The sequence below is a fragment of the Cornus florida genome, unplaced genomic scaffold (genome assembly GCF_030987335.1).
Source record: "Cornus florida cultivar Cherokee Brave unplaced genomic scaffold, ASM3098733v1 CherokeeBrave_3.0.0_Hap2_Chr05, whole genome shotgun sequence".
NCBI lineage: Eukaryota > Viridiplantae > Streptophyta > Magnoliopsida > Cornales > Cornaceae > Cornus > Cornus florida.
Genome location: NW_026775575.1, coordinates 18,869,368 through 18,930,579, shown reverse-complemented (window position 1 = coordinate 18,930,579; position 61,212 = coordinate 18,869,368). Strand labels below are relative to the sequence as shown.

At 36.3% G+C, this 61,212-nt stretch overlaps 1 protein-coding gene across 1 annotated transcript; it reads right to left on the bottom strand.

Annotated features, from left to right (window-relative positions):
- Positions 1 to 17,312: 17,312 nt before the first annotated feature.
- Positions 17,313 to 34,119, bottom strand: LOC132306159 (proline-rich receptor-like protein kinase PERK15). Its single transcript, XM_059803415.1, has 8 exons — positions 33,695 to 34,119; positions 24,296 to 24,733; positions 23,621 to 23,992; positions 21,099 to 21,311; positions 19,206 to 19,610; positions 18,752 to 18,995; positions 18,522 to 18,669; positions 17,313 to 18,146 (listed from the first exon to the last, which is right to left on the bottom strand). Exons 1-8 carry the CDS (start codon positions 33,735 to 33,737, stop codon positions 17,769 to 17,771), a joined length of 2,241 nt encoding a protein of 746 aa, XP_059659398.1. The 5' UTR covers positions 33,738 to 34,119; the 3' UTR covers positions 17,313 to 17,768.
- Between the last annotated feature and the right edge of the window lie 27,093 nt (positions 34,120 to 61,212).

The following is a 61,212-nucleotide window of genomic DNA, read 5'->3' as shown; positions in this document are numbered from 1 at the left end:
ACTTTCGGTTCATTACTGACGCACCAGGTTGAAAAACTTGGGCCGTCACAAATACCATTCCGCAATCTAGAGTCCACACATTCGCCAGCAATAAGAACTGAATCAAGACTTTGCCATCTGCCAACAAAAGCATTATAGGAGTCTGAAATAATCCCATCCATTACTACCCTCATCCTTAAAGTAAGCACCTTAGCAATAAGTTTGTAAATACAGCCCACCAAACTGATTGGATGGAAGTCCTTTATATCTGAAACGCCTCCCTTCTTAGGGATAAGGGCAATGAATGAAGCATTAAGCAACTTCTCAAAGACGCCATAAGAATGAAACTCCTAAAAAGAACCCATTACCTCATTTCTTCCTACCGCCTAACTTTTCATCAAAAATTGCATGGTAAAGCCATCAGGCCCCGGAGCTTTTTCCCCATTACAACTTGATAAAGCCTTTCGAAGTTCTTCTTCAGTAAAAGGATTCTCAATCCTATCTCTATCCAGCTCAAAAATAGCCTCAAAAAGGAGACCATCAAGTTTGGGTGTCGTGACCCGTGTTTTTCAACCCAGTGCGTTAGTGATAACCCGAAAGTTAACCCAATAACAGATTCGAAATGCGGAAGCAAAAGATAAAACCATAGCCTTTGAGATATAAATCATCTCTAAGGCACCAATGTGACATTCCAAGATGTCACGGAACTTAAGGAGAGCGAAAGAGGAAACTAGAGTTAAAACGGGCAAAATTCGTTAATGAAGGGCAAAATGGTCAATTCATAATTGAAAGGAGAAAATTGACTCTAAATAAGTTAAACAAGGTGAATACAACCTAATCTAATCATTTCACAACATTCCAAGAGGTTCTAAGAACTTTGGACAAGAATCCCACAAAATGCCCCTTCCCGGTTTAAACAAAAACTGACACTATCTCAATAAAACATGAATAACTCTTACTATGATTAGAATCTGAGAATGGCATGGGTACCATTGAAAAGATGACTCAAAATCCTTGAGTAGGCTCAAGGATCACCCCATTTGGATTAGGAATGAAGGAGTTATGACCTTTTGAAGTTGGAACTTCAGTGCTGAAACACAACAGAGGAGCTGCATGCAAACAAGCTATTTTAGTCGATCGAAATGGAGTTGCATGGAAACAAGCTATTTCGGTCAACCGAAATAGAGTTTTGATCGATCGAACTGGACTGAAACTCTGCTGAAATCCCATTTTTAAAGTGAGGTTGGTTCGGTAGACCGAAATGAACTATCGGTCGACCGAAATAGGCCATCGGTCGACCAAAATGGTCCTGAATAGTAGAAATGGCTACTGGAATTGAAGGTTTACTGTACATTGATGTTACCAAATGGGAAAGTCCGTATGAGATCATCTCTGTTACGCCGCATGGGGCGGTTGAAATTCAAAGTTTAAAGAATGGCAACACATTCAAGGTGAATGGGCAAAGGTTAAAACCCTACATTGAGGGACAAGTTTTTCAAAGGCATATGGAAGTTGCCCTTTTGGTAGATCCAATCTATGAAGAGATATAGTGATGTATCCAATGTTTCAATGAGAAGTTCAAATTCTTGCTTATTTTTGTGCATGTTCGATTGATCTCACCTACGTTCGATCGATCGAACCTTCATCCCTACATCCAATCATCTCTCTGTTCCATCGAGCGAAAATTCCTTACATATTTCAGCTCTCTGTGTATCGAGCGAACTTTACTTACGATCGATATGAGTTTTCCAAGTTCGATCAAACTTTCCCTTCAATCGATCTAATATCTATACTTAGAAAATTTTTGGATCCCTGCATATTTCACCTCTCTGTGTATCGATTGAACTTGTCTGTAGGATTTCACCTGTTCGATCGATCGAGATTTGATTAATCTAAGTTCGATCGATCTGATGCTTCATGATTGTTTATAAAAATATATATATATATATATATATATATATAATAAAAAATAAAAATTTGATCTTTCAAAGCAGTATTCCGTCTAGCTAGAGACGTTAAACTTAGCAATCGTTGTCCATATTTTTCTTGCATATTTATTTCATTGTATATCCTTCTAAAAAAAAAAAAAATTGATTGCCTTAGAGTATACTATATTTGTTACTCTCTTATCTCTACTATCTTATACTATATTGCCTTAGAATGCATAATTTGATTAATCTTATCCCATTTGATATTTGATGTGAGTTTACTAGTGTGGTTATTCAAATAGGTTGTTGATTTCAAGTTTGGGAGAGACGTCTTTCGAATTGGATCATTGCCGAGCTTAATGTCTTTTCCACCACGATATATTCTTTCCATCTTTTCCACTGTTCTCATTGCACATTGAGGACAATGTGCGGTTTAAATTTGGAGGTAAGGTGTCTTGTTGCATTCTATTTAAAGTTGAACTTTAAATGCATGATTGAGATTTAAGATCCATGACTAGCTGTGATTTTGATCTTTTGAGGACTAAATTGCTTAAAATTTAAAAATTGTTTGACTTGAGAGTCCAATACTCCTTGTATGCCTTGTGGATGCCATTTAGGGGTAAATTTTTTGAAAGATTGATATCTTGCTTGCATTTATGGTTCACATCATCCTGACTTCGTGATTGTTTTAAGATTCACTCTAGGATTCTACACTAGCACAGGCGCACACTAGCATTCATTTGTGGGTTACATGTTTTGTTAATTATTGAATTGGTTATATCCCAATTGGGCTAGTAGTGCATTGAAAGCTTTCATTTTGACAAAAGTGGATAACAATCCATTTTCATTAAGTAGTCGGGATTCTAGCCTCATCAAGCATTGAATTTCTCACGCCGAAAGGTGGAGGGCCCAAACTCTAGGTTAATAATTGAATGCTACTTAAAAAAATAATAATAATAATAAATAATAAATAATAAAAAAAAAGGTTGCAAAAGTAATAAAAAAGTGAGGACTTCTCCCAAAAGGTAAGAAGTGAAAAATAATTAAATGGAGGTTGTTTTGATTTGTAGCCTAGTTGATTTGAGATTGTAAGTCCTTAGGGGTGTTTGAACACCTAGTGCCCTAAAGCCGTCTGGTTTGGGAGTCATTGACCTAATGCTCGACCTCATGGATTACTAGAAAGCTTAATAGATCAACACATTGCACTATGCTTCCATCTTTGATCTCTAGGTTTCTAAAAAAAAAAAATCGAGTGAAAAGAATAAGCGCACCTAGATCAGTAAAGCTTTAATAAAAAGCCCACTCTTTGTTTTGATGATCGATACTAGATTTGTGTGCTAGTTTGAGGGTAAGGATGTGATCATTTCTTTAGTTGGCTTAGATAGCAATATACTTGATGCCGGTCCACTCAAAAAGGATTTTAGAGTTGTTTTGATTTGCATGATCATTTTCTTGATGTGTGGAGGACCATACTTGCTTGTTTGATGCTGAAATTTTGAGAGATTGCTTGGAAATTGTTGAAAAATTGCATACTTGAGGTAGTTTTCTCCCAATGTTTGTTTGCAATATTGGTGCCTCTTTTGTGAGAATGAGCTCAATGTTTGTGGGTATCATTTTTGAAAACCCTCACGAGACTTCACTCGTCTATTAGGGGTAACCTAGGGGTTTAAAAGGCTTGTTGCATGTGCTAAATGCAATCGTATTCCCTACAAAAGTGGCGTTATCCATTTATTGCTTTCTAGTTTATAGTTGTTTAGTTGTTCATTTCATTCCTTTACTTTGTAATTCATTACTATGGACTAGCAATATTTAAGTTTGGGGGTGTGATGAGCGTCAAAAAGTGCGCATTTAAACCTCTTAAGCTTGAGTGTTCTAGGACCTTTATCTATCTTACTTTTTCGTTTTAGACTAATTTCATGTTATTGCCCTTTTCAGGCACTTATCCACAAAATAAGCTAATTCAGCCAAATTAGAACATAAAAGAAGTAATCTCAAGCTGAATGGAAGAATGAAGTAAAGTGAAAGCAAAGTGTGGAAAAACAGCAAGTTCGATCGATCTCAACAATTCTTCGATCGATCTGGAGGTGATTGATCTAGACATTTCAAGATGGATCCAAGCCTTTGTCCTTATCCAAAAGATTCCACCATCTTCGATCGATCCAACTTTTCTTAGATCGATTGAAATTGTTTGATCTTATCCTCACCTACCACCCTACCTACCACTTTTGTCTTTTTCCCAAAATATCTCAGAGATTTGTCTTTATTCAAAAAGGCACCGCCAAGAATGATCGATCTCTGCAGCATTCGATAGATCTCACCTAAGTTCGATCGATTTCACTACAGTTCGATCGATCGAACCTCCTCAAGTCTGACTTAAAACAGAGTCCAGCTCATTAAAAGATGACTCATGGTGCAATCATTGCAAGGGCCCTAATGCACAAGTCCAGACCATTGGGTGTGACACTTGAGCTACCTATATAAGGATTTGAAGCCATTTTAAGCAAGGAAGAGGATCATAACTTACACATCTCATATCACATATCTTGGAGAGAAGGTAGATACTAGAAAGTTTTACACATTTTGGGAGTTCTTCCATTCTTCTAGGGTTTCCATCAAGAAGGAGGTCATTCCTACCATGGAGATAGCCCTTGAGGGTTGGATGACTACTTCAATGAGTGGCTAAACATCTACTCGAGGCTAGAGTAGTCCCTAAGTTTGCTTCCTAAACTTAGTGTTTTGTATATTTTAGGGATTTACTTGTAATAAATGTTTTGATCTTAGATTTATATATATATCTTGTGGTTTCTACTTGATGTGTATGGATTGATGCTTTCAATTGATTATCTATTTCTAATCATATGTCTATGTATGCTAGAATGGATAATTCATGTGTTTTTCTCTAGATTTAATGGAATTTATGCATGTCTATGTGTATGGATGAAGTTAATCTAGTGATGATCAAAACATAGTGCTTAATTGAACACTCTTGTAATTTATTCGATGATTCACACTTGTTTCTTGATGGATTGTGCCACACATTTAGCTTGCTTAGTTTAATTTCCATGACTTTAGTGTAGATGTAGTGTAGTTGCTTTAGATTCATAGATAGGTGGACAATCTATTCTTGTTCCTTGGTGTTCCATACTTACAAATGCAAAGGGTGTATACCTCTAGATAGTTGTGTGTGCATAAATTGTGGTTTCATTGAATGGATTTTGGTCTCAATTGATAGGTTGTGCTTTCCATTTGAATTGGCTAGACAATTTATACTTATTTGCCATCCATGCCTAGTTTCAATTAATGTCACACACACACAAAAGTTACAATTCAATTTCCCCATTGATATACAATTGCTAGTGTCTAGTGAAGTCAAGCTTAGTGGTGAGCTCTAGTACCTCAAGTCCTCTCCTCTATATCTTTTTCCCTATCTTCTAAAGTTATTGTATTCTGCTTACTTTAATTTCAATTGCATTATAGTTTAATCAACCAAACAAACCTCATTTTGATCACTCGACCTACTAACCTTATATATTGTTTCCATTACAAACACGCCCACAATCCCTTGGGACAATCCCTACTCACCCTAGCTATATTTAGTAGTTAAAGGTACTAGTGACTTTTATAAATTTAAAACTTGGCCACATTGCACATTTACATTCTTAGCACATTTTTAAGCTTTGGTCCGGCGACACGACCAATAAACATCTACTATCCCACATAACTAAGATCCCACCCGAAGAACCTATAGCATTCAAGGCCTTCCATTCCACAAACCTTCCTCTAAACAAACTCTTAACCACCCTGTCAGAAATGGATGCCAACTTGGTTTCTTGTAAACAAATAAGCTGGGCACCCCACTTTCTTAAAGCTACCTTCACCACCATTCTCTTGTTCTGATCATTGAGACCATGAATATTCCATGTAATGATTCGTAGCTTCATTATAAACCAGATATAATTATCTTCACCACTCCTCTTTTCCCTTCGTAACAGACTTCAGAAATGAGATTCTTTACCTCCTGTACTCCTTTCTAAGACAATAAAGGCCTCGTGTTCATAACTGTATTGGTCATTGCAACCTCTCTCCCTTCTACAATTGATTGAAGGATAGATAATGTCTGATCATCATTACCTTCTGAAGAGACTCCTAAACGCTCACTAGTGACTCCAATATTGTCAACTACCCAATCTTTCCCCATGTCAGCAACCTGTTTGTCAGGTCATACCATAGCCAGTGGTTCCTCCTATAGGATTTCAGAACCACTCTCCAACCAAAGTGTAAGCTCATTGGAGCAAACCTGTTGAATAGAACCCAAATCATCAAACACCTCCTCTTCCAACTCCCTGTCATTCTCATAAATAGAATCTGATTCTATAATAAAATCGCCCAACCCAGCAAAGCTACCAGAATCATTCTTGTCAGCCCCTGCATAAGGTAAGCAGTTAAGACCTTTCAATGCTACACTTAATCGAAGTTCTTTGAGTAAAGCTACAGCCTCTTTATTGGACAACTGAAAATGCAAGTCTATACCCACACAGACTGTAACCCCTTTAAATAATTTCTTGATTGCACAATCTGTAATTTTCATTTGTCTAGAGATGCTAGACTCACTATCTTCCTGTCCTTCTATATTCAGCCCATGCAAAGAGTCAATTCCATTGTTCGTAACAGTCAACCCGTACCTCTTCTCCAATTCCGGCACAACACCGGCACTCCTCAACACACAAGAAGGGGTAGAAGAAGAGGATAGAACATTAAAACTCTGAGGATGTGAAACTGATGGCGTACCTGGAACATTAGTAGAAATCCACTTCTGCTTCTCTTTTCGAGACCATCTAACTCCATGATGGTTTCTATTAAAGTCCTGAGACGAAGACCTAACAATTCTTCCCTTCAGCTGTAAAGTATCAAAGAAGGATGAAGATGAGATGCCTGCACAATATTGAGAATGACGAGAACCCTTCTTAACAAGACCTCCACCAGTCGCGGCAGCAGATAAGTTCATCTACCTCTTCTTCTCCGGTGAATTCCAGAAGACTGCAGAGGTATCATCAAAACGACACCTTTGTAAATGGCTAACTCCTATAGAAATAGGTGGGCCGGGCCTGGAGTTGATAAAAGAAACTAAAATTTTATTATTGGGCCCCCTCAAAACCTTTCTCTTCAGGTTGCTCACATGTGATCCATATCGTGAATTGGCAATGGGCTGTGGACTAGGCTTGTTCTTAAAAGAAATAGGCCCCCGATGAGCAGCCCTCTTCATCTCCTATGGGCCTTGATGAACAAGCAGCCCATTTGTCAAATTAGGCCTGTGACCCGTTTCAAATCCGCGCTTAGGCCCATCAGAATCCGCTGTATAAATATCTCCCTTAAAACCATGATCTCTGCCATGTGGTTGGTATCCGTTAGTGCGAATATTATGAGGGAATGTAAGGCAGTGACTAAGTGCTTGATTGACTCTGGCCCCTCTACGCACTTCTGGTGCGTGAATAGGCAGTCGCTTCTTTCCTTCGATGTCTTAGTGGATTCGTGCATTCCGGCGACTACCTTCAGTTGCAGCAGCCAGGATATGTGAACTCTCCCCAATGCTATAGTAGGATTTCAGAAGGATACAAGGCGTGATTTCCTCTATTAAGTTGACCCTGAAAGCTACTCATTAATCCTCAACAAAAACGTACTCCGGCATCACTTTTTCGACGGAAACATAAAGGAGAATTCTCTATCCACATGCCGAGATGTCTGCCTCAACACCTCGAAATCCACCACATAAGTTCCCAATTGCTTCAAATAACTTGTTCACCACAGATGGAGGGGCAAATCAAATAATATCACCCTTCGTATTACTCGTTCTTTTACAGCAAAACAGCCAACGGTGAAGTACCAAATGTCGATAAATAATAAAGCGTCGCCCCATCTCTTTCTCCCATCATCCAAGACCCTTAAGGCCTCAGTTTCTTATGGAAACCTAAACAAGAACAGATCATCGGGTAAAGGAGAAACTTTCACCTTACATGAAACCTTCCAATTTTTTTATGCCTACGCCTCAATCCCTTCGATACACCCTACATCTCTATCGAAGTGACCTACTAGACATGATCGCAACAGAGATTCACACTCCTTGATGCTTTGATGATCGACCCTAAAAACCAGATCATTGCCTATAGAGCAACTTTTGATTTCCCTATTAAAATTGAGACGTGGTAGGGTTGCAACACTGAGATAGGATCGATGCATATCACGATTCCTTGCCAAAAAATGAGAAACAGTGACAGACATAAACGGCTGACGCCAGAATGGAAGACTCCAATGTCAAAAAGAGAATAGAGAAAAGTCAAACATAGTCAACCATACAGACGTCTATATGAACGCAGGTAGTTTCAAGAGGATCATGACTTAGAATAAATGGGAGAGATTCTTCGACTACTTCGTCTATGATGTCAAGAAAGAAACATCCATCTTCATCCGGAGGATGTTGAGAAGCATTGAAAATATTGAGTTGTACCTTCATATTTCCAATAGAAATATCCATCACCCCGGTTCGGCAATTGATTAAAGCATTAGCCGTGGCTAAGAGAAGCCGACCAAGGATCACAAGAATATATCTTTTGGGATCGTGAACTGGTTCAGTATCTAGAACCAAGAAGTCTACTAGAAAGTAGAACTTGTCCACCTTGATGAGTACATCATCAATGGTACCACGAGGTTGTTTAACGGATCTATCTATAAGTTACAAAACAACCGTGGTGGGTTTGAGTTCTCCTAAACCAAGTTGCAAGTATACTGAGTAAGGAATCAGATTTACACTTGATCCTAAGTTAAAGAGGGCATTTTCTATCTCATTGTCTCCAATGACACATGAGATTGTCGGTGCACCCGGATTCTTAAACTTCAGAGGTGTATTATGCTGAATGATAGCACTTGCTTGCTCAGTTAACCTCACCTTCTTAGGAGTATTACTCTTAGAAATGCGTTTTTGAGTACACAAATCTTTGAGAAATTTAGCATGAGGTGGAATTCGCTTAATGGCATTAAGGAGATGAATGTTGATCTTTACTTGCTTAAAGACTTCAAACATTTCCTGAATTTTATTGCCCTTTTTCCCGAAGTGTATGGACTTTTTAAAGCATTGAGGAAAAGGAACCTTGGGCTTATAAGATGTCTCAACATTTGAGATTGGCAGATTTGGAATTTCTGGACTAACTTTCAGTTTTTTTGGTGAAAAACTTGAATTCTTGGGAGCAAGAGTTTCAGTTTTTTCGTCAACCTTATTGTCAACAATTCTTCCACTCCGAAGTGTGGTGATTACTTGGACTTGCTCAAGATTTGATCCACTCGGAGGAGTGATTTCATTAATCATATATTTCCCTTTTGGGTTCACCACAAGTTTAACTGGAAGTTTTCCCATGTCCCTCTTGTGAAGCCGATTCACAAAAGTAGCCAATTGTCCCAGTTAGGTTTTAATGTTGGCTATTGATTGGGAATGAGTATTAACCAATTGTACAGTTTATTGCATACCACTAATGCCAGCCATTAACTGCTTATTGGAGTTTAATATCTCATTTAATTGGGACGAGTGAGGTAAAGCAGGATTTTGATTAGAAGAGCTCGCATTATAGGAAGGAGGATAGTAGCTTGAAAAAACTTGAAATGGCCGGTTCATGGGCTGAGAATTAGACTGAGTTGATTGCCCATGACCTTAAAATAATGAATTTTGTGGGGCTTGTTACCTCCATGAGAAATTTGGATGATCTCTCCAACCCGGATTGTATGTATTAGAATAAGGATTATTTCCAGGGCGAGAGAACATAGCATTGGCCTGCTCTGGCATACCTCCAGAAAATTACTCCGGTGTGGGGCAATTTTCTGCATTATGAAAAGTGTTTGTGCAATGTGCACATATAGCACTGGATGAAGAATTCTGAGAAGATGAGAGATGTGGTGCCACAAGCTGAAAAACTTTGTGGGCCATATCATCCACTTGAGAGGATTCTTCCCTAAGAGTCCATGGTTAGCACGGATTTGAGGGTTTCCCAACATTAGAAGAAGAAGCTCTACGAGAACTATATTGCATAGAATTTTTGCTTATATTCTCAAGTAGAGGCCATGCATCATCTGAATTTTTGGATATGAACATGCCCCCACACGAAAAATCAATTAATTGTCTATGTGGTTCTGTTAAACCATTATAGAAGGCTTGCACTAATTGCCACTTTAGAATTTGGTGGTGCGGACACTTCCTTAGAAAATCTTGAAGTCGTTCCCACGTCTCATAAATTTGGGAAAAAACTAAGAATGGATCGACGCATTTGGTTGGTTTTACTCACAGGATAGTATTTTTTAAGGAATTCTTGTTGCAATTGGACCCACGAAGTGATGGAATTTGCAACAAGAGAGTTCAACCAATACTTTGGGCTATCTTTCAAAGAGAATGGGAAGAGAAACATATGAAGTGCATCTTGGGGGAAGTCCCTCATTTTGATGGTGAAGCAGATTTCTAAGAACTCATCAAGATGTTTATAAGGGTCTTCATTATCAAACCCATGATAAATTGGAAGCATTTGGATTGTGGTAGATTTGATCTCATAATGATGAGCCTCAACATTGGGTATGACAATGCATAATGGAGATGTATATATGGAGGGTACAAAGTGATCCCTAAGAGTCATTGGGCCTATATTTTCATTTTCAGCTCTAGATTTTCAACTCTAGGATTTTCAAGATCAGCTTGTTCATTAGTCATACTGTCTACTTTGATTTCAAGTTCTCTTCTAGTTTTGGGACCCCTAATTATCCTTCTTTGTTACCTAAGAGTCCTTTCGAGTAAAGTAATATCAATTGGTTCCTCAAGATGTGGTAGAGACGATGACCTACAACTTACCATCAACTATAAACACAACAATCCTTCACCAATACATCCACATACATTGAGCCCTTTCTCCTCAATTCAACAATAATGAAAAACAGATTGAAATGGCCACGACAAGGACCTATGTTCTGAACAAAACAGATAATTACAATAACCTTAACCAGGGCCAAACAACAAATAAACTAGAAACTTCAAAAACTTACCTAAAGTCCTTAAGACTTCAAATTTTTCAATCAGATCACCTGGAAAATCTTTAGTTCCTAGTAACACAAAAACACACAAAAATAAAAATAAAAATAAAACACACCAAAATAAAATAAAATATATATACAATCAAACATAAAGCAATTTTTAAACTTTGATTACAAAACCATATGCAATCCCCGGCAACGGTGCCAAAAGTTGATGGCAATAATTTGTTACCACTTAAAATTACCACTTGCAGTAGCACATATATCAATGTAGAAAAGGGCTATTATAAGGGCTTGTCGAACCACAAGGATTGCTAGTTTATAGCAACCAAAGTTGTAAAATCACTTTTTAGTTTGATAAAAGAGATGATAGTTTGATTGAGTTGTCACTTTAAGCTATAAATTAAAATTTAACAAAAACAGAAAATAAATGAATTTAAATGGAATTAAACTTAGAAAGAGAAAGCTAGGGACTTGAATCCACCACAAACCTCATAAACATGCTCAATTACAATATACTTGGGGAACTAGCTATGTATACAACCATAATATATAGCAATGTATGATTACCACATTCTCTTCAAGAATTTCATATAATTAGGAATTAAGTATAACCCATCAAAAGTTGGCATGCCTCCTCTACCTAAACTAATGTTTAGATTAAAACATGTTTCCTAAGCTATGGATTATCAAATTTCTCAATATATATGGTATATGCACATGAAGGCAAAAACTAAGCCATAATCCATCAAAGGCGTTCCTAAGCTTAAAGAACTGGAGAAGATGCATATGAAGAGCATTTTGAGGGAAATCCCTCATCTTGATGGTAGAGCAAATTTCTAAGAATTCATCAAAATGCCTATAGGGGTCCTCATTATCAAATCCATGATAGGATGGAAGCATTTGAATTGTGCTAGATTTGATTTCATAGTGATGGACATCAACATTGGGCATGACGATGCAAGATGGAGATGTATATGTTGATGGTATAAAATGATCTCTAAAAGTCATGGGTGCTATATTTTCATTAGCAATTTCATCATTATTGACTCTAGAATTTCAACCCTAATATTTTCTCTAACATTTTTCGCATTTTCAGCCATGTTATCAATTTCAACTTCAAATTCTCTTAAATTTCCTGAATCCCTAAGGTTCCTTTTCTGTTGTCTAAGAGTCCTTTCTAATGAAACTATGTCAACTTGTTCTTCAATAATAGGCAATGTCAATGATCTACGACCTAACAGCAACTAACATGCATCCATATGAAGCCAAAAATACCAAATAATTAAGTGCAACAAATATCAACTTTGAATCACTTACAAAGGGATGCAAATCCACGAATTTTCCAGAATCTTTTTGAAAGTTTTCAGCACTTAAAAAATGACTCCATAGCAACCCTTTCACATCAATCTACACTCAAAACACTTGGCAAACAAATGAAAAACATAAAAATATCTACAAATAAATATTTACGAACAAACTGAATTTAATTTTTGAATTTTTTTTATCACAAAGCCGATTTCAATCCCCAGCAATGGCACCAAAAATTGATGTGTCACTCATAGGCATATCAATTATAAAACCGCACTAGTTATAGCACAAATTCACAAGAAAGTGGCCAAGTAGGGGTATCGATCCACGAAGATTGCGAAGCTTATGACAATCAAGTTTCAAAGATTAATTTCGTGCTTGTTAATGTCACAAAAGATGGTTGATTTGGTTGTTTTTCATTTGCATAAAAATTAAAATAAACTAAAATGAATTTAAAAAACAATTAAAGGGAGGCTAGGGAATTGAGTTCACTAAGACCTCATAATAATGCATACTTGTAAATAACTTGGGGATACAATTACGTGTGATGTTAAAAGTGTAAAAGTATAAAAACAACCATAACAATTTTCTAGAAAATCATGTAATTTAAGACAAAGCATAACCCATCTGCGGTTTGCATGCCTCATCCACCTAAACTAGGGTGTGGTATGAGCTATCTTCCTTAGGTATGTCCTACCAAGGTCTTAACATTACAAGTTTAGCCGGTGAAATTAATTCTCTAGCATAGACTATCTTTGATTGGCATGGACCATCTACCTAACTACTTTAATCTAGGGGTGTAGCATGGTCCATCTTCCCTTGGCATAATCTATCTAAATTCATATATAACATGCCTATAATCTCATTTCATGAATATCAATCTTCATTGTCACATATGAAAATATTAAGAGTATAAGTGTATAATCATGCTTCTAAAACAAGAGTTACATGGTGCATATACCTATATGTATAATTATTTTGCCCAGATTGTAAATCAATTCCATGTAAAAACACAAATTGAATAATACATCAACATCTTTATTCATGAAACTCATCACATACAAAAGTTTTTCCCAAATTAAATTACAAAACTATATGATTACATAATCGAGGCTACCTCAATCCCCTAGAAGGGGATTTAGCTCATCCTGGTGGTGGTAAAAGCTCCAATAGTCGAAGAGCAAGACTCCACCTTCAGCTCCATGGCAGCCCAAGCCAAGAACACTCAAGAACCTTAGTTATTTCTCACTTTCTCTCTCTAAAACTTCAAAATTCGAATTCTATATTGATATATCATATGTGATACAACTCTATACAAGTGTATATAACCCCCTCTGACAAAATTCAATTCAAAAACCAATAAAATCGTTCATTCATGTGGGGAAGAGAGAAAAAAGTAACTAAAATTTCAAATTATTTCAAAGCTCCGCAGGTTTACATCCGAACACCAAGAAGTGCATCCGGATGCCGAGTGTCCAGGTGCTCTCTTGGCGTACGCGTAGGGCGCTGGCTCACGGAGCTGTGGCATTGGGCGTTCGGATGCATTTTTAGCTAGCTACTAGAATTTCATTTTTCTCAACTTCTTCAATTGTTGATCATAGATTGTGAAGGGCGTCTAGACGCAAGAAATACACTAGGAGAGTGCGTCCGGACGCAAGGCTTGATACTTTGAAGTTGAATCCCCCTTTTGCTTAGTTTCCCAGGCTTAATTTCATTCTCAGGCTGAGTACGATCTTTAGGCTTTAAGTCCATTTTGCCGGGTTTCGTAGCTCGCCAAGTACCTTGTCCTCTAAAAGCCCTTAACATCCTACTTTTACACCGTTTTGGAGATAAACCCTAAAAATAATAAATAAACACAAAAGTGCATAAAACACACTTTATTAACATACTAAATAGACTAAATAATGCAATTAAAGGTGCTTGAATATGCAATATTCAGCGCTTATCAAGTTCATGGTGTCCACCAAAGCACATAATATATAAATTCCAATGTAAGAGATATCCTCATGTAAATAAGTTGTCATGTAATAAACATGGTAGACATGGTTTAAATCACAACACTTCGCATTTAGTTAAATTAAACCACATAACAATACACAATCATACATACAGTGAATACAACTTCCAAATTAGTACACTTAATAACATAATCATCATGCTTTATAGCACACAATATAGCATAGATTTCAATTTAAACAACAAACTACAATTAAAACTCAAGCTTGAAAACCCGAGAACACAATTTCCTCAAATTACACCTTAATAATCATGCTTTCAAGGGGAAAACAAAAAATTGATTACCACAACCTAGGATTATACAAGTTAGACAACCCCTACCTCAAAGCAAGCCAATCCCTAGCTTAGCTCCAACTTGAAATTCCACCAATTTACAATCTAAGCCCACCAAAGTGTAGAAGAAGAAGATGAGAACCACTTTCCATCTTGAAGCCACCCCAAAAACCCCCAACTTGCCTTGGCCGAAATCACTATGGTCTCCAATGGCCGCAATATATACACTATCATATAGCCCTCATCTTGATCTCTCATTTATCTAACTATAGCACCACCAAAATCCTAAGCTAAGGAGATGAAAACTAAGCTCCAAGGTAAGCTTCCATGGAGGAAAAAGAAAAGGAAGAAGAATGAGATAATAGAGGGAAATGAGGGGCCAAAATTTGATATTGGCCCCTTAGCCACAATTTTGGTTAAGGTGGATCCCACTTTGACCTCCAAAAACACCAAAATCTCTCCTTGAATGCATAATCACAACCTTTCCATCGAAAATATCTACCCACTAATATATACACAAAAATATATTTATAATTGCATCAACTAATCAATTAAGTGATTCAAAGAATTTCGGTAAGTCCCCAAGCATGGAAATCCGGGTGTAGAGCCCAAACGGGACCTCTTGGTCCAAAATTCCAAAAAATGGTAAAATAGCTAAAAATGCATTCTAAGAGTTCTAAACTCAGATAAATGTTCTAATCAACTCTCAGGACTCACATGACATGCTAAACAGGGTCCGGTATGTAAATTGAGGTACCTAAAAATGATGAAAATCAAAAATCAGAAAAATATCAAAAATTTTGAAAAAATCTGGGACGTCACAATTCTGTTTTTGCCTCGTTTGCCTGGCATATAGTATTGAATTGTTCATGCATCTCTTCACGCAATTTTTGTATGATCTCTAGCTACTGCATTTGAACGGCATATGATTCTGTTGCGATTCCGGAGTGGTGTCACATATATCAAAAAATTCAACGATATTGAGAGGCTTTTAGCAAGCTTCCCACAGACAGCACCAAAGTGTAGATGCAGAAATTTTCAGACCAAACGTGATAGTCCAGTCGGAGAGATTTCGCACTTGAACACTTATTCTGAAAACATATTATAAATAAAAAAGAGAAGAGAAAAATAACATCAAGGAAGGATAAGGGCTTATCGAGCCAAATCGTCCCTCTCTTTGTGTCTTGCCCTTGTATTTATACTTGTATAATGAGATTATTTTGTAGCCGTTATTGAGCGTTACATATATGGATTTAATTTTCTGCTAATTCCATGCGATCTACTTGTTGACCGTTACATCCTAGTCGTGTTGACTAAGGCTTCGAATTGGGCTTGTTGGGCTGAACCTAATTTCTTGGACTGAATCAACGCTTAGTCTGCTTCTTAGGGGCTTTTAACTGATTGACATGATTTGGGCTTCTTTCTTTGGCCCAAAGCGCTTACTCGACACTATTACTTGGTTTGCTGCCATGTGGTGGTTTGTGAGTGGTAAGAAAATTTCCCTCCACGTGTAAGTGACTTGGAATATAAATGTCAAATTTATAAATTCAGTGGGCATGCAAACATCGCATATCAATAATAATAATAATAAATATCAAGATCTAGTGGTATTACGTCTTTACTTTCCAAAAAGAGATTAGGAATTCAAGCCTCAGTGAAGCATGTAAAAAAAAAAAAAAAAAAAAAAAAAAAAAAAAAAAAAGAACATATCAATAATAAATTATAAAAGAACAAACTTAAAAGAGAATTAATTCCTTAATAATTAGAAAATGCATGAAGTCAATCAGGTCGTACTCAGATTGCTTAATTATATATATTTATATATATGTTTGGATGGGTCAGAATATATATATAATAAATTTTGTCCTAAACTGGCTCTTATAAGCTGGTTACGGCTCTTCTCAGTTGCGATCTCCATGAGTATGAGATTGTGAATGATGACTGAATCTCTGGCTGTCACCTTTAAAGCAAGAGCCACAACTGTCAAACTAGAAGACGATTCCATATAAATTTTTCCTGAGGAAGGAGTAGGACTTCTTAAACTCCTGCGGGGCTCTGCGGTAATCAGCAGCCGTGTCTTGGAAGATCTTCCTGCAGGTGGAAAGGCATTTGCCTTCTTCAGCCGGCACAGATGTACCTTCGCTCAGACACTTGTCGACGATCTGTAAATTAACCTCCCTCCGCACTAACTTGTCCCTTGGGCGATAAGTACTGGAAGAGAGTTTCGTTACGGGGATGATCGGAGAGGGTGGGTGGACTCAGGTCAGGTTGCCCCTCCACTGAGAAGGATGACGACGACAACATCAGGAGGAGGGAGGAGCAGTCACGAGGAGAAAAGATTAACGTTGTCGATGAGCTCCGTTGTCACTTTTCAGTCTAGTAGGTTGAGGATGGAAGTGGAAGGTAGAGGAGGGGATGTTTTTATGGAGAAATGGGTGGAAATAAAACGGGGAGGGATGGGTTTTAACCTAAAGTGCCTTTAAAATGGTTAAAACCATCTGGCTTTGCCTTGGCCATAGTTTTTCATTGTGAAGGTAGTTTATGAAAAAATTCAGAACTCAACCAAATGACCTATACATATATAACAAACAACGTCATTCTTTCATTCACCTCATCCCCTGTCAAAACTAACACCTACTTTGTATAGACAGACGGACACCCCAATTGAAATCATAAATACAGTTTTGCTACTCTCATATATATATATATATATATATATATATTGAATGTGCATAAAAAAATAAAAAATAAATAAAAAAATTTAAATGCATATGCATGAAGCAATAAAGTTTTCTGATCAGCTGAACAGACAATATAGTTTTCCACAGTTCACCTAACACAACTTCTCGCATTTTCAAGATTGATTTTGAAAGAAAAGAAAAGATTTAAAAAAAAAAAAAAACACTAAAAAATATTACATGAACCAAGGAAATAAAATACCAAAAGAAAAAAGGAATTGATTGGATACATTTAAAGCCAATCCAATAAAACAGAGCTACCAGGCATATGTACACACTTCATCCACCGTGTAGAGAAACAATCACTGTCTAAGGGTAAACCAAAAAATGTGCTACACATTGGATTCTGGTAAAAGGACCTATTCTCAACCCCCACACTCAAACATTCATATAAGCCCTTGCCATTTCCACAAATCTTAGTCAGATATCTCCACCTTCAAATGGGAAGTCAAAAGAGCTTTAAAGCTCACCGGCCTTCATGAAGATCCTCAGAGAATAGGGCTGTCCGAGAGATGTTGTCATTATCAAAGCCACTTAGACCAGAGTAACGACCAGAAGAAAATATTGAAGATGTACCATCTGACTCAAAGGTAGTAGATGACTGCCTAAGGTTGGGCCTGGTGTTGGAGTTGTTTAACATGGAATCCTGATACTCCATAACTCGCTGAACCATTTTAAGTGATTGTACCACTTCCCCCATAGACGGCCTTTGGCCAGCCTCAGGTGCAACACAAGCAGCCGCTATCGTGCACACCCGCACAAAATCTTCCTTTGGGTAATTTCCTGCTAGCCTCGGATCAGCAAGTTCTTGTAATCTATCCTTATCTCTGAGTATTGGCCTGGCCTGAAACCATCAACGCCAAAGTTTTCTCACATTTCGTTCAGAATAATAATAGTCCACGAACAATAGAATGTATTTTTTTCTCATTTGAAGATATAATAATAACAATACTAATAATAATAATAATAATAATAATAAGTGAATTGCTTCTTTTTTTCCGGAAATAGTGAATTGCTATTTCCAGAGACAATATGGTTGTGGCCACAGCGCTGCACTGCACTTCTCATAAATGAGGGATGAATTTGCACTTGGCAGCTATATTGGCTGCAGGAAGAATGAGATGATGTCCAGAACCAGAACCAGAACCAGAACCTGTGATGATTCTATAAGATTGATATAAAGGAATGATAGTTTGATCTAATCATCAATATTACTAACCCAAGTAACAAGGTTCTCCTTTCCAGATGGCTGTGACATATCCACGGGCTTCCTTCCAGTCAGTAACTCAAGTAGGACAACTCCATAGCTGTAGACATCACTTTTTACCAGTAGATGTCCAGTCATAGCATACTCAGGGGCTACATACCTGTAAATCAGCTTCATTTCATCTTAATGCCAATTCATCTTTGGAAACAAGGAGTTTAAGAAGAGGATAGAGTACGACTAACCCGAATGTCCCCATCACACGGGTAGACAGGTAATTTGCCCTGCCTTCAGGTGCCTGTTTAGCAAGGCCAAAATCAGCAACTTTAGCATGAAAGTTGTTCTCAAGTAATATATTGGATGACTTGAAATCTCTATGAATAACACAAGGTTGGGAGTCCTCGTGCAGGTATGCAAGTCCTCTTGCAGCATCAAGAGCAATCCTCATTCTGGTGTCCCAATCCAGAGGACAATTTACTCCCAATGGACCTGAAGTAAGATAAGGCCATTGTCAAGAATGTGTACCAAACTATTAAAAGAAATAGAATTAGTTATTCCCAATCCCAATCCACTATAACTTTTTTCTTTCTCAAACTTCTTCAGCAAAAATTCATTCTTCAGTTCTTCACTTAAAAGCAACTCCAATAAAATGCATTTAGAAACCTTAAGATGACAAAAGAATCTGTGATATTGTATTACCATGGAGCCAGGCCTCCAAACTTCCATTTGGGACAAGCTCGTAACAAAGGAGGTTCTGTGAAGAATCACGATTACTGTAATAACCCACAAGTTTCACAAGGTTACGGTGATGCAACCTACTAAGCATCTCAACCTCGACTAAAAACTCCTTATCCCCTTGTTGCCCTCCACTAGTAAGCCTCTTTATTGCTACAGCTGTACCATCATTTAAGACGCCCTTGAAAACTCTACCAAACCCACCCTCTCCAAGTATGCTAGCAGGTTCAAAGTTATTTGTTGCTTCTTTGAGTTCTTCATATGCAAGAAACCGTGTACTCGTTGGGTGGGGAAGAGATCCTGCTGCTGGAATGGTTGGGTGGGGAAGTGATCCCGCTGCTGGAACTGCATCCACAATCCTTGACTTTGCTATATAAAGAAAGAAGAATAAGCATAGAAATGGTAAGATGCAAGCATCATCAAATTCATTTGGGATTTCTTCCAAGGAAAAGATGATACACTCAGTATGATGCAGCAAACTCAGGCAAAACAGCCTGATGGAACCAATGTCCAGAAAACTTAGTCAAAAAGCATCCTATTCAACAGCATTTAAACATTCCCCATGGAAATAAGATCATTTTAGTTTGCCTGTATGGTATATTCAAGATGTTCACCCATTATTACGAATCCATCAAGAATCAGATACATGGATGGATTTTTTTTTTTTTGGAGGGGGGGGGGGGGAGGGGGGGCTGTTGGAATTCTAAAAATTCCAAGATACCATTTCTTGTAAACTAAAGAATGGTCCAATACATAATATTGAATAAGAGAACTAAACATGCAGATTTATTCAAAAGCATGATGCAGCAAACAAAGGCAAAACAGCCAAACGAAACCAATGTCCACAAAACTTAGTCAAAAGCATTCTATTCAACAGTGTTTAAACATTCCCATGGAAATAAATCATTTTAGTTTGGCTTCTATGGTATTTAAGGTGCTTACCCATGATTACAAATCCATCACAAATCAGATAGATAGATGAGGAGCGCATGCGCGAGAGAGAGAGAGGAATTCAAATATAGAGCGCTGCTAACCACAGTCACGGGGCAACTGTGGCACCTAAGTCGCGGGCTACACATCTGACGCGTGTTACAACGTTTTCCAAGAGAGATTTATATATGCAGGCATTTTTTTTGGGTTTCCCAATCTTTTTAAGCACCATTTTGTCCTCCTAAAAGACCCATTAGCGGTGTGTTTTTTCTCTCTCTAAAAATCTCACGCTCTCTCTCTCTCTCGAAAAATCTCATGTTCTCTCTGATTTATCTTCAAAGTTCAAATCTGAACCTTTTTTTTTTTTTTTTCTTCTTCTTGAGATTTGATAGTCCTTGCTTTCTCTTTCTAAAAATCTTGCTGTCATGAATTGTCCACTGAAAGATGTTGGAGAATAATGCTTAAATCACTCCTTGACAGGATGTTAACGTTGTTATACTTGGGCAACAAGTTGTTGCCATATTTGTATTTGACTTTTTGTGTAGTTCCTTTATTATAGCTACAAGTCTTCCCAATTCACCGATAAATAGAGTTGGTTATTCTAAACAAAATTACGAGAGAATGTAATGAAAGAAATGTAGCCCTTTGGGCTTTGTGTGTCGTGGATGTAAGCCCTAGTGGCTGAACGACGTTATATTCTTGTATTCTTCATATTATAATCTCTCTCTTCAACTTTTGTTTTTCTTTCAACATGGTATTCAAAGCAGGTTTATCATACCCTACTCTATACTCTACTCATCTTGGATCTTCGGATCAACTTGTCTCCAGATCAACTTATTAACACGTGTCAAAATATTTTATTTCATATTAATGAAATAAAATAAATAATCAAAAGGAAAGAGCTGAAGTTGCATTCTTGTCACATACCAGGTTCTTTTGAAGATGCTTGTTTCTTTCCTTGATAAGATGTACATGAACAAATTATAAGCACAGATATAATAGCAATGATTAAGATGCCAGCACCAATTCCAACAATAAGAATTAAACTTTGATGTTTCTCTTTGCTTGAAACAACAAGTGACGTAGGAGTCGAGGGCAGATGTGGAGGTGCTTTTGCAGGTGACATAGCAACAAAGGGAGCTGCACAAAAGAAATGAGATGAAAAGCTATTAGAATTTTAGCAAAAAAATTAAACCAAAAATTAAGATGCTACTAAAAAACCTCAGTTTCAAATTCATAAGATGGCATTAATTATATTCATGTACAAACAACCTCTCCATGGTTGTAAAGATTAATTTGAAACCAAAAAAAAGAAAAAGAAAAGGATGGCAGGTATATGAAATTTCAATTTTCTAAAAAAGTCTGGATTTCAGCTATTTATAGAGGAGCATTTGCATGTCACTAATCTGCAACTTGAAAACTGCGTTACTTTGCGCTTGGGACAAATTTAAAATTTCATTAGTTGGTAATGGCACTAGTTATATTCATTAGTTGTGAATGGCATTCTAAATATCATGTGATCTATTTATAAATATGGGAGCATTTGCATGCCACTAATTTGAAACTTGACAACTGTGTTACTCTGTGCGTGTCCCATTTTTGGATTTTTATTTTTTAATTATTATTATTATTATTAGGTTGATAAAAAATAATATTACTCTTAATATCTTAAAGTACAACATCACATATATAAATATATATATTTATTATTCGCCGTCGCCGTATCCTAATTTTTTAGGATTTGCCGTGTCCGTGTCGTGTCGTGCATCCGTGTCCGTGCTTCTTAGAAGGAAATAAATAAAAGCAAGCAGTGGAGCCGTCACAGAGGAAAGTTCACCCATGGGTGTGCAATTCTGTCTAAAGCCATTAATGGTTTCAGTTGCCACCACCCTTTTAATAGCTTGACCAAAAGAATTATGGTGGTGATGAAGCCACTTTCATTGCCAACAACCACAACAAATAACCTAAACATTCTATAAGCTCTTTATTACATAAAAGATCATGTGTGCATAGCCTTAATAAAATTGTGAATTTAGAAAAACAGCCCTCGTATAAAGGTAGAAGAAGGAATAAATAAAAGAAAATATTGGGGCTGCCTTAGAGGAAGTTCACCCACGGGTGTGCAAATCTGTCTAATGCATTTCAGGCTTTTCATGGTTTCAATTCCCATCCTTTTAATAGCTCAACAAAAAGGATTATAATTGTGATGAAGCACTTCCAATGGCAACAATCTCAACAAATAAAATGTTGTATATACTCTGTGAATGACCAAACTTCTGCTCTCCATAAACAAAATTCAAGTGAAATGAGAAAAGCAAATTTTTTATTTTTTTCATATTTTTTTAAAATATTCCCTGTGCTGGAAGGTTTTTTCTTATTTTGCCAACTTCCAGTTTCTACACATCCAAAGGTGGTGCAAAGCAACCTCATTTGGCACGCAGAACAAGATTCAACAAAGTTTTACTTTGCCTGCCTGAAGGTCCTAAACAAGGGGCAGTTCCTGATTTTTAGGTTTCTAATAGCCAACATGATTCAGTTTTCAAAACACCCATAAAAGTACTGGGTCACATATTCCGAATGCAACCTATGACAAGGAAAGAAGAGCTCAAGTTTTGGAGAAAAAAATTAAAATTTTACTCATCAAAAATAATAATAATAATAATAATGTTTTGGGTGAAAAACAATGTTGCAACAACAGGGCCTTTTTCCATTCTACTGGGGGTTGGCTAAAATGAATCCTTTTGTCCATTCTATTGATCTATTCTATCCAAGGCCATAACCTCAGCCAGACCACATGTTAATATATTTTTCCTTACTAACTCTACCCCACGTTAACTTTGATCTTCTCCTTATTACCCTCAATATGGACCATGACACTTAACTAATTGGCAAACTTACTGATTTTTTTTTTTTGGAACATGTCCAAACCATCTTTAGTCCATTTTCTCTCAATTTATCTCCAATAGCTAGCTCATTTCTAATTCCATCCTTTCTTATCTTGCCACACATTCATTGCAACATTCAGATTTCTGCCACATTTTATGCATATGACCATATGTTATTTCTTAACTTGCCCAACATTCTTTCTCATCAAGCAAAGCTGGTCTAGTTGTTCTACAGAACTTCCTTTTCAATCTAATCAAAGGGAAGTTAATTTATCGGCCCTCTCCTCACAATTTTAACAATATTGTTCAAAAGAGAGGTCAAATGCATCTAAAGTCGTACTCTATATTTGTAGCTACAGCTAATGATGAAACATAGGTAATTATATTACACTACAGTTGTTTGTTTCATGAGTTGCAACTGGCAAGCAGCCAAAAGCAATATGTAATCAATAACCATAAGACTAAGATATTTCCAGTCATTCTAACATAATGAAGGCATAGCATCTCAAACATGCATGACTGCAAGAAAAATCCTGAAAGCCTGACACAAAAGGTGAAACTTACCCTCAGCAGGAGCTGACGGCTTAAACCAGGTCATATTGAGAAGTTTGTAATCACCGAACAATGTAGGGTCTAGACGAACCCTATGAAGGGAAAGCGAAGAGTTTATTGCAGATGCTTCACCGGCAGAGAAACTGATCCCCGTGTGCGGAGTAATGTCCATAGAAATATTAAGTCTTGACAAACTGAGTACATAAAAGTTGATCAATTCGATCTGAGAAACCCGCAAACCAAGTTGGGAAGAAAACTCTTCTAGAAAAGCTTTCCCATTTGGATTCGATGAGACATTCAAAAGAAGAAGATCAAGCTTTATTGGATAAACGCAGTGGCAACCTTGGCTCCCTCGTTTTAGCACCGTGTATGGTTCACAGCAGTCTGGCAGAATGAAAAACCAACTCCCATGTTAATATCAAAGTAAGATGCAAACATAATCTAATATCTAGTAAAGTCGAATAAATTAGTCCGAAAAATTGATGTGTGTTAAGTAAAGGAGCGGATAAGTGATCCACTCATGCTTCCCATTTGATTAAAATATTATACTATTATAGGAGGTATAATTGTTTAAAAGCATGCAAGGTAAGTAACTTTATGAACAAATCATGCAAATGTTATTTGGAAAATAGAAAATGGCCAATAAAATAAAACTAAAGGAAAGGGAACTAGAATTATATATCTTACTGGATGTGTAAGGAGATAGTGGTGGCTGTGCTAAACCAGTAGGAACTGTACCAGCAGTGGACTGCGTTGGGGCAACATCTGCCAAGTGTGGAGGTGCAAGACCGACAACAGGTGGCACTAATCCACTCTTCTTCATTGATGGTTTTGACAAACGTGAGCTTGAAGGCGGGTGAGTAGTGGTTACCAGTGGTCCATAATTTGGAGGCTGAGTAGGTGCACCATGAGGCGAAAATTGCTTCCAATGTGGTTTATGAAACAAAGGCAAATTGGCTGGCAGGGGGAGATCAGAAATAGCAGGCGCAGCTAAAGGCCCACTAGTTGGAGATAACAACTTTGCTTTGAATACATTATCGGGTAAATCGGCATCAGTGATGTAGAACACATAACATAAAATGAGCAACTGTTTCAGGATTAACCACTGGACCTTTTTCAATACCCCTGAAATTCATATTAAATGAATGTACCACAAATAAGAAAACAACATCAGTAATAGGGAAAGTACAAGCCTACATATCGCATAACCGGAGCCCAACAACAGAGCAGATGGATGCTTGTTTGGCATGTGATTTATTCATCCACCAAGGATCACAGAGATGCAATGCACTATGCATCTCAGATATACATCTTTTTTATGATGAGTGTACGAAAAGAAGTTAAAAAATTAAACATATTTTTCATTCTTATTTTTCAATAGAGATGGGGCGTTTCAAATCTGGCATCTGCTAAATTTATCAGATATTTCATACTTTAATCACCAAGAATTTAATTCCCTCTCACTTTAGCCTAATTCAACTTCTAAGCTTAGTTCACACAAGTTTCTAGTTTTCTGACCACAGGAACTCTAGCCCAATGGTATGATGTCTCCCCATTTGGGGGGAGGTTGAGAGTTCAAGTCCCACTAGGGACATGTTACGGATAACGGGTGTGTGTGTGTTTGCTTTAACTTCCCAAAAGAAAATTATATATATATTTATATAGTTTTCTGGAAAATGAAAGGACACGATGGTTTATGAAACAAAAGAAGTTTTGTCATACCACATTAGGTCTTCTCCTGGTCCTAAAAGAAGTTTTCAAGATTAGGTTTCTAGATCACTGATTAAAAATATACCGACTGATGGTAAGAAGGATCCCTGTGGTATTATTATTTGCTCTCTATAGGCCCTATAATGCCCACCATGAATGAAAGGAATAACTATGTCTCAAGGTTTCTTAAAGATGTGACTGTTAGCAGTATGATTTCAAATAACCAAAGGGCAGTGAATTTGGCCCATGGCCAAACCACTTATCTTCTTGAGTTGAAAAGAAGTTCTTCAACTACTTTGGTTCTTAATATTAATCATCCAAACAAAATCAGATGGTTGTGTTCTTTCTCTGGTTCATTTTTCACTTCCTCTTCATGGCTTGCCATAGAGCTGCTAAAGCGAAAAGTTTTCGAGCACATCCTCATTATAGTTCTATCCCATTATGACCTAAGAAGCACGGACATTTCTATGAGGTGTCATATCCATGTCCGATACCGTGTTGGACACCGACACTCCAAGATACATGTCCGACACTTCATGGCCATGTCCATTATTTAAAACAAATTTTATTATTTTTGACACCTGGCCGACATCCCAGACACTTGGTTGACACATCTTGGACACTCGACCAACACATCCTACACTCTTCGTCTTTATATAAAACAAACACAAAACAACATTATGAACATATACCAAAGTTCAGCCTATAAGGAACAAAAACATAATTATAATGATAAGATAAGATAGTAATATCATATATAATACGTCTTCTTTTCGAAATCCGAATAGCATCATCTTCTAACTTACGTAATTTTATTATAGAATTTATGAATTTATTAAAGTTATATAATTGCCTCATTCAATAGATATGGGGAAAATTTAAAATACGACAAGTTAATCTCATGCATTTCAAATACGACCATATCCAAATAGTATATGTGTATAAAGCCACCTTAACAAAATGTATTACAAATATGACAATTTTACTCTTACCAATTTTGTGTTTGTGACAATTTTACACTAATAATTTCATCTTTGACAAACACCTATATATTTACCCATCACCAATAATTTAAATGACCTCTTCCTCAAAATCATAAACCACCACCACCACCCACCAGTCCCCCCCACCTCGACCACCATACCACCGCCCAAGTAATCAAAAAGACCACCACCACCACCACCATCCTCTCAGGAGAACCACCACCCACCACCGTCACGCTTCTGACCACCATACCACTGCCCAAGTAATCAAAAAGACCACCAAAAAAAAAAAAAAAAATTTGAACTAAAAGGCTAGACCACAACCCATGAACCAACACCATCCAACACCACTCAGCCACAAAAACTCAGAAAAATGAACTGAAAGGCTAGAGGCAAATTGGAATTGAGAATCTGACATATATACTCGCATACACACATACACATATATATATCACCATCACCATCCACCCCCACCATTTCTCTCCGGCGAACCACCACCACCACCACTACCACCACCGACCAAGAAGACCCAAGAGCCCACTGTTGCAACCCCATCAAAACCCCAAACAGCCACTGTTGTTCAGATTTTTTTTTTCCCAAAAATCACATAACAAAGCCAAACCAAAAAAAAAAAGCCTCAAAAATTGACAGAGGAGAGGCGTCCATGGCAGTCACCGTTTTCCAGTGATGCACTAATTGGTAATATCTCTTTTTTTACTTCAAGTTCCTCAGCAACCAAACAAGATCTGCTCCAAAAAGTTGTTATAGGTCCACAGGGGTCCGTGGTCTCCAGCAATGACGGATTTTTCATATTTCATTGACTCTCACCATCTCATTGATCTTCCAATGGAAGGAAATCAGTTCATGTGATCTAGTGGATGGGATTCACCAACGTTGTCAAAGTTGGACAGATTTTTGATCTCGGGATATTTGGAGGAAATGTTCCCAGATGTTTCTCAGGTGGCTTTAGCCCGTGCTATTTCGAACCGCATCCCTATTCTTCTTAATTGTAGAGGGGCGAGGAGAGGGAGATCGCCTTTCCGGTTTGAAAATATGTGGCTCCTGGTTGAAGACTTCGAAGATAGGGTTCGGCTTTGGTGGACGGGGTATGAGGTTGGGGGCAGTCCGAACTTTCAGTTGACCTCCAAGCTAAGGTTGTTGAAGAACGATATCAAGAAATGGAACAAAGAAGTGTTTGGTAAGTATGAGTGGCGAAAGAATAGGATCCTACTGGAAATCTCAGATTTGGACAGAAAGGAGGGTGAGGAGGGCCTATGCAGCAGGGATATAAGTAGAAGGGAGGAGTATAAGGTTGAGTTTGGGGAGATTGTGGAAATGGAGGAGATCTCATGGAAACAAAAGTCTAGAGCACTCAGGGGCTTAAGGAAGGTGATCGGAAAACAAAGTTTTTTCACCGAATGGCCAATGCACACAGAAGATGTAACCACATTGGGAGAACGCAATTTAATGGGGTTACGGTGTCCGGTGAAGATGAGATCCAAGAAGGGTTCGTGTCTTTTTACAAGTAGCTGTGTTTGAGGAGACTTCCAGTTCGAGGCCTTTACTTGATGGGCTTGATTTGAAGCAATCTCGGAAGGTGATAGAGACGGGATTGAAATGCCATTTGGGGAGGAAGAGGTGTTGGCGGCTCTGAGGAGCTGCGATGGGGATAAAGCCCCTGGGCCGGACGGGTTTACTTTAGCTTTCCTTCAACAGAATTGGGTGGGGGCATTGGATTCTTTTTTTCTGCATGGTTCTTTTGAGAAGAGCATCAATGCTTCCTTCATCCCTCTGATTCCCAAAAAGGGCGGAGCATGTGAGACGAAGGACTTTAGACCCATTAGCCTAGTTGGGGTGGTGTATAAAATTATTTCGAAAGTCTTAGCCATTCGGTTAAGGAGAGTTCTCGATAGGGTGATCTCGGACTCCCATAATGCGTTTGTTGGAGGGCGTCAAATTCTGGATTCAGTTTTGATTGCTAGTGAATGCATCGAGGCTACGGAGAGAAGTGGTATTCCGGGGGTTGTTTGCAAGCTGGATATCGAAAAGGCTTATGATCATGTTTGCTGAAATTTTTTGATGTACCTAATGGAGAGAATGTGTTTTGGGCAAAAGTGGAGGGCGTGGAATTTTTTCTGTATTTCGACTGCTCAGTGCTCTGTTTTAGTGAATGGATCCCCAGCTGGTTTGTTTGCTAGTTCTCATGGCTTGAGGCAAGGGGGCCCTCTTTCCCCATTCTTGTTTATTATCATCATGGAGGCTTTTAGCCGTCTGATGGGGAGGGTGGGAGAACTTTGGTTCATTCATGGATACTCGGTGGGTAGAGCTACAAATCAGTTGGTCATCTCCCACTTGCTTTTTGCAAATGACACCATTGTTTTTTTGTGATGCTAGCCTCCTTCAGTTGAGGTATTTACAATGCGTGTTGGTCTTCTTCCAAGTTGTTTCCGGGTTGAAGATTAACATTGCGATAAGCGAGATTGGGGAGGTGGATGATATTCATGTCTTGGCTGATACTCTAGGGTAGTGGTGTTGGATCTCTTCCGATCTCCATACTTAGGACTCCCTTTGGGAGCCTCATCGAGGAGAGCTTCTGTGTAGCGATTGTTGAGCGGTTTGAGATGAGGCTTGCAGGTAAGGAAGAAGCAATACTTGTCCAAAGGGGGGAGGGTTACTCTTATGAAACGCACTCTCAAATCTACCGACCTACTATATGTCGCTCTATCCGATACCTAAGACAGTAGTTCGAAGACTCGATGATATTCAGAGGAAGTTTCTGTGGGGCAATTTAGGAGATGAGTTCAAGTACCACTTGGTTAACTGGGAGAAGGTGTGTTCCCCTATTAATAAGGGGGGTTTAGGGATTCAAAGGATAGATGTGTTTAATAAGGCATTGTTGGGCAAATGGTTGTGGAGGTTCGGGGGAGAGAGGTCTAAGCTTTGGAGGCGTGTTATAGCTTGTCATTACGGGGAGGGTGATGGAGGGTGGATTTCTAGGGAGGCTAGAAACCCAACAAGTATCGGCTATTGTAAACTAATCCGTAGAGGTTGGGATGAATTCTCCAAACATATTCAGTTCAAAGTTAGAAGCGGGAGAAATGTCAAGTTTTGGGAAGACAGATGGTGTGGGGATTCAACTTTTGCTAGTAGATTCCCTCGTATTTATGGGATTGTTGTGTTTAGAGATGTTGTGGTTGTTGATTATTATCGTCTTAATAATGGGAGGGTGACTTAGGATGTGCAGTTCCGTAAACAGTTTCGTGATTGGGAACTTTTGGAGGTTACAGACTTCCTAGCCTTCATTTATAGCCAGGTGGTGGTCGGGGTGGGCATGGACGAGATGCTGTGGGTGGGTACGTCGAGAGGGGTGTTCGAGGTTAAGTCCTTCTACAAATTTATGTTGGAGCGTCCTGGCCCATGTTTCCTTGGAAAGCAATTTGGAGGATGAAAGCTCCACTGAAGGTGGCATTCTTCTTGTGGACTGTTGCTTTAGGAAGCATCCTTACCATTGATATCCTCAAAAAAATAAGTCATATTGTGATTAACCGGTGTTATATGTGCAAGAAGATGGGGGAATCTGTCAACCATCTCCATATTCATTGCTTAGTGGCAAGGGATGTTTGGGCTATATTTTTTGTTACGTTTGGTCTTCCATGGGTGTTCTCAGAATCCACAGTCGACTTATTAAAGACTTAGAAAGGGTGTATAGTGGAGAGCCGAGTCAGAGATGCTTGGAGGGTCACACCCCTTTGTATTTGGTGGGTCTGTGGCGCGAAAGAAATAGGAAATACGTTGAAGGTGAGGAGTCTCCCATTTGGGCTATTAAATACAATATTCTTACTTCTTTATCTTTTTGGGTAAATGGGCGGGATTATAATTCAATGGATTATCTTTTGAATTTTGCGGATAGCTTAAAGATATAGTGTTGATTTTGGTCGGTTGTTGTCGTCTTTGGGAACACTCCCCTTTTTAGCGTCTTTTATAAAATCTTACTTAATAAAAAAATAAATAAATAAAATAATGATCTTGGCAACCTGTTGACTGCGATTTATTCATTGGGAGCTTTGATTGCACAATCTTGACAACCTCAGATGCGATCAAAGGCGATTTTTGGGTTTGATTTAGAAGAGTCTTCAACTATGATTTAGGAGGTTCATCGCCTCTTGACCGGTGCCGATCGGAGTACCGATGCCCCAATCAACTACCACCATTTGGTCCATTTCTACCACCGACTACGGCGCAACCTCCACTGCCACAGGACGTCATGGGTCTGCGATGTTGGGTTTTGGGGTTTGTTCGGCAATGTGGGGTTTTGGGTTTGTTCTGCCATGGCGAGAACCTATGGTAAGGTGGGTGGGCGTTAACGGTGATGATGAATACTTATGGGCTAATTGGGGTGGGGTGGGGTGGGGTGGGGTAGTCGACGATGGTAGGGGCGGTGATGGTTCGCCAAAAAGAAATGGTGGGAGTGGATGGTGGTGGTGATATTATATATATATAGAGAGAGAGAGAGAGGGGGGGGATGAAGTGGTATAGAGAGAGAGGATGTGGATGAAAGTTTTAAAAGATAAGAGGGTAATTTGGACCAAAAGAATATTTTTACCTTTTTTGTAATTATTTTTGTTTATTAGCTCTTTCACCCATATATACTATTTGAATACTATTGAAATATATAAATATTTCTATATAATTGTGGAGCAAAATCATTTATCAAAAAATAATAATAATTGTGGAGCAAAATCCTCCACCAATCACGGTGATCCAATCAATTTTCTTCCAACTATAAATAGTTCTATATAACGGTGGAGCGAAATCCTCCACCAATCACGATGCTTCCTTTAACTATTGTACACTTTCCATATTTTCTTATCTTTACCATGCCTATATATAGGCTCTTTGTACTCCGGCAATATATACATCTGAATAATAGAAATGTAGCCATTAGGGACTCTTTATGACGTGGATGTAGGCCTTAGTGGCTGAGCCACATAATATATGTGTGTTCTTCTTATTTCATTTCCCTTTTCCCTTCTATTTCATTATTTACAACATGGTATCCAAGCCCAATTTCTCTTCCTAGGTTCGGACCCCTATTTTGGGGTATTCCCTTACCATCTGAAATGTTGCTAAGGGTTTCTCGGTGTTATTTATGACTTGTTTAGGCTGTCGGTTTGTTCGGTAATAATGTTCTTCACCTTTGCCGAGTCTCCGACAATTTTTTATTGACTTGTTTGAGCTGCCGGTGTGTACGGTAGCACTTTCTTCATCTTTGTCGTGTCTTCGGCAATTTTTATCGACTTATTTGGGCTGCCGGTGTGTTCGGTGGCATTGTCCTCGCCTTTGCCGTGTTTCCGACAATTTTTGTTGACCTGTTTGGGTTGTCGATGTGTTTGGTAACATTGTTCTTCGTCTTCTCTCCTCTCTCTTCATCATTCACACTTGTTACTTGTCATCTCAATGGCAAATTAGGCATTCATGCTCCAACTTGAGGGGGAGTATTGAAGATTTAATAAAGGAAGTGAAGAAATCTTTCAACAAGTGATGTTGTTTCCTATTATTGAAGATTTGGTGTTACTAGAGGAATCAATAAAGAAAAATCCTCCTTGTTTCCTATTTTCTAATTCTTTCCATTCTCATAATTTCTTCTCCTATATTACTTATCAAGAAAAATAATAATATCTTCTCCTATATAAAGGAGCTTCCACCATTATATTGTATGAGAATTGAGAAGTATTATAAAAGTGGTGTAGCCCTTTGGGCTCTTTGTGCCGTGAATGTAGGCCTTAGTGGCTGAGCCACGTAATATATGTGTATTCCACTTGTTTTATTTATCTCTTCGCTTCCGTTTTATACTTTACAACATTATCTCTTCGCTTCCATTTTATACTTTACAACAAATACGATCATATTTGTAATTGTTACGACAAATGCAGCGCACCCAAGATAGAATCAAGAATCACGACAAAAAAGTAAACATGCCACACAAAGAATATAAAGATTTATACGTGGTTCGACAACAGCCTACGTCTACGACAGAGATCCGGCGAAAGTCTTCACTGTGTAAAATCGGAAATTACAAATTTTCAGCCCCACTCTGTTTCTGTATGAATTTCAGAGTCTCTCTCTTACACCACTCCAAATCCTAAGCGCCCTTGTATATCGGGCTACAAGAGACCAATTAGTGTCCACGACCCATGAGCAAAAACCGGGTCAAACATCACAATAATGTATCCAACATAACTTGTCATTTATTAAATTTTCCCATAGATATATAAATGAAAATTTATATTTTTAATAGCTGTGTCCTTGTCCTACTTTTTTAGAATTTGATTTGTCAGCAGCGCATCTGTGATATCTTGTGTCTGTGTCCCGTGTCCGCATCCATTCTTCTTAGTTGATGACTATAACGAAGAGACTTAGCACTCGGAAAAGCTAAAGTGCACAGTATCATCTCAGTCAATTGTGTTTTTTTTCTAGATTTCAAATGGATGAGCATGACCATTTACATTTTACGAGTCCTTTAACATTTTAAACAAGGCATCTTCTGTTCGAGAGAAGTGATATACCTTGGCAAAATAGAGGATGGAAATTAACTATAGAACTAGAAGGATGTTGATTCTTTTAAGTAACTTTTTTGTTGATTATTGTTGTTAGGCTCTCTCTAGCATCTGCATTCTAATACATATGGGAAGAAAATAATGAAGTTTTAATGTGACCATAAATATATAACAACCTTATGAAAGAGATTTTTAACAGAAGTCATAGTATTTTGTTGGGTATGAAAACACTCACCACACCATGGATTCCTTAAATAGATATTGGAACCTAGAAGCAAGAAATTTTGCAGTTTGAGCGGTTTCCCTTTAGGTGCAAAGGGTAGCTAATAGTAGTGTGTGTAGGTTTGTGGTTTGCTGATATTAAGTATATTTGGTTGCATATTTTTTATTATTTAACAAAACCCTTCTCACCAAAAAAAAAAAAAAAAAAAAGCTTTCTTTTGTGCTAATAGTCTCTAAAGCAAAGAATCCATCAAATATACAACAAAGATACTTGTTTTGACTCAGAAATTTTCCGACCAACAACTTTGCCCGATAATCCAAAGTGTTAGTTAAACAAATCAACAAGCCTCCAAAAGAAATTTCATCAAAAGAATGATAATATAATAATTCTTTTAAAATAAACGCCTACTCAACAATTTAAACACCAATAACCTAAATTAAGCAACTAGAAACTACAACAGACCACTCATAACAAATAATAAACCAAATACTCCAGCTTTATATAGATTCACACAACATGCAATGTAAATATATATCATGAAACATAAAATCAAAGCACGAGTGAATCAGAATACTAAAACAGTTTCTAAATCTAGAGAAGCACGAGAACGCACCAGTGCTGTTAACAAAAGTGAAAAAATTAGCGGACTCCGACATCACTGATACCGACGAATACGAACCCCTCAGATCTGAGCCAAACCGACGGCGAAATCGATCCCTAGACGAACACACACCTTGAATACGAAGAAACACTATGAGCAGAAAGCATTGGTGTGATCAAATGCGTGAGGATCGAACAGCTGTGGTGCCACAGGAATATGAACTGGTGGAGATCGAGAATTTGAAGACAGGAACGCCATTTTTGAGCTCTGAGAATGGAATCCTAGAGAGAGAAAATTGTGACTCTTTGGTAGAGAGAGAGACTGAGATGTCGTTCGGTTCACTCTGTTATCAGCAAAGCTTTTGATTACTCATTTTTTTACACTATATTTTTTCTTTCGATTTTTTTTTATTTTCCTTTTTATGTGAGAAGACAAAAGCGGAGCACGAGCTCTTGTTATATATATATTATTGTCTAGATAAATTATATTTATATACTAGTGTTTGTCTAACGTCAGCTTTGACGGAAAAGTAGTAACTAACGGTAAAAAACGATCAACGATAATCACGTCAACGTTAAAAGCCTATGTCAGTAGGCCGGTGAGATGGATACTCTACGGTGCCAGTCCAGGTTCGTCCCCCTGCACGATGCGTCCCAAGTTCCTTATTCTTTTTAAGGGTAAATTATGCTAACCTCTTTTTAGATTTGGCAAATTTTTTTTTTTTTAACCTGACAAACAGCAACAGCAGCCGCAATTAGCAAGACATACAATCCTTAGCTGCCAAATCAGACACCAATTTGGCTAGAAAGTTGACTCGGTGTGGGAGATCGGGTGGCCAGGTCCGTGGTTCACTTGATGTGCCCCGGCGGGGAGCAGTGGTTGGTCTGTGATGAGCGCAGGTGGGCATGCCAGGACTGTTCTAGAAGGTCGGTCCAGTTGCTTCTGCAATGAGCAGGTCTCAGTGAGACTTTCACATGTTCTACAGCTAAACAAAATTCATGATGTCGTATGGCCGCGGGTGACAAGCGTCGCTCTCAAGTGCCAAAATGTATGTGATACTGAATGCGGTTCAAGAAAGCCTTTTTGGTCAAATTTAAATTTATAAAAGCCAGTACCACTACTATTACTAACGTATCAAGAGTGAATAGGGATCGTCCCAAGGGATTTACAAGGTACTGCGGAATCAATATTAGATTAGTAGGTCGAATGATCAAAGAAGGGTTTTGGTTGGTTGAATTCACTAATGATTTAATTAAAAACATGCAAATGAAGATCAATATAGAGATTAAGGTAAAAAGAATGAGAGAAAGGTTTTGGGGCATAAAGTTCACCATTAAGCTTCGCTTCACTAAACATTAGTAATTGTCAATTTAAGGGAAATTTCATGTTGTAAAACAAATATGTGTGTGCGCCATTAATTGAAAAACTAAGCATGGATGGCAAATTAAGCATAAATTGTCTAATTAATCTAATGAGTAACACAACCTATCAAATTAAGCCATTAACCATTCAATAAATCCACAATTAATGCACACACAAGAATCTAGAGTAATGTACTACTTGCACTCATAAGCATGGATCATCAAATAATAAAAATGAATTGTCTACTTATCTAGAAAATTGAAGCAATTACACTACAACTATGCTAATGACATAGAAATTAAACTAATTAAGCTAAGGAGGTAGCATAATCCATCAAGAAATAAGCATGATCCATAAAAAAAATCACAAGAATAATCAATTAAACACCATGTCTTGACCATCACTAGATTTATAATTTCAACACACATAGACATGCATCAAACTCATAAAACCTAATGTAAGCACATGACTATTCATTCTAGCATACATAGACATATGGTTAGAAACAAAAGATCAATTGGAAGAATTAATTCATACAAATCATATATAAACTTAAGATCTATATAAATTCATGGTCAAAACATCATTTACAACTAAAATCCCCAAAAATTACAAAATATTAAGTTTAGGAAGCAAGCTTATGGGCTATTTCTAGCCCCAAGAGAATGATTTAGCCACTCATAATAATGGTTATGGAACCCTCAAGGATTTTCTTCAATGTAGGCACCATCTTCTTCCTCTTTGCTTTGCTCCAAAACCCTAGTTTTAGAGAGAGAAAATATATAAGAGCTATTTCTATAATTGGTAATAAAATTGTTAACTCTTGGAACTAAAATTGCTAACCCTATACAAATTGGTTCATTTGATTTATATATAAGCCTCTTTGAGTAGGCAACATGTCATAAATAAGGCCTTTGATTGGTGCAAACTCACAGCTACAAAAGTTGGTGGAGTTCGGGCGTGCTCGAGAATTAGACAGCTCACTGCCAGCCCTTGCTTCGATCGATCGAAACTGTCTTCGATCGATCAGACACTTACTTCGATCGATCAAAGCTGACATGGTAAGATATTTTGGATAGCTGGCAACCTTATCCATTGAGCTACCACCTTGATCTCAATCGATTGTAGCTTTCTTCGATCGATCGGGACTTCCTTTAATCGATCGAACATTGAACAGTGCAGTTTTTCTGATTTTTTCTGAATTTTCTTCTTAACTCCAAAACTGAGCTAAAAGGCTCTTTTTAGCCTGTTTGAATCTTATTGACCTGAAGTAAACAAAAACACAAATTAAAACTAAAACGAAAAAGTAAGATAGATAAATGGACTAAAATACCCTATCTTAGGTGCTAAAATGTATCACATTTGAGCACTTATCACACCCCTAAACTTAGATATTTTTAGTCCCTAGCAATGAACTATAAAAAAATAAAAATAAAAAAAATAAACAACTATACAACTATGAAGAAAGCAATAAAAGGATAGCGCCACTTTCGTTGGGAACACAATTACATTTAGCATATATAACAAGCCTTTTAAACCCCTAAGTTACCCCTAGCAGACGAGTGAAGTCTCGTGAGGGTTTCTAGAAATAATACCCTCAAACATTAAGTTCTTTCTCACTAAAGAGGCACCAATATACAAAACAAGTATTGTGAGAAAACTATCTCAAGTATGCAATTTTTCAACCATCTCCGGGCAATCTTCAAAATTTCAACACCAAGTAAACAAGTATGGTTCTCCACACATCAAGATAATGATTATGTAAATCAAAACAACTCTAGAATTCTTTTTAAGTGAATCGATATCAAATATGTTATTATCTAAGCCAACTAAAAAAATGATCACATCCGGTCTCAAGTTAGCACACAAATCTAATACTGATCATCAAGACAAAGAATGAACCTTTTATTAAAATTTTAATCAACTAGGTGCACTTATTCTTTTCACTTGATTTTATTTATTTATTTATTTTATTTATTTTTTATTTTTTATTTTTTTATATAGGATCAAAGATAAAAGCATGGTGCAATGTAGTGATCTCTTAAACTTTCTAGAAGATTCATGAGATGAGCGTTACGTCAATGACTCCCAAACCGGACAACTTTAGGGCATTAGGTGTAGAGACACCCCTAAAGACTTACAAGCTCAAATCAATTAGGCTACAAATCAAAACAACCTTTATCTAATCATTTCTTACTCCCCACCTTTGGTAAGAAGTCCTCACTTGTTTGCTTTTGCAAATTTGCATTTTTTTTTTTTTTTTAAACCTAGAGTTTGGGCTCTCCACCTTTCGGCGTGTGAAATTCAATACTTGATGAGGCTAGAATCCCGACTACTTAGTGAAAATGGTTTGTTATCCACCTTTGTCAAAAATGAAAGTTTTCAAAGCACTACTAGCTCAATTGGGATATAACCAAATCAATAATCAACAAAGCATATACCCTACAAATGAATGCTAGTGTGCGCCTGTAGAATCCTAGAGTGAATCTTAAAACAATCACAAAATGTGATACCCTTCGACTCCGAGACATGGGTTGATCAGGCCCAAGCACAAACCCGATGAAATATCGAACAATTAAAGGATTTAAACGAACACATAATACAAAATAAAAGAAGAATAAAGTTAAAAGAATACTAATTAATAAATCTTCATTAATTAATCCAATAATAAACCTCTAATAACAAAATCCTCTGATACTAGTAATTAATTAAAATTATAACTTGAAAATACATCATGTGGACCCCTAATCCAAAATCCAACTGAAATAAAATAATATCTGACTAAAACAATAATAAGGAAATCCTACGTTAAGACGGAAGAGTGAATAAATCGTCTCTGCTCAGCATAAACAATCTCTAAGCCTAGAACTAACGAACACCTGAAAAATAATGGTAGGTCAGGTCCACAAACAAGTTCTAATCTATTACATCTCAAATAGAGACTCAGAACTCATATACATCATAGTCAATCCAACAATAACTACATAGTCCATATATATATATACACCCACACTAAAGGAACCTCACTATACTATAGGGTTATCTAAACCTGAATAGTAGACAACATGCAAAACGCATATATAGTGAGCAGAAGTACCTAAACCTATCAGGGTACACAACTACACTACATCTAGGTACACATCCCTGATAATATACGCATCCTAACCATAATCCTAAGACTCAAGCTCATATTATGGCATATAACTATTTATATATAATCCATCTTATCCAAACGTAAAATAAATATCCGGTATGTCATTCAACTGATTCAGTTGACCTAACATGAAAATATGTAGGATTTAACATTTCAGCTAATCCATTCTGTTATACGTGAATAGGTAGGACTTAACGTTTTTAGTTAATGCGTCCCTAATATGCCGCCATCCCATAATGGTACATATAATGCATACAATTCATAAATGATGCTACAGTTATAATATCACATCAAATAAATTCATACATAGAATGATATAAATCATACAGATATTCCTTTGCATTTAATTGAGTAAAATATAACAATTCAAAGTAGCATGCATTTAATTTATCTCATAAAAATTAGCATGCATCTCAAATAATTGTACTTTTACACAATCTGATCAAATTTATTTAAAAACCAAATAATTGATTAAAATAATTTAATCCAATCATATTTAATTAATTTAACCTTTTAAATTAATTAAATTTCATACTTAGCATGTATACTTAAATTATGTTTTTACAATCATCCATAATCTAATTTAACAATTTAAAAATCATTAAAACAGATTAAACAATATATATACACACACAGTGTACAAAACCCATTACATAAATTATATATACTGTAATTTCAGAGTTCATCATGCAAATAGGTTCAATTAATTAAATTAAATATCCTAGAATTAATCTAGGTCTGTACAGTATATGAATCAAAGGGGAAGAGAAAAAAAGAATTTGCCTTTAAGGATTTGATAAAAACCCTAGCCCCCTTCTTCCTCTTTCTCTTCCTTCTTTCTCTTTCTAAACCCTCTGCCTTTTTTTCCAAAATATAATACGTGATTTATTTCTAGCCCCTTTATACAAACATATAGTTATATATATATAGGCTAATTAAATAATAACCCTAATCCTTTTTCCAAACTAAGTCAACTTAAAACAGAAAATAATAAAAATTAGAATATTAAAAAGGTAACTAAAAATATATTACGTATATAATTTATGTATATCCTTATTATACAAATATAAAAATATATATATATATATCAGATTATTAATACTAAGTTATGATAATATTAATTAATTAATTACTTTCCTTTTTTATATATCTATATATATAAAACTATCCATGGGTAACTAAAAATATGTTACGTATATAATCTATTTATATCCTTATTATACAAATATAAAAATATATACATCAGATTACTAATACTAAATTACAATAATATTAATTAATAAATTACTTTCCTTTTATATATATATTTATCTATATAAAATTATACATGTAATTATCCTTATCCATTAAACCTCCTATTCAAGTAGTCCACGTAATCCAATTGGTTAGTGTGATACCCCCGGATTTCTGGATGCGGGTTGGCCAAGCCCACGTCCGATTACCCGAGGATATCAAACCAATTAGTAATAAACAAACACAGAATAACAATTAAGATAATCATGAATGAATAAAACTGTTGAAAAGAAACTAGAATGATAATCCAAAACTGAAAATCTCAAAATAAAATTTTATAATTAAAGTATTAATCTGATACATCCAACTTCTCCAATTCTAATACAACTCGGGAATCCATCTGGTGGACCCCTAATAAAACCAACACTGAGAAACGAACAACCGGAAAGGAATTCAATGCTAAACCATGAAGAAACTCCTACGTCGTCGGAAGAATAAGAAGCCACCTCTGCTCAACACGAACAAGCTCTAAGACCTGGAACCGTCTGTTACCTGAAAAATAATAGTAGGTCAGGCCCACGAACAAGTTCTATCCTAACTACAATCCAAACAGAGACCCGATACGCAGATACATCCTAGATGTCTCAACCATACCTATATAGTCCGTAACAGATAAATATATACCCACACTACAGGACTCTCACTAGACTATGCTGATGGTCTCAACCTGAATAAAAGGCAATATGCAAAACGCACCTGAGTGGGCATAACTACCTAAGCCTAACAGGGTATATCTCAACAACATAGTTAGCTACGCATCCTACTGCATATACGCTCCCTAGCCGTCAACTATGAGACCCAAGCTCAGATCGCAGTACCATAATTATATATATAAATTCCATCCAAATACAATGTTGTGCCGGTCAACTGTTCGTCGCTCAAGACACAACATATAATTAGGATTTAAATGTTTTAATTAAATCCCTATCCTAATTATATATATAAATTCCTTCCAAATATAATGTTGTGCCAGTTAACTATTCGTCGCTCAAGACACAACATGTAATTCGGATTCAAATGTTTTAATTAAATCCCTATCATTTCTAATACATAAATATAAACAACCATCCAATATGTCGTTCAACTGTTTTAATTGACAGGACATGAAACCATGTAGGATTTAACTATTTTAATTAATCCATTCCATATGTATGAATGGGTAGGGATTAGTGTTTTGACCTAATCCGTCCATCCGTATGCCACCGTCCCATACCGGTGCATATCATGCAAATAATGCAACATTATGAGCAGTACATCAAATAAAATCCACATAATCCAAATAGTTGATAAATACAGAATTTAAACAGTTCATCAACTAAAAATCTAGAATTCATCCACATAACTAACGAGACAAAGATTAACAGTTCATCAAGTTAGAATCCAACATCCATCCGGTAATTGACAGAGAATATATAATTAATTCTTCAATTAATTCCAGGCCAACATCCAATTAGATTGACAAAACCTAAGTATTAGTTCAATAATTTAGGTCCAAATCAATGACCCAAGTATTTGCATAATAGTGCTTAATATTACTGCAGTTACAATCCCAGCTTAAATCCATGTATTGCAAAACAGAATTAGCATTTCAACAATTAACATCCAAGGTATGCCTAGAGCAAACTTGATAACTAACTGACCCTAGCATGCAACCAAAATAAGATTTATAAACATACTAGATCCCGCTGGATTGCCAAAATTAAGCTTAGGCAATTTAAGTTTTCTTCCATCCATTAACCGTATAAAGAAATGCATAAATTTTATACGGTTTTTTTCGTTAATTTAGGGGTAAAATTTGATCAATTAAAGTCCTATTAACACCTAAAATTAACTTCTTAATCATTCTGTGTAGTCCTAGAATTTTTCCAGAACAGTTTAGATCCACCCGTCCGTTAACAGTATGTTAAATTGTATAGTTTAATACTATTTCATCCACTAGTCTATGGGTATAATCTTTGCCATGTGAGACTTTAATAATTCATGAAATTATGTTTAAAACCCACAGTGTTCTTCAAAAATCATTTCAGAACACCAAACAAGTCTCCAAACAGTGCCCAAAAGTCCAGATTTCACGAAAACAAGGGAGTCTGCTCTTAAACTTGTAGAGCAGGCTCTAAAAATTGTTAGAGCAGGCTCCAACCTATCTGGAGACGCCTCCAAAAGGGTAGAGCCAGCTCTACCTCTCCTAGAGCCGGCTCTATAATGGGGGGGAGCCGACTCCCTCCTCCTGGAGCTGGCTCTTTCCTTCTCTGAGAGCCATCTTCAACCTCTGCTGCCTCTGCGACCTTTTGCTTTGTCTCCGGCCATTCTCAACCTGTCTGTTTGGTTTTACAACAGTTCCTAAGAGTCCTAACTATGTCCAGTATAATCCCCATGGTATGTTTACAGCAGTTGAAATCAAATATAGAAACTACAAGTTCTACAGACTTTTCCTGCTTTAAGAAACACACTGATATCAAATATGCACGAACTGTAATTAATTAGATTTTAACCTATACAGATCATCAATATAGCATATATTATACATGTGAAACTTATTTAACGATTAATTAAACCCTAGAGACCATCTAGGTGCACAGAACACAAGCCAAATGGAAGGAGGAAGGAAAGAACTTGCCTCTGTAGCTTTGGTTTGAAACCCTCAACCGTCCTTTCTCCAGACTTTCTGGCGATCTCTTGACTGTCGTCCACTTCTTTGTTACCCTAGGTTCAACCCATGATCTCACCCCTTCTTCCCTTCCTTGGTTCAGCCTTGGTTCTTGGTCGAAACCCTAATTCTTCCTCCTCTGTTTTTCTCCAAGTCTCCCTCTGTTCCCTCTCTGTTCTCTCTATATTATACTGTACGTGTATAGGGTTCTCAACCCCTTTTAAAGCCATATAACAGTATATATATATATAAGCACCAAGAAACCCTAAGCCAAATCCTAATCCATGATGAAAAACCTAATTCTAGTCAGCGTGAGATATACAAGACTAGAATCCTAGTTTAACCTTACAATTAAATATACTAGTAAACCTAATTAACTTATTTAAGTAAACTAACAAAACATTTACACAATTTAAAAACTACTTTAATTCAATTAAAGAAAACAAAAATACCATTAAATAATCAATTTAAACATACAAGCCAATTAAATAACAATTCGTCAATTAATGCAAACAAATAGGCAGACAAAATATCCAGTAAATAAACAAACCATTCAATTAAATAAAACCATTAGTCAATTAATAAAAAATAAACAAATACGCAAATTAACAAATAATATGAAGCCACGTAAACCACTAAAAATAATAAAAGAAATAATGAAAACAATAAAATAAATAGTAAAATTCCTTTTATATCCCTTTTTAAAACTAGAGGTATTACAGTTAGTTCATTATTACTAACCATATCCATAAAATAAAATAAAACAAAACAAAATAAATATTTAATTATTTAATCTACGATTAATTACAAATAAACAAAACACATCAATTAAATCAACTAATTCAAATAACATTCAAGCACATACTTTCAATTAATCAGTTAAGTCAAATAAAACATTTAAGCAAATAAAACAATTAATTAACAAACTCAATTAAACACATAATCAAATAGCCAAATAATCAAGTAAATAAATAAAATGCAATTAAAACATTAAAAATAATACCGAGACTATCCTTTTTAAAATTAGGGGTATTACACAAAATCAAGATGATGTGGACCACAAATACAAGTAAGATATCAATCTTTCGAAAATTTACTCCTAAATGGCATCCACAAGGCATACAACGAGTATTGGACTCTTAAGTCAAGCAATTACTAAATTATAAGTATCATGATCCTCAAAAGATCAAAATCATAGCTAAAGACTCTTAAGTCATATCACATGCATAAAAACTGAGTGCGACATGTAAAATATGTTAACTGTAATGACCCGATCATTTTCCTTTCTTTCTTTTTTCTGAAATTTTACGGATAAATTTTTTTTCATTAAATTTTCTTTTCTGAATTTGGTTACTCATCATTTAGTGTTGTTTCAAGTGCTCGGAAATGGTTTTTGAGACTCTTTCCTTTAGATTGACCTTTAAGTACCGAGTCATTTCCACATTTCATTTTTTGGACACTATTCACTTTTCGTCCTTTTCTCGTTTGTCACTTTGTTAGCATAACCTCACTTTCCATGTTCGAAGTTGAGTTTTGACTTCACGAGTTTTCATTCCAGTAGATTTCCTCGAAATGCGTAGCTTTACTTTTGGAGAAAAGCTCGCCGGTTATTTCTTTCTCCCATAGGGGCGTGGATGAAAGGATTCTTCAGAAACATTGATGTTTCTCGGGGTATTTTTCGTAAATATCTTTTAACTATATTTATTTTAAGGGTTTTTAAGAAAACATCTTTTGGAAGATATTTTCATTCGGGCAGTTTTGCAGTTATCCTTTCTTGGAGGGGTCATTGTGCAATTAACGAAAGTTATTGCAAAGTGTCTCATTTTGAGCCTAGATCCTCGTACGGGATTCATTTTCACATTTCGTTGAGTCGGGAATTCTTAAAACTTCCTTCCGGTCATTTTTCCCAATTTTAGGGTTTTCGGCCCCGGTTGCCGACGAACTTGTGTGGGGCATATCTTCCTTCACGGGACTCGGTTTTCGATGCCGTTTCTTCCGTTGTTCTTTTTTTTTTTTTTTTTTTTTTTTTTTCATTTCATTTTGGTTCTTTTTCATTAACGGTGTTTTACCGTTTAAGCATGTTTGCGCAAATTCTACTTTTCCAGACCCGCATGGTCCTTTCGGGGCACTTTTAGTGTTTTATTATAAATAAGGGTTTTTTTTTTCTTCATAATTATGAAAAATAATTATTTTTCTTTTTAAGGACCTTTTTACAATTTATTTTGGTAGATATTTTAAAAAAGGACCTTTTTGTAATTACCGGAAAGTGTGACAAGTGTCGCACTCTCATTGGGCCACTTGTAAGCATCTCATTGGTTAACACTTGGAAGCCTTGAATGATGTCATGTGGAGCGTGGAGATTCACCCATTTGTTGGCCTAACATTGGTTCACTTGTTGACGTGGATTGTTGACAAGTGTAAGCTTTAGATTAAGCCTATAACGAACCATTGGATTAATGATAAGTGTAAGCTCCTAATTAAAGTCTAGCTTTTGTGTGTGTGTAGGCATGGTGCAAGACTAAGTGTAATTGACTTGCTTTGACCAAGTGAGTGGAGGATTACACCAAAGAGAATTAATATTTCATTTTTACATCATTTTAATTTCATCATTTTCCTCACATAAGACCTTAGTCACCATTGAAGGAAACCATTAACCTAGGCTTAAAACCTTGGTTTTGATCTCCTTCCACTCACCTTTGACTAAAAAGCTTGGAACACAAAATACTTGCCTCACCTTCCTCTATATAACCCTTGAAGGAAATTGTAAAATTCCTTTGTCTGCTTTGGATTTAAGAGTAACAATCCTCTTGTAAGGTAGGGGTTGATTTATGTTTATAATTTAGGTATTTTAATTGTTTTTGTGGCCTACTATAAATTGTTTACATATCTTTTACTTAATTTTTAAATTAATAGGTTGTTGTACCTTGCATAAAATTAAGCTAGGACATGATATTCTTGAAGGCCGTGACTTGATCTATGACTTGCCTTAATATGAAGTTAATTGGAGTAGTTCTAAAATCTAGAGATTTAATCATTTTTATTTAATTATTTTTATTTAATTACTCCAATGACTTGTTTAAGTTTCTAACTAGATATTGTTGATTATCTTGGCAAGTTCTTTCATATATATTAAATAGAGAATATTTGAATAAGTTTTGAAAATTTTATTTAATTATTTTCTTGGCATTGATCTTAATTTACCTTATTGTAACTAAGGTAGAATTGGTTTATAACTTAAAATTAAATTAGGCCTTGCTATGACATTTGACATATATTATACTTAGAATTTTTTGTAATGACCCGGTCATTTTCCTTCTTTTCATTTTTCAGAAATTTCTTTTTTCGTCTTTTTTCCTATTTCGTCCTTTAGTCGTTTTTCATTTTTCCTTGTATAACCTCACTTTTTGCACTCGGATTTGATTCCGGCTTTGCATACATTCATGATATTTAATTTTCATGATATCTACATTTTTACTTTTGTAGAAAAATATGTTAAATGTTTACTTTTCTTGTAAAGGGCATGAATGCATAACTTTTGGTAATTACTCTAAACTTGAGGGGTTTTTATGTAATTAAATAAAGTAATTATTTTTCGTCTTAGGGAGCATTTTACAATTTAATTTGGAAGATATTTTCAAAAAGGACCTTTTTGCAATTTCTGAAAAATATGACAAGTGTCATATTCCTAAGGTGCCACTTGTTAGTTTTATGGTAGAACCACTTGGAGGCTTAATCTCATGGCACATGGAGGGTGGAGATTTACCCATTTGTTGGCCTAGGATAGGAGCACTTGTTGGCATGGATGGTTGACAAGTGTAGGCTCAATATTAAATCTTGGAAGCTTACTTAGATTCATGACAAGTGTAAGCTTCACAATTGGACTTACATTAGTGTGTGTGTGAGAGGTAGTGCAAGAACATCTAGTGAGTGGAGAATCCCACCATTTTAACTTAGGGTTTTCACTTTTAATTCATTTATCTCTTTCCTTTCAAGAACCCTAACTTAGCCACCATTGGATCAAAGCTTGACTTAGAGCTTTGACTTCATTTTTGATACCCTTCCACTCACCTTAGACCATTAAGCTTGGAATATAAAAACCTTACCTCACTCTCATCTTCATAACCCTAGAAGGAAAACTTGAAATTCCTTTGCTTCCCTTGGATTCAAAAGGGACAATCCTCTTGTGAGGTAGGGGGTGTTATAATTTATTTTTCCAAGTGATTTAATTGTTCCTATAGTGATATACAAGTTGTATGCATGTCCTATATTAATTTAAGAAATAAATGACTAATGGTAGCTTCCATATAATTCACTTTAGACTTGATATATGGCATGGCCATAACTTGATCTTTGTTGTATATTAAATTGGCATGATTTAAATGAGCTCTTAAATTTAGAAAATTTATTTAATTTAAATTGATTTAAATTCTACTTAATTGTACCATGCTTAAATTCCATTTTTGACCTGATATATGGCATGTCCATGAGTTACTCTTTGTCATATATTTAATTGGAATCATTTGGACAACTCTTGAAATCTAGAGAAATTACTTAATTAGTTTAATTAATTTCTATCTCATTGTTCTAATGATTTAGTCATTTAATTCATGGAACCTATTGTGTTTTATTACATGTCATGACTTATTGCTCAACGTGTTGATTTTGGAAACTTAGGATATTATCAAGGACATGACTTGGCTAGGACTTGGTTCTAGTACGGGAGATAGAGAGCTTCCTACACTATAGTGCGCACTAGGGGAAGGTACCCATGGGTTAATAGCCCTAAAGTGATCCCAAGAATACGGTTTTAATCCGGGCAATATCCAAGTATCCACTTTGGTTTGATTTCGCATTTAAATTCTAAGTTGTTAACTTTGTGAATTTGTATCTCATTATGCTATGTTGAAAGTTTTAATGTAACTTTAATAGCATGGATTGAATTATATTAAATTGCAAACTTTGTAATAAGTTAAACTTATGCATGCTCATTCCTTACGAGTAAACTTGTTTACTTACCCCGAAGTTACTAGGTGTTTTTCAGGTAAAGAAGCAATATTGTGGGATGCACAACAATTTTAGACTTGCTAGACTACTTGGAGTACTTTTGCTATGTTAGAATATGCACTTGTTAGCATATCACATTTCATTTTGCTTATTACGAAAAAATATGTATTCATTGCTCAAACCATGTAATGTGCACTTAAGTGCACCTTTTGATACTCTACGAATATGTTTGTAATGAGGCCAAGGGCCAAACATGTTTACTTTAGCGCTTGTATTCATTTGGTACAATAGTTTGCCTTAAAAGCATATTTTAACTAACCTAGGAGGTTTAGCATGTGAGATTCTTGTAAATGATCTGTCTGAGGCCATGAGCCATATTTTTACATTCAATTATGCATATTAAGGTTGTTGACATATTCACAATCTCAAATCTCATTGAAAATCAGTTTTAAACTTTCATTTTTGAACCAATCCATGAGGGAAATTGAAAAATGGGTTTGAACCTTTACACATTTGGCATATAGCAGGTCCTTTAGTAGCTTTTTAAGGTGTTTCGGTCGACCGAAACACCAGATCGGTCGACCGATGGCTTTTGGGAATTCTTTTGTACAGTAAATCATCCATTCTAGTAGCCTTTTTCATTGTTCAGAGTCATTTCGGTCGATCGAAACTCAATTTCGGTGTACTGAAATTCCCTCCTTTCAAAAATACATGTTTTCAGCAAGTTTATGTCCAGTTCAGTCAACTGAAACTCCAGTTCGGTCGACCAAAACTCCCCTCATACACCTGCCTTCCAGATTTTGTTCCAATACTGAAGTTCCAACTTCAAACGGTCATATCTCTTTCATTTTTAACCCAAATTGGGTGATTCTTGAGCCTAAACTCAAGGATTTTGAATCTGCTTTCTAATGGTACCTATATCATTCTTTGATTCAAATAATAATGAGAGTTATTCATATTTTAGTGAGATAGGGTCAGTTTTTGCTTAAACTGGGAAAGGGCATTTTTGGGAAATTCTTGGCCAAAGTTCTTAGAACCTCTTAGAATATTATGAAATGATTAGATTAGGTTGTATTAACCTTGTTTGACTTATTTAGAGTCAATTTTCTGCTTTTGATTGTGAATTGACCATTTTACACTTAATTATCAATGTTTACTCGTTTGGACTCTCGTTTGTTCATTTACCTTTCCTTGAGTTCCATGACTTCATGGAAGGTCACATTAGTGCCTTAGGGATGACTTCTATCTCTAGAGATTTTAGTTTATCATTCGCTTCCGCATTGAGGATCCGTTTCTGGGTCAACTTTCGAGACATTATTGACACACCGGGTTGAATAAAACTCGGGTAATGGCATTTTTGGAGTTGCTTTGTAATCTTGAGAATTTAATTATTTAATATAATTAAATTCCATTTGTATGCTTTCATTGAGGTAATTAAGTATTGATGTTATATTCTTGCTTAATTTATAATTTGCAACTTGGTGTATGATTACAAGATGGTATTCTATGAGTAGAAGTTATGATTTAACTTGTTGTATACATATTATACTTATTTGACATTTAATATGCCATTATAGCTTGAAGGCCTAGAGCATATCTTGTGTGTATTCCATGACTTGGTTGTGTATGGTAATTGACAATGTGCATTGTGTATATGTGATATACTTGTTGCACAATTTGATAATTTTTGGAAAGCTTGTATGGACATTGTAATATGTTAAGGCTAGAGTATATCTTTAGTACAGGGGATGAGAGTTCCCTCTACAATATATAGTACGCACTAGGTAGTTTCTTGCGGGTTAGTAACCCAAGATCACTTGTTTGGTCATTAAGACCATATGTCCTTTGTCTTTCCGCCATTGGTTGATTTTGCAGTCAATTCCTAGTTATAATTATGGATTACTTTTAACTTGTGCTTGGACGCATGGTACTTCATTTCTTGCTTAGTATATTTGTATTTGTATACTTGTACGCCTTGTATATCAAAAATACTTTGTATACTTGGATTTGTATACTTGTATGCCATGTATGTCAACATTGCTTAGTATACTTAGAAATGTATACTTGAATATATATGTTGTATTCTATTTCAATATTGCTTAGCGCACTTGGTATGTACACTTGTATATTAAAGATTTATTTTCTAGATAATCTAGTATACTTGTATCTTGTATACTTGTCTTAAGTGTATTTCAATATTGATTATATACTTGTGTATGTATACTCGTATATTGAATATCTTGTTGCGTGTACCGCATGCTTCTGTGTTGCCTAAATTGCATGAATGATGTGGTTTATGCTAGAAATATTTTAAGGTAACTTAGGATGTTCCTTGAGTCTCACCTTGGACATAGACGCTAGGTGGCATGGACCTTATATATTAATTTATATCAATTTAATGAACAGTAAAATATTAGGTCTATGCATGCTCATCTCCTACGAGTAACTTGTTTACTCACCCTAAAGTTATTGGGTTATTTTCAGGTATGGATACCTTGATTCGGGATGCACAATATCCCTACGTCGTTTCATTGGATTGAAGTTCTTTTAAATGTATTCTTGATTCATGCAAATGTTAGCATGAAATGCTATTTGTAGTTTTATATGTCAAAACTTGTATATTTGATTCTAATTATGTAATGTGTGCATAAGTATACCTTTTATAATGTAATTGACATGTATGAGATGAGGCCGGAGGCCAATAACAATTATTTTGTATCCTATGTAACTTTTGACTTCATAAAATATTATGAAAATATTGAAAAATGACAAGTCATTGTTTCACCATGGTTGCATCGGGTGTGGGAATTCCATTTTTATTCTTCCATAGGGTCTTATTAATCATGTATGAAGAGTAGCCAAGGGCCAAACGGTAATTTGAAACCATTTCATAATTTTGGATTTAAAATTTTTTCATTTCATGTGCATTTTTGCCTTTTTTTGGCCGTTGGGGGGTCAGATTTTGTATCAGGTCTTCTCGGGACCCGCGGACCATTCCCACGTGTTTGAAATCATTTATTATGTTTGCGTGCATATTCGTTTTAGCTTAGAAATGCATTTAGGGTCAAATGCATACTTGGTGCAAAGTTGCATTTTTTTGAATTTTTGCCCTTTTCTGATCTAAGGGCATTCTGGGTATTTCACAGTGTGTTTTTTTCGTTTTCTTTCACGCGGCTGGGTAGAAAACTCGATTTCGGGGGGGGGGGGGGTGTTCTTCTTCGTGTTTTTCCATAAAATGTCATTAAGGGTCCCGTTTTTGCTCTCTGTTCTGGAATATTTCAGAAAAATTTTTGTAACAGCTTTTAGGCACCCTTGACCTGATTTTTCTTGGGGGCATTCTGAACATTTCACAATGTATTTTTTTGTTTTCTTCTACAAAATCGGGTAGAAAACTTTATTTCGGGAGGGGTTTCTTCTTCGTGCTTTTCCAAAAAAATTCGTTTCGGCCTCCGTTTCAAGCCTTAGTTCTGGAAAACCTGTTTATTATTATTTTTTTTAATTTTTTTTTTCCTAGCTGTCAACCGTGTCATGCCATGTGTGCCGTATGGGGTGCTAGTGGGCGTGCGCATGGGGCTGCCATGGCCCTTTAATCGGGCCGCCGTGACGTCACAATTTCAAACCTTTGTTTCTCCCTCATCTGGACTCCAAATCAAGTGAATTTTTTTTGAGCTTGACTATTTTTTCATTGTTTATCCAACGGTGTGCTTAGTTTCACTTAGATATTCCTGGATAATTACCACTTTACCCTTTTAGCTTTATTTGCTCATTTTTCGTCGTTAGACCATATTTCCTTTGTTTAGATTCCAAATAATGCGATTCTTGAGTCCATAGTGATTAGTTTTTTGCAGTCTTTCTAGTGGTGTGCTCGGTAGGACCCGATTTTATATTTTCAAAAATGACCATTTTGCCCTTGGGGCTAAATTTGTCTGGTTTTCTTTTAATTCGCTTCTGCTACTCTCTTTTGAGTTTCGTGACTTCAAGGGAAGTCACGGATGTGTCTTGGGAATGATGTACATTTCTAGAGATGCTACTTCTTGTAAAAAGACAATTTTTGCCATTTGGCGCTTGTTCAGTCTTTACTTTTTTTTTTCGACCTTTCGCTTCTACATTGTTCTCGTTGATATCCGTGACCTGATGGAAGGTCACTTTGACTTCTTAGAGTCTTGTTTTCTATTTCGGTTCCGCATTTGGATCCGTTATCGGGTCAATCTTCGGTTCATCACAGGACGCACTGGCTTGAAAAACCAGGGCCATCACACTAACACACCCCCAAACTTAATTTGTGCATTGTCTTCAATGTACTAAGAAGCAACAGATAATGGAAAGAGTATACTAAATGGGTGTAGCAAATAGGACCCGGCAACGGAAGCTTAGCATTGGAAGGCTCATTCCCAAACTTAGATTCCAAAAAACTGTCTGAAAATGGTCACACTAGCAACTGTCAAAGCATATGCATCAATGATATAAATAAGAGGTGGAATTGAGAACTGGGCAAAAATCATAGGATATAGTAGTATAAAGCTCAGAATATCCAAAACCGAAACAATAATGTCATAAATCCAAAAATCCATAGATGCAAAATATATATCTAAAACTAACATCTAAAAACCATGTATCACGTGTAGTGCAAAATATCCAAAACCAGTGCAAAGTATCAAAATAGTGCAAAAATATCCCAGAATAGCAGTGTATCAAAATGTATCATAGCATGGAAAAGTAATAGATAGAGTGTGGTGGAATCAGGGTGCAATATCTGGTGCCATCATGTCGGCAATGACCTGGAGTATATCTGACATTTCCCAACTATGTCGAGTGAACAATGTCTGAATATCTATCCGCAATGTGGCAATATCTCTCTTCGCTTCGGAAATGTCGGTCCTCAAATCGTCAGATCACCGAACTAAATCATCATGCCTTTTCACCAAATCATCATGATGCCTCGTAATGTCATCGTATCGCCCTGTCATGTCAGCTCTGAAAGAAATGAAATCTGTATATAGCTAAAGCAGATCAGTTCTATAGTTAGAATCGAAACTGGCATGATGGGATCAAATGTCGGCCTGCGGCATCGGCTCTGTAGGAGGAACATGTGAGAGGCCGGCCTGTTAAGATGAATAGGTAGGGAGAGGTAGATTTGGTTACAAGGTAGATGTGGAAGTATCAGTCCGACGCTGCTGTCTAGGTCTAAAAGAAGGTGATCCTGGAGATCCCTCGTTTCCATCCTCTGTGGCTCTCTGTTGGGCTTTTTCCCTTTTCTGCTCTATATTTTTCTTATTCTTTGTTTAGGCATTGAAGGTCTTATTTTTTTGCCTTTGAAACAGTTTTCAAAAGATGTTGTCTTAAATTCCAATGTTAAAAGGGTATGGATGCCCAAAAGTTTTGTTGATCAAAAGCCATTGAATGCTCTTGAATCAAATCCAACAATTCCCTTAGAGAATGATTTGTTGGGTGGGATTCGAAGTTCAATTCACCCTATTGAGAAGGGGATGTCTAATAAGATCTTTGATCTGGGCTAAAAGAGCCCAACGTCTTGCTAGAGACGTTAAAGACTAGTGTTTCGTAAGGTTTTCCAACCATATTCCTCTCTCATTTCTTGTTTTGTTCTTTTTTGCGTCGTCTAGATATGTTTTGAGTTGATCATTCCATTTTCCGGGCAATTTAATCATTTTCTGCACTTTCAGTGTCATTTCGATTGATCGAAGCCTATTTCGATTGATTGAAACCCCACTTCGATCAATTGAACCCTTTGAAATCAAAACCTTTCATCTTCCAATTAATCGATCGAAGCTCATTTGGCCTACAGTCTTATGTGCACATAAGGAGGTTACCCATGGGCTAGTAACCCTAAAGTAACTATGGTGTCGGTCTGATCCGGCATGATGTCCAAGTATCCACCATATTTGATTTCACTTTTCATTTCAAGTTGATAACTAGATGATATCGTAACTTGTTGTTCCTTAATTGATTTCCCATTTTTAGTTTCAAGATGTTAACTTTGAGAAATCATGCTTTATGCGTTGTATTGGAAGTTCCAATGTTGGTTAAATTGCATCGATATTGTGATTTGTGTTTTGATGTTCAAATGTAGCTTTGGAACAATCCTATAGATTCATTTAGAACATAGACGTTAGGTGGCATGATCCACTTTAGTTGTTTTCGTGTTTTAGATTTCAAGTTGAGGACTTTGAGAATCTATATCTTGTTGCTTTGTATAACATGCTTTTGTGTTGTTAAATTTCATGAATAATGTGATTTATGCTAGAAATGATCTAAGATAGCTTAGGATGCTCCCTGAGTCTCATCTTGACATAGACGTTAGGTGGCATAAGCCCCTTTGACTTGTTTCACCTTAAGTTGATAATTTTGTAAAATGCTATGTCAATGCATGCTCCTTTCTTACGAGTAGCTTCATATTACACACCCCGAAGTTGCTGGGGATTTGTTTCAAGTATGAAGTCTTGGTTCGTGATGCTCATCATACTTTGGATGACTTGTAACTTTTAAGTTTCCATTTCATGCAAATGTTAGCATGAAATGTCAATTTGTAGCCTTATATGTCTAAACTTGTATCTTTGATTCCATATATGTAATATGTATATATGTACACATTTTACGATGTATTTGACTTGTGTGAGATGAGGTTGGAGGCCAATGACATTTATATCGCATCTTATGTAATTCTTGATTTCATGAAATGTTATGCAAATATTAAAAAATGACAAGTCATTGCTTCACCGTGATTGCACCGGGTGTGGGAATTTCATTTTTATTCTTTCATAGGGTCTCGTTAATCATATTTGAAGTGTAGCCAAGGTTCAAATGGTAATTTGAAATCATTTGTTAATTTTGGTTTTCAAATTTTCCATTTCTTGTTCAATTTTATCATTTTTGGCCGTCCGGGGGTCGGATTTTGAGTCGGGGCTTTTCGGGAACCGCGGACCATTCCCGCGCTCTTAGAATCATTTATTACACTTTCGTGCACATTCATTTCAACCTAGAAATGCATTTAGGGTCAAATGCATACTTGGTGCAAAGTTGTATTTTTTGAGTTTTTAAGCCCTTACTGATCTAGGGGCATTTTGGCCATTTTATAGTGTATTTTTATCATTTTCTTTTGCAAAACTGGGTAGAAAATTTGATTTCGGGAGCGGTTTCTTCTTCATGTTTTTCAAGAAAAATTTGTTTGACAGCCCATTTTTGATCTCAAATGTGGACAGTCACTATAGCATCTTTTTGGGCCCTCTTGACCTTTTCTGATCTAGGGGCATTTTGGGTATTTCACATTATGTTTTTTTTCATTTTCTTTTATGTAGCCGGGTAGAAAAATCGATTTCGAGAGGGGTTTCTTCTTGTGTTTTTCCAAAAAAATTTGTTTGATAGCCCATTTTTGCTCTCAGATATGGACAGTTACTGTAGCAGTTCTTTTTAGCCCTCTTGACCTCTTCTGATCTAGGGGCATTTTAAGTATTTCACAGTGAGTTTTTTTTTTTCATTTTCTTCCTTGCGGTCGGGTAGAAAACTCAATTTTAGGGGGAGTTTCTTCTTTGTGTTTTTTCAGAAAAAGTCGTTTCGGACCTCGTTTCAGCTCTCAGTTCTGGCTAAGCCTTTTTTCTTCTCCTAGCATGTCAGGATGCTCGTGGGGTGCTCGTCTCGACGTCGTGACGTCGATTCTTGTTTTTGCTCGTTCTCCTTTATCCGAACTCCAAATCGAGTGAACATTTTTTTGACCTTGACTAATTTTTTGCTATTTTTCGAACGGTGTGCTCGGTTACACCCGGATCTTCCAAGAAAATTACTAGTTTACCCCGTTAGCCTTAAGTGCTTGTTTTTCTTCGTTATGCCGTTTCTCCTTCGTCTGAACTCTGAATCATGTGATTCTTGATTCCATCTTGATTAGTTTTTCTTTGTCGCTCGGTGGCACCCGAATTCATATTTTTAGAAAATTACCATTTTTCCCCTGGGGCTTATTTGTCATATTTTCGATCTTTTGCTTCCGCATCAATTCTCATTGAGTTCCACGACCTCATGAAAGGTCACTTTGACTTCTTAAAGTCTTGTTTTTTGTTTTTGCTTCCGTATTCGGATCTGTTATCGGGTCAATCTTCGGTTCATCACATGAAGCACTGGCTTGAAAAACCAAGGCCATCACATAAAGTACTAAATGACAACTCCAAAAGCCTCAATATCAATAAAGAAACACAAAACCGCGAACAGTGAGACACCTCTTTAAATGAATTGACACTGGTGTCACCCAAAGTTTGTGCAAAAAGAGATGTTTGTTGATTTAAGGTGAGTGTAGCCAAATTTTACATTTATAATATGCCACTACTACCTTTCACTAAAAATATAGTTAGGGTGAGTAGGGATCGTCCCAAGGGATTGGTGGGTCGTATTAGGTTGTGGAATTGAGATTAGGGTTAGTAGGTCGAGTGATCAAAAGATTGGTTGGTGATTGAATTATACTAAGATGCAAGTTAAACTAAACTAAACAATTAAATGTAATAGGGAGAAAATAAGAGAGAGAGATCTTGGGTTTAGAGATCATCACTAAGCATAGCTTTTCTATACCCGTAATAAATGATTAATGAGGGGGAAAATATTTATTGCAACAATAGTGTGTGTGTGTGTGGTTGTTTCAACAAGCATGGATGACTAATTAAGTATATATTGTCTAAGTAACAAGGTGGATAGCACAATATATCAAACTAAGCCATTAATCCTTTCTTTAAGCTTACAATCCAAACACATCACAAGGTTAGAGACATTTGCTACTTGTTTTCATAAGTATGGAACATCAAATAACAAGCATGGATTGTCCTCCCATTTAACATCTAAATTATAACTCCACTACAATTAAGCTAATGACATGAAATTAAACTAATTAAACTAAGGGAGAGGCACAATCCATCAAGAAATGAGTATGAACCATCAAATAAACCACAAGAGTATTCCATTAAGCACTATGTCTTGACAATCTCTATATCTATAGCATTAATACACATAGACATGCATCAATAACACAAAACTAGAGACAAACATATGAACATCTATTCTAGCATACATAGACATATAGATAGAATGAAATGATCAATTGGAAGCATTAAACCACACAAATCATTGAATAAACAAGATCTATATATATAAAAGTGTCAAAACATATATCACAATATAAATCCCCTTAAAAATACATAAATCAAGATGTAGAAAGCATGTTTAGGGCTAACTCTAGCCTCAAGAGGATGTTTAGCCACTCATGGATAGTGTCCTCCAACCCTCAAGGGCTAACTCCATGGAAGAAATTGCTCCTCTTCTTGGTTGATGGAAGAACTCCAAGCTTGTGTTTCTAGCCTCCTCTCTTCTTTTCTTCCTCACTAAGAATATGGAAAAATGTGTCTCTAGTGTATGTATCTACCCTTTTTCTAGAATGGCTCATATTCCTTATATAGGTAGGTTAAATGTCACCCCCAATGAGCTGAGCTCATACACCAATATTCCTTCCAATGATTGGATATGAGACAACTTTTAATGAGTTGGAAATTGGATTTTCTCGGGCTTGAGGAAGTTCGATCGATTGAACTTGTGGTGAGATCGATCGAACTTGGCTGAGATCTATCGAATTTAAGCTAGATTGATCCTCTATGGCGGTGCCTTTTTGGATAAAGACAAATCTGAGATATTTTGAAGATATTTTTGGAAAAGAGACAAGTGTGGTAGGTAGGGTGGTACAACTGGATAAGATGGAATCTTTTTGATCGATCAGAAGAAAGTTGGATCGATCGAACTTTATGGGATCTTTGGATAAGGACAAAAGAGCTTGGATCCATCTTGAAATGCTGAGATCGATGAACTTTCGATCGATAGAATATCTTCTGAGATCGATCAAACTTGCTGAATTTCCACCACTTGCTTCCTTTTGCTCCCACTTTGCTCATTTCTTTGATTCATCTCAAGATTACTTCAATTATGCTCTTATTTAGTTGAGTTAGCTTATTTTGGGGATAAATACTTAAAAATGGAAATAATACAAAATTAAGATAGATAAAGGCTCTAGAATACCTAGGCTTAAGGGGTTTAAATGCGCACTTTTCAGCACTCATTAGACACGCTAATCTAATGTCAACCACCCAAATGAGACCAAGGCAACCTGACAAGCGTTGAAAAGTGCGCATTTAATCCCCTTAACATTTAATGTTCTAGGACCTTATTCTATCTTATTTATCCGTTTTAGTACTAATTTATGTTTTTGTCTATTTTTAGGTCAATAAGGTTCAAACGGGCTAATTTTGGTCCGTTGAGGCCTTTTTGGAGTCAAACTAAGTCTTGGTGAGCAGTTGGAGCAAAAAGGAGGCTGAAGCTAAAAACTGCCTAGTTGGAACGATCGTCTGAACGATCAAACCATACTCTAAACGATTGAACCATACCTCTGAACGATCACACTATTGGTTGGATTGATCGAACTTATCGTTGAACCATACCTCATTTGGAACCAACACTGGCTGTGCTTGAAAAGGGAGATCCTTAGGCCTAGTTCTCACATTTTAGGCTCTAAAAGCCTTATATATAAAAGGGATTGAACCATTTTTGTAGAGAGATTCATATTTTTACATTGTAATTTCTATATTATTATAGTTTATCTCTTTAGAAAGTTAGAAATTAGGGTTGAAAAGAGGGAAGTGGAGGTACATCTGAAGAACACATCTCTAGATCTATGTACTCTCTCTCTCTCTAGAGCTTCAAAGAGGAAGAAGATGATGGAGCCATGTTTGGAGCTTGCCCTTGAGGGCTTCATGACCATATCCACCTCCTCCATGATTGGTTAGGCTCTTCACTTAGGGCTTGGATGAGCCCTAAGTCTTATGTAATCTAAACCCTTGTATTTCTATTTTTGGGGATTTATATATATTGTTGTGATTAATGGTTAGCCTTGTGATTGTTGATTTAATTCTTTCTAGTGATTCTCTATTTTAATTACATGTTATCTTATGTGTGATTATTTGGGAATTGATCTCTACATTAGATTCTCTATGTTGGTTGCATGTCTATGTGTGATTAATTAAGAATTTAGTGATGGCCAAGCATGGTTTTCATTGAATGGGTTTGTAAATTAATTTGATGGATTATGCTTACACTTGATGGGTTATTCTAAAATTTAATTCATGTTTATAGGTAGGTAGACAATCTATGCATGATTTGATACTCCACACTTATTATTGCAAATTCCATTATTCTCTAGATTAATGTGTGTTCTCATTAGATACATTTGTTAATTAATTGATGGATTATGCCTTTGTCTTGGTGGGTTATTCTACACTTAGTTTACTTGTTGGTTAGGTACATAATTCACACTTTTATATGCAATTTGTGTTTATGTTTGTGGCCACATCTAGATTGTAACAATGTATTCCTCATTAATGGAAAGCAAGTGGTTAATTATATAAGCTTAGTGGTGATTCCGACACCCTAAGACCTTTCTTCATGTCTCTTAAATCCCTATCCTCATTAGTTTACTTTACTTACATTTTAATTTTATTGCACCTTGGTTTAATCAACCAACCCAACCCTCCTTTGCGATCAATTGATACATTAGAGTCGAAATTAAATTCCAACACTTATAATATCTTAGAACGATCCTTTCTCACTCGTACTACATAGTATAGGTGTTAAGCGGTTTTAATAATTTAAAGTATGATGCCCACTTGACACTAATTTCTAAACTTAAATTGTTGTGCATTATTTTGTGCATACGCTCGGGTCACATCATAATTTTGGCGCCGTTGCCGGGGATTAACGGTTTTGTTGGAATTAGACTAAAAAATAGTGTTCATTTGATTGCTTCTATTTTTATTTTATTTTCCATTGTATATTCTTTTCTTACTCTTGATATTAGTTGTTCAATTAGGTACTTGACTACAAGGACGGCAAACATTGGATCTTTAAGTAATCATTGGAGCTTAAAGCTACATTGGAATTTGAAGTTACTTAAAGACCTTTGTAAGCATTACTTGAAATTCTTGTAGTTTAATTGTTTCACTTCTTTGCATGCTTGTGATAGCCCTTGTTGAGGTTAATTACATTGTTTTATTTTTGTCCAAGCATCGGCCCGTGTGGAGGCCCATATTTCCTTGCATTTGGATTTTGAGTATGAATGGAGGAATTGTTTGATCCAAGTTTGGGGGGAAATTACTTCCTTTCTCCTTATGCTCCTTCATCATATTTTAATCCTTATGAGATTAAGTCCAATGCTCAACATACATCATTTTATTATGGACTTGATCACTCTTTTGATCCTTCTTATGACTACTACCCTCCCCACCATTTTATGATGAACCAACTTCACCACCTTCGAGGTATTCACCCGAATTTCAAGAAAAAGTGTTAGCTCTACTTGATGTATATAATTCACAAACTCAACTTATTCATTCTCATTCACAAACTTTAGCCAAGTTAGAAGTTCAAGTTGAGCAAATTGCAAGTACTCTTTCTTATCAAGAGGAGGAAGAAGAAGCAAATGAACAAATGGCAAGAACTTCAATTTATATAGATGAGGATGAGGAGAGTGAGGAGGAAGAAGTAGCAAGTGAGTTAGTGACTAATCCAATAGAGCATAACATGATTAATAAGGACTTTCCTTGTTTTGATCATGATTTTATCCCGGCCATTGCTACTTTAGAGAGTGAGGAGACGGTGACCACTATAGAGGTATGAAAGGAGAAGGAGGAACTTGTTGAAGAGGGCTTCCTTCTATTATCTCCAAAGACCCTTTTGAGACAAGCCTTTTTGAAATGTATAAAAATTGTGGTTGTGACCTTGAAAGCTCCAAAAATGAAATAAACTCTCTAATGGACTCCTTAGCTAACTTGGAAGGTGAGGAAATGGTTATTTTTGAGGAAGAGAAGAGGGATGAAGAGAAGGTGTTTCTTGATATTCCAAATGAGTCTTTGAAATACATTGCCTTGCCAATTCACAAAGAAAGTGACTCTTTGATACACTTTAAAAGTATAAAAATGATGCAAGGGCAACCATTATTGATTTTGTTTTCAAAACCGTGGATGAAAGGAACAATATCATCTCTTTCATTTATTTTCAAGTCATTCTTTTGGAGGATGATTTCATTATTGTAGGTGAGACATCAAATGAGAAAAGTGAAAAGAGGATCAATAAGGAAGTTTCATATCGAGTTTTTTATTCTTTTGATTAATGAGTTGACCCAACGCCTTGCTATAGACGTTAAACACTAGTATTCATAGAGTTTTAAAACTCTATTCTTCCCTCATTTTTTTTTATTTTTCATTCTTGTGTACATTCTTCCATCCAATTTTCAATCTCCATTCTTATTACCATCATTGGGGCTTAACATAGGATTTTCTGCACTTTCATCTCAAAATGAGCCCTTGATCAATCAATCAAACCGCTCTATAGTTAATTCTTTGCAGATTTGAGGTCTCTGTCCATCGTGTGAACTTTTTATTTGATCGTTCCAAGTGCACTTCGATCGATCCGGTTGTCCATGTAATCGATCTCACTTCCATACTTAGAAAATTTTTCGAAGCTCTGCAAATTTCATGCCCACTATCCCATCGTGTGAGTATAGAGATCAATCATGGTATGATCAATCCAAGTCAGGATCGATCACAGCTTTGCCTCTTTGACTTTTTGACTTTTTCCTCTTTCTATTTTTTTTTTTATTTTTCATTTTATTTTACTTTTGTCATTTTCTTTTATTTTATTTAGTTACTTTTCTCTTATGAAAAAAAAAGTAAAAAAAAATTTCTTTCCATCCTTTATTTCCTTGCATTTTTACTTCTTGCATTTTTATTTGCTTGTCATTTTGTTTTTGTTTGTGTACATATTTGTTATGTCTAAAAATAATTAAAAATTAAATTAAATTAAATTAAAAAAAAATAACACAATCTTTCAAAGTGGCATTCCGTCTTGCTAGAGACGTTAAACTTAGCAATCATTGTGCATATTTCATGCATTTTTGTTTCATTGTACATATTTTCATAAAAATATATATATAAAAACTTTTCACCACTGTGCCCTTATGTATAGTCATGCATACTTTTATGC

Excerpts from the sequence above, each read along its gene's own strand:
- LOC132306159 (XM_059803415.1), bottom strand. The coding sequence starts at position 33,737 with ATGTCGGAGTCCGCTAATTTTTTCACTTTTGTTAACAGCACTG. Across the intron at positions 19,611-21,098 it reads AGCATCTTCAAAAGAACCTG|CAAAGTCAAGGATTGTGGAT; the intron begins GTATGTGACAAG and ends TTCTTTATATAG. Across the intron at positions 18,996-19,205 it reads TTTGGAGGCCTGGCTCCATG|GTCCATTGGGAGTAAATTGT; the intron begins GTAATACAATAT and ends ATCTTACTTCAG.